The sequence below is a fragment of the Vicia villosa genome, linkage group LG7 (assembly GCF_029867415.1).
Source record: "Vicia villosa cultivar HV-30 ecotype Madison, WI linkage group LG7, Vvil1.0, whole genome shotgun sequence".
NCBI lineage: Eukaryota > Viridiplantae > Streptophyta > Magnoliopsida > Fabales > Fabaceae > Vicia > Vicia villosa.
This window is the reverse complement of record NC_081186.1, coordinates 65612216-65684304: the sequence shown is the minus strand read 5'-3', so window position 1 is coordinate 65684304 and position 72089 is coordinate 65612216. Positions and strand designations below refer to the sequence as shown.

General features: G+C 35.1%; 2 protein-coding genes and 1 long non-coding RNA gene across 7 annotated transcripts; 1 reads left to right on the top strand and 2 right to left on the bottom strand.

Annotated features, from left to right (window-relative positions):
• Positions 1 to 34741: 34741 nt before the first annotated feature.
• On the top strand, positions 34742 to 35939 carry LOC131620659 (zinc-finger homeodomain protein 2-like). Its single transcript, XM_058891791.1, has one exon. The coding sequence runs from the start codon at positions 34882 to 34884 to the stop codon at positions 35683 to 35685; it is 804 nt and encodes a 267-aa protein (XP_058747774.1). The 5' UTR covers positions 34742 to 34881; the 3' UTR covers positions 35686 to 35939.
• A 6162-nt stretch (positions 35940 to 42101) lies between these two features.
• On the bottom strand, positions 42102 to 44657 carry LOC131620660 (calcineurin B-like protein 7). Of its 4 annotated transcripts, XM_058891796.1 has the most exons (9): positions 44420 to 44657; positions 44077 to 44319; positions 43765 to 43899; positions 43205 to 43267; positions 43031 to 43113; positions 42885 to 42944; positions 42705 to 42754; positions 42369 to 42605; positions 42102 to 42229 (listed from the first exon to the last, which is right to left on the bottom strand). In XM_058891796.1, exons 3-9 carry the CDS (start codon positions 43775 to 43777, stop codon positions 42166 to 42168), a joined length of 570 nt encoding a protein of 189 aa, XP_058747779.1. In that variant the 5' UTR covers positions 43778 to 43899; positions 44077 to 44319; positions 44420 to 44657; the 3' UTR covers positions 42102 to 42165. The 4 variants fall into 4 exon arrangements, with proteins under 4 accessions (XP_058747779.1, XP_058747777.1, XP_058747775.1 ...); XM_058891794.1 differs by having other exon boundaries at positions 43205 to 43351; positions 43765 to 44319; XM_058891792.1 differs by having other exon boundaries at positions 43205 to 44319.
• A 14207-nt stretch (positions 44658 to 58864) lies between these two features.
• Positions 58865 to 60840, bottom strand: LOC131617332 (uncharacterized). Of its 2 annotated transcripts, XR_009288549.1 has the most exons (7): positions 60614 to 60840; positions 60375 to 60496; positions 60169 to 60269; positions 59894 to 59963; positions 59567 to 59639; positions 59431 to 59483; positions 58865 to 59087 (listed from the first exon to the last, which is right to left on the bottom strand). It is a non-coding gene; the product is annotated as an uncharacterized LOC131617332 (long non-coding RNA). The 2 variants fall into 2 exon arrangements; XR_009288548.1 differs by having other exon boundaries at positions 60375 to 60840.
• Positions 60841 to 72089: the final 11249 nt, after the last annotated feature.

Sequence of the window (72089 nt, the reverse complement as noted above, 5' to 3'; positions counted from 1 at the left end):
GCTACAATGAAAAACAAGCACTTATTGAGAGGAACCCCAATGGTTTTTCATTTTGTACATTTTCACATTCTTTGTGTAGGTAATAAAATGCAAGAATGGGTTGGAAGATTAAGCTTTGAAATCATTTGAAAAAACCATGTTGCAGGTAGCCCGCTTAGCGTGCTCAGTGTGCGCTTAGCGCGGTCTGCTGCACATAGAAAAATCTCTTTTTCTCTCCCACTCTTGGCCCATTATTTTACTTATATTGTACTTGTTAGCATTGTTTTTAGTAGTTTTAATAATGATTGTTTGTTGTTTGGACTCCAATTTTGGTCTGTTAACTTGAAGATTTTTAAGGTGATTTTTCAAGTTTGATCATTTCAACTTGCGAATGTACGGTAATGATATTTTTGAAGTTGTATCATTCAAGGTACTCGTTTATCTCTTTCTATAACATAACATGCTTAGGAAACTTTTCATTTGAACAATTTTCATGAAATTCATTCTTTTGCATTATTTGTTTTTTATTGGATCACTTTAAATCCTATCCCCAAATGTAAGGAAGCTTTCCATTGTGTACCATATACTGAAGACTGACAGTTATTGTTTTAACTAGATTTTATTATGTTTAATCTGTTTTTATGTTGATTGTATGAAAGCATGAAGAGGAGCAAGGTATTTTGTTTCATTTTGAGCACAACCACCTAGCCAAATAGTCATTTCACCCTGTAAGTGGGGGATTATTTGTTAACCCCTTTTGAGCTTTTGTCAATATCCATGTTGCACTTGAACTTGATGCCTGTCTATGAGTATTTAATTCTCCTTTTTGTATAGATTTTGATCTTTGTTTTCTTGAACCCTTAACCATGATTTATGGTTTGAATTTTTACCTTACCTTAGAAAGTAGGGAGTATTCACACTTTGATATTGGTTGAATTCAAATAGGGGAGGGAAATGTTTGCTAGCCCATTGATAGTTGCTATGAGGTTGAAAAAGAAAAGAAAAAAATTTGTAAACGGAAAAGAAAAAGAAAGAAAAAAGAGAAATATTTGGAAAAAGAAAAAATGAATCAAATAATTGTGCTAAATAAGTATTGTGTTTGGTGTGACAATGTGAGAATGTAGAAAAAGTTTGATTGAGATTTTGTTGTTTGAAACTTTGTGGATTGATCACTCCCTTAAGTTTAGGAAAGTTTTTGTTTCAATTAGCTTTAGAAATTTCCCCTTGTTTGTTAACCAAGCCACATTACAACCTTGAAAAGCCCTTCTGATTCTTGCTTTTGTATTTTCAATATGAATTTTTGGATGAATGCATAATTTAATCTTATATTTGCAAGATTGTTGGATGAGTGTTAAAGGCCCTCACTTTTGTGTATTTTTTATTCCTTGATGAATTTTTCCTAGGTGCGATTCATGATTGAACTTGTATTGTTTTAGATTGTTCAGTAAGATTTTTGTACTTAGGATTCGTTTCGTTTACATGTTGCCGTTGTAGGATTGTGGTAAGTATTACTTTGTTTGTGTATTTTTGTGTGAACCATACATTTGTTTTTGTTTTTCAAAACTTGTTGATTCATGATTCTTGGTAAACACTTTTGTTTCTTTAGTTTTGTTTACCATTGTTTGAGGACAAACAACGTTTCAAGTTGGGGAGAGTTTGGTAAGTGTCAAATTGTAGTTATTTTTGTATATAGTTTGTGGCACTTATCGACTCTTTTTCCTAAACTTGTGCGTGATTTCGCACGTTTTAGTTAGATTTGAACATATTGTGTATAATTTATGTTTTGGATTCATTTATGCACCGATTGACAGTTTTCATCTCTTTTGTAGGTTTTTTTCATGGTTGAAGCATTGAGTAATAAAGGCCAAAGGCAAAGCTACAAGAGTGTAATTTTGGAAGAGAAAATATGAGTTGTAGACGGGGCTAAGCGCGGTCTGTGCGCGCTTAGCACGCTCTAGAGCTGAGGAACCAGTTTTGGAAAAGAGTTTCGCGCTAAGCGCGACTTGTGGGCGCTTAGCGCGCGTTTAGGAGGTTTGAGTAATAAATGGGAGTGCGCTTAGCGCGGTGTTGCGGGCTTACCGCAGTCTGTGTTTTTTAGTTTCGTAAATAGATTCATTCATATTTTTAGATTATGGTTTTGGGGATTTTTTTATCTTCTAACTCCATCCATTTCATTCTTAGGTAGATTAGCTTAGAAAATAACATTGGGTCTTACATTTGGATGATCGGAGGTGGATTCTTCATCAATCGGAGCTAACAACTCGCGAGATGTTCGGTTTATCTCCCTTCCTTTTTGTGTATTTCTCTTGTGTTGGGTTTGTTTGTATATTTTCTTGGAACATATGTATATTTATCGCTCAAGGAGTTGTATAAAACTTGCTTTACAAATCGTTATTGTTGTCTTTCTTGATCTTTTTGCATTTATGTTTGGATTTGTGTTGCTATAGAGATATATCTCACAGATTCTGATTAGGGATGAACTTCTGTTAGTTTCTGGATTCTAGAGATAGATTTAGAGCTAACAATCACTTGTGTGTCTAAACTTAATGCTTCCGTGTTTTTGTTGCGTTTGAGAGATCGCCGACGCGAGAATACAGATGTTCTCACAGCTTTGCGTTAGGGATAACCTTGGTTGTGACTTTTCTCATAGGTATTTCAGAAATGGACACTGATGTGAGAGATACGTGATGATAATGACGAGTATTGTAGGTCGAGTGCAGCTGATCGATAGGTTTAAGTTTATGACGAGTAAGTATATATTCATGCCTGATTCGTTATTCTCTCCGAAGAATGTATTTATTTCCTGTTTATAAGTTTTATTTTTATTTCATTGTAACCCAAGCTCAAAAACTTTGAGATTGTTAAACGACATTCTTTCCCTTGCACTGAACCCTGTGGACACGATAAAATCTGGAATACTTCCAAAACTTTTGCTCGCTCCTTTACTGCACCAACAAAATGGCGATGTTGTTGTGGATTGGTGTTTTGATATTGAATTGCATCGCAGTAGTTTCTATGATTTTGAGCTTTGTATATATCATATATATTGTATATTTTAACTTGTATATTTTTACTTATATATGTTTACATATGAGTATACGTGTTTGGGGAATGTTGGCTAAACAAGTTTAAATTGGACCAGTTCTTAAATTCAATTTTTCACTTCTCAACTTGTGTATCCAACATTCACCTATTTTTCCTTTTATTATGAATATAGTTGTTTTGTTTTCATACTTGTATATATATATATATATATATATATATATATATATATATATATATATATATATGTTAATTAATGTGTGTACATATTTGTATATTTGCGTTTTCTTTTTTGTTTGTGCAAGTGTTGTATATATTTGTACCAATAACAAATATATGTATAAGTTTTGAAAGGTTTAGTGAAGCCTTATCATTCAAAATAGTGACTTTTCTTGATGAAAATATGCAACTTTTCGTTTGCTATTCGATTACCAAAGTCCTAATAGCACAACTTGAATTTTTAATATTATTTCAAAAATAGATAACTATGACGGCTATGAAAGTGATATGGCGGTTTCAACTACCATAATTTACAAAAATGACATTTTTTCAAAAATTTAAAAAAGAATGAACTAGCTAGTAACCGATTACCATATTCTAGTAATCGATTACCACAACTTTGAAAGTTGAAAACCAGTTTTTTAATGGCATTGTTTGAAAGGTTTTAATGCATGATGTTTGAAAGGTCATATTATCCTTTTATAATTCAATTCGAAGTTTATATATTTATTGAAGGATTGGTAAAACACTCAGACCACATATGATATGATAAACTCATCTTTTAGGACATGTTGGAGGAACAAAATGAAAGCCCAATTTTACAACTAATAACACTAACAATAACACAAACAACAATATTTATCAACAAAAACATCAACAAAAACATCAACATACTTCAACATTCTTCAACATACTTCAACATTTATTAACATACTTCGACATTTATAAACATACTTCAACACAAACAACAATATTTATAAACAAAAACAACAACTTACTTTGACATAAACAACAACAATTATAAAAAAAACAAAGATATAAAAACTATAATCTCATTTTAGCAACAATAAAACAATAAACCTTATGTTGGACCAAGACAAATGTTTCACGTATATTTTGAACAAGAAAAACTAAAAAAACAAAACAATATTTTGAACAACAATAATATTATAACTCATAAAATGTTCCACGAAAGTACCATTAATTGAAAAGATTCGTGAAAATAAAGATAAGGGTACCTTTTCTCTTGCAAGGATTCATGTTATCTTACCTTGATTCATACTTGTTGGAGATGTAATGTTTGAGTTTTGATAGTTTGGGTTAAGGTAGGAGAAGTTAGGGTTTCCTTTGAGCGCTGTCTATTCTGAAATGATATAAGTTAGCTTTTATAGATAATATATTTCATCACAGTTCATAAAAAAAATCATGGTGAATTGTCATTCTATTTCACCACGGTTGTGAATTTGGATCTTAGTGAAAAGGGTTTAATTTTGTTTGAAAATAGAACTTTATGGAACACACCCTCTTTTGTAACAAAAAAAAGGAAAAATGTTGGTTCTACGATTCGAAGCGTGTACCCATTTACCTATCACCATGTTTGGGAGTATGGACCATGGTGAAAAGTGTTTTAGTAAATGAAGGCGCCTCAATAGGAGTTATTACTTCAGTTGATTATATGACCAAGGTAATAAGAGGTTACAAAATGTATACTTTGCAGTAATGATATATAGATGATTTAACTCGAAACATGTGATTTTTATAACTTTATATGGTTGTTTTATAGATAATCTCTATTTATAATTATATATTTTATTTGTGTTAACTGTTTTCTCCCGTCTAAGGAATTGACAGAGTTGATTAAGATGACAATTGAGACTGAGCACTGAATTATTCATGTATTACTAAGGCTATGAGATTGTAATGATAATTCGCGGTTGTGATAGGAATAGTCTTGGTAATTAGTTTAGTTTTGTGCGTTATAAAACCTTCGCCGTTGATTGAAGACTCTCGGCAGCTGGGGGTTGCTTTGACGAAGCGGGTCACCTTGAAATTGAAAACTATCCATAGTTAGGAGGTTGGGAGGTCATAATTTCGTGTTTTGTAAAACTTTCTTCTTAGTTTATGTGCCATAAAACATTTGTCATTGCAATTGAAGACTCCCGATATACAGGGGTTGCTTTGATAAATCGTGTTGCTTTGTGATTGAAAAACTCCCAATAGTTTTTTTTTTTTGGGGGGGGGGGGGGCTTGTGAGGTCGTAATTATGTATTTAAAAAAATATATATAATAGAGATAAAATCGTTATAGGATTAAATCATAGGAATTCTCACATCTAGGGCTAGATGTTTCGAAAGAGAAACTTAATTGCTTTTATAATTATCTTTGTAAATCGTTAGTTAGGAATTTCTATAAACAATCACATACACAAACCAATTAATCGTGCTTGTTCACCCGCAATTACGATTATTCACTCGGTGCATTGAATTCACAAGGGAAATCACCTTGTCCAAGTACGAGGGTAATAAAATTTCCGTGGATACGATAATGTTACGTACCACATTGAGGTTTTTTTGGCATACTTTTTACAAAAACCATTTTACATCGAACAATCAAGTTCAATCTATCGCCATTTTATGTTTTAGTACAATATATAGCATTTAATGGAAACCTTAGTTGATCCTATTAACAAACTTATTGCTTACAAAGATTTAACCTCAATTTATTGTATCTTTAAAAAAATTAAATAATTCAACAATAATCAACCTATTAACATATTTTCAAATAGATGAAGAGATAGTTTGAGAGATGAGAGATTATTTAGAATGTGTTATTATTAAATTATGAGGTGAAATGAGCATAAGTAAAAACTGTTATATATATATATATATATATATATATATATATATATATATATATATATATATATATATATATATATATATATATATATATATATATATATATATATATATATATATATATATATATATATATATATATATATGAGGAGGGATATATTGACTCCAAGAGTAAGTGTTGAACACTTACTCCAAATCTTAACCATTGATTTTCATTAATCTAACGGTTTTAATTGATCATTAAATTTCATTATATTTGGAAATATTTTTTTTATATAAAAAATTAACTAAAGCCGTTAGATTAATGATAATCAATGGTTAAGATTTTGAGTAAGTGTTCAACACTTACTCCTTGGAGTCAATATAACCTTCCTCTATATATATATATATATATATATATATATATATATATATATATATATATATATATATATATATATATATATATATATATATATATATATATATATATATATATATAGGGGACGACTCAAGTGAGAACACTTGGTTATTATGAGAAATGAGAACAATGAATCACGACCATTAAATTTTGATTTTGTTGATTTTAATGGACTGGATTGGTTTCTTTTTCTAGCATCCTTAATATTTATTTTAAATCAACATAGAAAGAGAAACCAATCTAGTCCATTAAAATCAACAAAATCAAAATTTAATGGTCGTGATTCATTGTTCTCATTTCTCATAATAACCAAGTGTTCTCACTTGAGTCGTCCCCTATATATATATATATATATATATATATATATATATATATATATATATATATATATATATATATATATATATATATATATATATATATATATATATATATATATATATATATATATATATATATATATATATATATATATATATATATATATATATATATATATATATATATATATATATATATATATATATATATATATATATATATATATATATATATATATATATATATATATATATATATATATATATATATATATATATATATATATATATATATATATATATATATATATATATATATTAACAACACGATTTGAATCAACTTTTTTAAATCTTTGGATTGAAATCATGCCACTAAAAATCTTTTAAAAGAAATCATGTGTGAGTTGAATTTTGCAAAAATCTTATTCAAATCACATACACTAGGAGCATTTTAAAATGGGTGTTTTTACAACATATGATTCGAATCAAAATAAAAGGTTATTTGAATCAACACGACACGATCTGAATTGAGAAAAGTAGTGAGTCATATCACTATCACCCGAAACTCCAAAAAAATTATGATAAAACACAATAATTTGAATTATCAAAAACCATAATTTGAATAATTTGAATAAGTGCAGCATAAGTTAGAAAAGATTAAAAAAAAAACCACTTGGAATTCGGAATCAATTAGACCACATGCTTGAAAAACCTTAGTTTAGTACAATGCAATGTTTATAAAAAGATTATAGAGGAATACAAGATACAACATATCCTAAGGGTGCCTATTGATTGCTAGATACCAAACACTAAGTCAAAAAATGTAAAATGACATGACTTTTTTTAAAAATAATTTTTAGTGTTACAAAATTTTGTGAAAAATATTTTTACAAAGAATTTTTTTATAGAAGTTTTAAATAAAAATTTTGTTTGAATAATTATTCTTAAAATATGATTTTAGGTATTTCATCTATTTATGAAAAAAAATTGGATATCAAAATTTCAAAAAATCACTTAATTTTGAAGTTATTTCAAATTGATTTTCATAAAAATCATTTTTGAAATACAACTTTTTGAAAAAATTGTAATTTTGACTAAGTTTTGGTATTCAATAATCTATGTTTATGTTCTAGGGTGTCAAAATTAGTGTTTCATTTTAGAAAAAAAAAATATAAAAAAATTTGTAATATTTTGAAAAACAGTTTTGAAAAATCTAATTTCAAAAATTAAAAAAAAATCTATTTTTTTAAAGCTGGAACAAACAGACCCAAATTTAACTCCCTCGTAGTATGTATGTGGTGATTTGATAATACTTTTTGCAAGTTTCTCCCCCGAACATTATCAAAGAAGAAAAATAAACTTTAAAAGTATCATAGGCACAACAATTTAGACGGCATATCTCAATGCTAAGTTGACAATCATGGAAACAAGTTGATCATAATAACCACTAATCTGGCAAAATAACATGCATTCACATACATGTGCATACACATAAACATAAAATTTAAAATGGTGCAAAAAACACATTCATAAAATTTAAAATGGTGCAAAAAACACATTCATTTTAAATCTAAAATATAATCGGTTAAAAACAAGACTAATGATATATCGAATAACATGACAACAAATTACAAATGATTATCTAAAACCTATGTCAACTAAAACGGCAAAAGCAATTATATTTACAAGTAGAATAAAAAGGCAAACTAATAAATAAAAAATCTAAATAAAAGAGAAACGATCATTAATGACAATTCAGCAAATGAGAAGCATTTTTTACCTATAGACAAAAGTAGCAACCATTTCATTCATAAATCACGCGGTTTAAATATTTGGGTTCGAAATATAAAACGAAGGAAAATTAAAAGGGAATATAAACTATTGAATTCAAGTTAGGTGGTGGTTGCAATGGTGGGGGCTTCAAGAATTTTATGTAATAGAAAATACCACTTAAGTTGAAGGAAAATTTTTATTGAACTGCGGTAAGACATGTGATATTATATGAGACAAAATGTTTGACGCTTAAGAATTAACACGAGAATAAAGTAAATGTAACAGAGATGAGACTGTTACATTAGATGTATGATAAGATTAAACAAGATGAGATTATAAATAGCATGATTAGATGGAATGTTGGTGTAACACCTATAGTAGAAAAAACGATGAAAAATAAACTTCAGTTGTTTGAGCACGTACAGAGAATATTTATAAATTATACGATAAAAAATTAAACCAAAAGGAGATGAGTCGAATAGATAAAGATAGAGGAAGACTTAGAAAAATTATGACAATAAAAAAATTCAAAATTAACAATTAGAAAAGAGTGAGATTCTAAATAAAATATTATAGCTGAAGTTGTTTATGTAACTAATTTTATTTAGTGAAATAAAATTTAATTCTCGAGTTTTATGAATTAAGCTAATGAAATACTTGGATACACTTATTTTACCAGTAAAAAAAAGGAAAGAAAGAAAAAACGACTAGTAACACAAAAAGAACAAAACACTGTTTTATAATTGTCGTTAGACATAACTTACACCTGAAGCACCTCGAGATCTGACCAAATCTTGTTTGAGTTCTACATATGAATTATTTGTCAACATGTTCAGAGGGTCAGTTTCTCTGCATTTGGCCCTCCCTTTGTCTGCTCCAATAATGCCATTTGTTATATGCATAATTACTTTCCTATTCTCACCTGTAAGTTGTAGCTAGCCATCCCATCTCTGGCTGCAGATTGTCTTAACTCTAATCATGTTGTACATTCAATTCCATCTTGCAACTTAGTTTAATTTACTTCAGGTAGAAGTATTCATGATATTTTCAATACGTGTACACTACTTTGGTATTTATATTTTGATAAAGTTGAAGTCATTAATTTGATAGAACTTTTTTTTTGTAATGGAATTTGATTCAACTTTGTATCCTAAGAATACTCTATCAAAGTCAATGAATTATATATATTTATTTTGGACACGGAATAAGGGAACGATGATGTAGAGGGAGTGAGTCATTTTGGTACGGTGACACGGATCTCGGATGGGATGAAGTGTTGTGAATCTGCAAGGTTAACACTCTAACATCAATGTCAATGACGCCGGAGAGATGTAACTTATAAAAATGAGAATGAGATCATACCTGTTATGGCGTGTGGTAGGGTTTATACATGGTAAACGGTTAAAATCATCCTCATTTAATCCGACGTGTGTTGTGGAGAGTCATATATTCAAAACTTATAGTAGGTAGTAAATGTGCAACACATATCGAGTTTGAGACCCTTTTGGTGAGGTTACACTTGTTTATTGGCCTCCCGTGATGATGTTTTGGGTTGGGCGCTTGTAATTGGGCCTGTATTAATAAGGCTTTGATCGGCTTGGAATAGTTGCCTCCAAGTCCTAGTTGTCACAAGTGAAGCGACTATTGCATTATAAGATTCAGTGCTCTTCTTCACCGTTTGGAATTACCTAGGTAGGTATTCGGCTTGGAGAAAGGGAGCAGAAGAGTATGTTGATTAGAAGTAAATGGCCTCGAAAACATGTGAATCAAATGCTTATCTTGTAACTGAAATGCTTTACATCGTGGGCTCGACACATGGCCCTAGGTCTAAAGTCAGATATGAACTTTTTAGGGTAATTAAATGTTGCAGGAATCAAGGTTGAATCAATATCGACAGTGATGTTGGCACACTTTCCTAGATCTTTATACAGGAGGGTTTAAGGGTAAATCAAATATTTCTTTCACCCAACTTGCTTATGAGACTTACATGTTGTCTTTTGCATCTATCAACATCACATTCCAATATTTCTCTTCTTCTCAATCTTATTCTTTTGTTTTAACATCATGCAAAATGATTCTTACGCATGTGCTTGTAGGTAATGAAGATCAGCGTCTGAAGTTTAGATGACGTTAACGCATGAGGATCTACGTGCTTGCAGCAGAGGACTCAAGATCAAATGCATATGCAATGAGATGCTATCTAGAAAGAGTCTTGAAGCCTCTTTGGAGAAAGATGACAAAGGTCGCTAAGTCATGTATGTCAGTTTGTCTGAGAGAACATAGTACTGCAAAAATAAGATAGTAGCTTAAGATTACTAAGGCAACTCACACACACATACACTTAAAAATCCTTTTCAAAATATTTTTATCAAACAAATTGTTTTTTAAGCCAATCCGAATGATTAAGAAGTTGTCCAATCTCTTTCCAAAGCCTTTTTGAGCAAACCAATCGATTGGTTACTTAAGCCAATTGATTGGAAAAACTTTTTTGTTATCTAATGGATTAGAGCGTTATGTAAATACATTAGAAAACGGCTAGTCATTTAATCAAGTGATGGGAAGATCACCATAATGACCTACAATGGCTATATACCCTATATTTCCTTTTTGGCCTGCAAATAATTTAAAAACGTGTTTTCTAATCGATTATAACGTTTTACTAATTGATTAGAAAAGTGATAAACGAATTCAAAATCAATAACGACAGCGCATTAATATTCTGCAACGACTCTATATTCAAACCTTACTAATTGGGTTTCATAGTCGATTATATTTGAAATTTCTAATCAATTAGAACAATCGATTAGATAATTAATTTGGCTCCATAGATTGTTCCCTTTTTTGGTGATTTCGACTACTATATAAAGGAGGGTTTTCCTCACTTTAAACCGTGCCACTTTCCATCGATTTCATATTTCTTTGGAATCCATTTTTCTTCCTCTCTTTGAAAATTTTCTTATTTCACTTATGGTTGCGTAAATGCTTTAGAGTGAAGCTCTATTTTTGAGGAAGATATTTTTTGTAAGTGGTTGTACTAGTCGTTTAAATTCTTAAACGTGTGATGCCTTTATGAGATTGTGTTTTGCTTCTTGAGATCAACCTGTGGTAAAATCTCTGTTTTTGGTTTAATAAGCTCTGCCTTATCTTTTCGGCCAAATCTGTATAAATCTCTAGAGCAATCTTTCTAACCTTATCCTTTTATTTTTTACAATTTACTTCTCTGCATTTTTTCCCGATGCAATTACTCATCTTAAAACTTACTAATACGATATTAATCGAGAAAGTTTAAAATTAATCATGAATTTTAAATACCACAATTCACTCCCCCCCCCCCTTGTGCTTGAGGTCACTTGTCCAAAAAGTGGCATCAGAGCCTAACTCTTGTTAAGGACTAATCGTCTCAGGAGGGAAAATGACTTCAAGTTATTCATTAAACAAACCATCACTCTTTAATGGAGAAGTGTATGGATTATTGAAAGAGAAAATGAGGTTCTTCATAGAAGGGATGAATCGTGGTATTTGAAAGGTTGTGAATGAAGGTCCATTTATTCCTACACATATAGTTAATGGTGTTTTAGAAAACAAACCTGTAAAGAATTAGACCAAAGATGATAAAGAAAATGTACAATGCGGTTTGAAAGAAAAATCTATCATCACTACCCTTCTCGATCTCGATGAGTGTTTGCGATTTTTTCACTATGAAGCTGCAAAAAGAAATGTAGGATATCTTCCAAATCATCCATGAAGGTACTACTGAGGTGAACAGACCAAGGTTGTACACATTAATCCAGGAGTATGAACTCTTTAGAATGAAACCTGAAGAGAGTATTAATTAGATGCAAACACGATTTACCCATATTGTGAGTCATATGAAAACTCTGGGAAAAAATTTCAAACGAAGAATTAGTTATAAATATTCTTAATCGTAGTTGGCAACCTAAATTCACTACAATTTGTAAATCTAATGATTTAGCAACCATGGACACGTAGACTCTCTTTGGTAAATTGAAAGAACATGAGATAAAGCTAAAAAAAAGACTTGCTAATGATGAAGAAGATAACAAATAGAATATAAAAATTATTTCACTCAAAGCTACTAACATTGAAGATATGGAGTCTGAAGATGGAGACTGAAGATGGATACTGTTAAATTGAAATTAATAAACTCGTGAAGCTCATGTTTTGAAAATTCAAGGAGTTCCTAAGGCACGAAAAACAAACTTCAAGACTCCAGAAGCAAAGTGAAGAAAGTTCATCATTCATTCCTACATGTCATTAATATGGAGAGAAAGGGCATATAAGACTAAACCACCCACAAAACCCAGGAAGAAACCGAAATCAAAGAAAGTTCAAGATATTCAAAAATAGAGCATACATATCTTGGGATAATGCTGATATGGAATATTCAGATAAAGAAAAATCTAACCTCTGTCTCACGGAAAATCATCAAGACGATGAGGTAACCTCTCACTTTTCCTATAAAGATTTATTTCGCCTTTGTAATAAGCTAATGAAAGAAATGATTAAATTAGAACAAATTGTATCTACCTTCAAAGACATTATCTCTTATCTTGAATTAAAAATTAAACACATGTTGGAAGAAATAAAAAGTCTTAGAAAAAGATAATATAGTCTAATTCAAAACTCTTCCTCATCTCAAAAGACTTTAGACGAATCTATCCAAGTGTGATCAATGTGACATTTTTTGAAAAATAAAATTGATGATCTTCAAAATACATTTGATATATTCACTACAGGGACGGACAACGTGAATTTCTTATTAGGAAAACAAAGGTCATCTTACAATATTGCTGGTCTTGGTGATGAACCTAAGAAAAATAATAAAAGCATTAGTAATATTTCAATGCCCAACCAAAACCTAAAGGTAAAACCCTGAAAATCTAATTAGTGTAATAATGACGACCATATTGCCTTGTTTTTTTTATCAAAAAGAATCATAAGAGCAAAGAAGGAAATCCTCCTTCATACTTTTATAAAGAACTTTGTGAACGTAAAAATAGAAAGATATTTTCTCATAATATGTATTCCACTAACATCAAAGGACCATAAAAGATATGGGTATTACAGGTAGAAAAGTCAGATTATAATACAGATGATTATACCAACAATTGCTCTTCAAGTGAATAAATAAATATGTTCTATTGTTCCTCTCCTACGAGGGAAGAAATTCATTTGTCTAATAACAAAAAGACAAAACCATTGGATCTTTGAATCTTGGCTGAAGTAGAGGTTGTTAATTTTGTAGGTATCCTTAAAAAATATCCTTGAAAGATGAAAATAAAGGGAAAAAATATTAACGACAAGAGGAAGTACAAAGTCTAGAAAGATAAACTCGAGTTAAAGTCAATTAAAGAAAGTATTTATTAAGAACACAGTATCATCAAGGAACTACAATTGTTGTGTTCTTCCTCTTCATGAATGTTTCTTCTCTTAGATAGGTTTCCGGGTTCCTTTTAACGATTTTGAGGTGGGGGTTCTTAACCACCCGAAGATTTATCCATTTCAACTGCATCCAGTGAGATGGATCTATGTCAAGGTCTTCAAATATTGGTGTGAATATAATAGGAGTGTGCCAACCTTGACGTTCTTTTTTAAGTTTTTCAATATTTAGCAAAGCTTAGCCGACTCAAGCGTTGTCAAAGTTCACTCTCTTTAGAAGGGTGGAAAGATGTTATATGTGTATAAAAATAGTATGAATAATTTCAAGGGCCAATATTACTTGGTCACGCCTTTCATTGAGGATGCTAATGCGAGTATCTTTGATGCTTAACCTGGTCCACTTCCGAGATGCTCTAATAAAAACTCTAAATTTTGGCTTCAAAATCATTTCTCGCCCAGATCAAGAAAGTTTGTTTACCTTCATGATGATTTGTCTCAATAGGATACCTATCCAAAGAATAAGCTAGTGACCTTTAAGTATGTTTAGGGCTTTGTTAATGGTGTCAGGCCTTTTACACTTATGTCAAAGAAGTAGAAGTGGCAGTAGACTAATACTCGACTAGTAGTAGAGGCCACCACCAAAAATAAGATGTGTAATATCTTAGGTAAAAGGAATAGAATGCTTATATTTTTTCCCTTACTTCATTCTAAATTAGAATTCTTATTATTTTTTATTTATCCATTCAGTTTGTAAACAAAATGGGCTATTGCAAAGTAATGCTCCAAATGAAGACGCCATCTAGATTTACTTCTTTTCCTTTCAAAGTTAGTGCATTATTGGTTTCAAACGAGGCCCGCTCCCTATGTCACCATGTTGTTTCGGCCTCCCTGACACCTCTTTTATTCTAGCGGTTCATAATACAAAATTCTCCTAGATTGCCTTTGGCGAGGATTTCCCGAGCCTTTCGCCGAGGGTAACTTGTGAAGGCCGTCCAATGTGATATTTTGATGGAGTCCCCTTGTCTAGTGAATCGGTCTTCAAAATTCCTTGGTGCATGGAACTGGATTCAGGAAGGTCGGGCCACAGGGGAAGCTTTCTGTTTATCTCAAGAAATTTTTCATTGATGCTTTTGGATCGTCCTGGTCCTCTAACGGTTATAAAGCTTTGATATTTCATTTCTAAAGATGACTACACATATTTCTTAAGCAAGGCCAGAGAGGTTGTCAAGACGAGATGGAATTTTTTTATAGAAAATGCACGAGGCTTGTACTATTTTGGCTTTCAGAGCTACAGGTAAAAGGGGTGTCTTTGTGCATAAATATTTTTAGAAGGAGAAAAAGACTCTTAAGGAACGTCTTAGGGATCTTGTTGTTGAGAGGGGTCAACTTCTTAATGAACTTACTAGGTTGGGTAATCTCTTGAGGAAAATTGGTAACGAGTTTCAAGCATACAAGTATACTCACCTATTAGGTGAGAAAGTGTAGGCGTTGGGCCAAGGGATAAAAGAAAGGGATACCACATTAACATTAGTTCGAAAGTAATTGTTTGACACTAAAACTTCCCTTGCTTATATGAATGTGGCTTTAAATTTTTCTCAAAATACATAAAATAAGTTTGAGATATACTTAAATAAATATCGAGGAGGATTGGAGAAGGCTCAAGACAACCTTTATGAGATGCGATCTAAATAATGTTCACTTGACTAAAGAGTACGTGAAGGCAATAGAGTACAGTTACTCTATAATTTAAAAACATTTTAAGCTGATGGAATACTTCCACCTAGAGTGCAAATATCAAGGAAGTATGTTAATCCCCCCTCCCCCGAGTAGGAGAAAATATATGGGAAGTCGGTAACCCTTGGTAAGAAGCCAGACTCATAAGTGTTCTTGTACTTGTTTTGCTTTTACAAGGATATCTTTGTAAGGATAATGTTTATGGCTTAAGAATTTATTGTAGTTTATATGAATGTGAGTTGTTGAATTTATAGCCATGCCTCATAGTTAAGACTTGGTTTGAGACTTACGTAATGAGGTCTCACATCATGGTCTTTGGAGTGGCTAGCTACCAAGACAGGGGAGAGTCTAGATTACCACCTTTTATTTGGAGGTTTGGTGTATTTAATTGAGAAACTTTTAATTCAGGGGTTTGATTGCTTTAGTTATAAAGTTATAGTGTTTATGATAGCATCCCATTAGTCATACATGTCTTCCCATGTTTTCTTTAAGCGTTTTCTGAAGATGGTGATGTTAACTTCAAGCATGTTTTCTTTCTCCTTCCCAACATAGTCCTAGTTGTACTGCAAGTCTTTGTGTATCCATCGGGCCCTAGATTAGTTAGTGCATATTTTCACGGGCTCATCGTGAAAGTTGTGGTACTTCATATTCAGGTGAACCAGGGAGGCCATGATATTGAGTCTTGTTGCGAAAGGTATACCCAAATTGTATTTGTACAAACATTTGTATGGAACTTATAGGAATTATAGGTCTATTGTCCTAGTGTCTCTTCTTTCTCAACGTGTGAACATGAGCTCTACAAAACCCCATGGACAGGTTATTGTGTCATTGAAGGTTTATAGTTTAGATAGATCTCGTATAAGGTGATAAACTTTCTTTCTTCATCCTTAACTATACAAAGATTTTGTCAACATGATATCGCATAAGCTCCCTAGTCGAAAAGGATTCAATAAATTTTAAAGTTAGACATAGTCATCGTTATAACCATGGTAAAAATCTCATTTGGAATATCCTTCACTTTCTCACTATTTTTTAATCTAAGGATAGGTCTTTTCGGCTTCCCTTTAGATGCCACATCTTCTTTCGTATTGGCTGCCATCAGCTCAGCGATCCTTCTCTTTACCATCCCTTTGAATGGTGTATTTGGGTGAGGAAAATTCATATGATAGAGTCTATAAATTGACACTTTCCTCTTCGTCACTATTATTTTTTCTTACTTTGGCTTATGTCTAGGCCTTGATTGTATTTTTTTGGGACTCCTTCTCTTGGAAAACAGATCACTTCTTCACTAGAGATTTTTCTCACTTCTTCTAGTTTTTTCTTCTTCCTTGATCATCTTTCTCAATGCCTTCCTGGGTGTACCACGTTAACCTCCCTTTCTTAATGATTTCATCAATTTTTTATTTGCGATGTACACATTATCTGTATTATGCTTCTGGCTCTTATGGAAGCGATAAAACATCGCCTTATTAGTTCTGGTCGATTCTTTCATGGGGTGAGTGTTTCTTACTCTAGCTTCCTAGAAATTGGTGTTAAGGAATTCTTGAAAAATCTTTTCTCTTAATGTATTAATGGGTGTGTAGAATGAAAATATAATCCAGATACCTCAGTCTACAACATCGCGACGTCAGTTAGAATTTATTTATATTAGTCGGTTATTTGACAGGTTCCTTTATCCTCGACCCATTTCCCATATTATTCTGGGAGCTTTTCTTCGTATTTAATTTAAGAATAGGCCTTGATGAATAGGACACTCATACTTCTAGCAACTTTTAGTCTTAACTTCTCGTCAAATATATAGCTCGCTCTTAATCCTTTCTCAAATATTCAACACTTTATTATGTTATTTGTCCACCTACTTCTATGTATAATGTATTGGTCAAAAAGTACATGTGTGTGTTCCTCCTACAAGGACAAGGGGATCAGAGGCCTTAGTAAGTTTACAATATTTTGTGATGGCCAAGGCTTGCCCACGGTGATGAAAAGCCCTGTCTGGTGATGCTTTACGGTGGTTTTACGAGTCTTGCTTGTAACACCCTAATCCATGACTCTTAATTTAAAAGAATAATTAACACTTTAGGATGTTACTCAAAACAAAAAATGCATACTATCTCATTTAATTCACCCAGTGGTAGCGGAATTTCAAATTATAACATAACTTTAATAATCTCTTGAACTGAAACCTTAATGTAAATAACATGATCCAAAATCATTAACTCAAAACAAATAAAATTCTTTGTTCACGATGTTACAGATCAAAGCATAAATCAAACTAAATTGTGATAAATAATAAAATAACAAAGAAAGCTCCAAAATTCATCTTCCAACTCTTGGTGGTACTTACTTCTCCTGAGCATATGTACAACAAAGTATTGAGAAACAGAAAAAAAAACAAAAAAAGGGTGAGAATACACTTTAATATATTAATTTTTAAAAAATGCAAGGGTAGATTAAATCACGCAATCAACAACACACATCCATTTACACAACAACTCATAATTATAATCAGCTTCACATTATAATCTCTATATAGGCAATGTGACTCGCAACTCAACTAAATGCATGTGTGGTACCAATTGGAGATCAGAGGTCTGTTACTGATTTCATCTACTCGAAAATGGTTCCTCGTTCGAATCAGGTCCCCACTTCTAAACTCAGGACAATCACAAGTCCCCACTTCTGAACTCGCGAGTCGCCTCTTTCACAACACAGACACATATGATGCACGACATTTGATAGCAGTGAAACAAAAACAATTATGTTTCCACTTCTAACCATTAAAAACATGCAAATAAGCATACAAAGTAGTCTCACTTTTAAACTACACACTTCAATAAAAGCAATCACAATTATATGCACATCATATAATTATTTCACAACAACACACTTCATAACCATATAATTGATTTAATTATTATTACACATTTATAATCATTTACTTTAATCAATTAAATTCACCAAAATACATCAAACAAAAATTACTCATCGACCGCACAACAAAATCGCATCGAAAAATGGACTGATCACGCAAGACCGACCCCTTTACGGTCATGATGACCGACTCGTCACTATGGTGACGTGACGATTGTCACCCAAATCGTCATGCAAACTGTCAACCGCTGGAGACAGTGATGGTCTCCCCAACAATATGTTGACGATAGGCATCTTATTATCACATGTAACGCCTAGCTCGTCACACCCGTGACGATCGCCACGGTGTCACTAAAGTCATAATCTCCATTTTTGCCATCAAAGCTCAATCAAATCTCTGATTTTAACACCCAACATCCTAAATCGATTAGAAAAACATAGATACATAATATTCTTAAATCAAACATCATCTATATGTGGATTAATCAATCAAAGTCATCACTTTTCATGGATTCGCAATTATGTTTAAAACACCAACATACAAAATGACAACACCAGTATTCAAAACTCATCTCAGTACAACATGTATAAAAATCAGTACAATCTAGAGCACGAAATTATACATCAAATGCAATAATTAACATGAATTTCACATAATCATCAATAAACCTCAGAAAGCACAACAATGGTGAAAAATCTAGAGGAGAGTGGGGATCCCTCTATACCCTTCATGCAAATACACTTATATTCAAAGTAGTTTCCTCCTTACCTGAATTTCCAGCAAACCAACCTCAAGCTCTAGCTATAATGATCCTTTCCTTCTCCCTTAAGCCCTATTTGTTATTCCTTTTTCTCACTTTGCCTCTTGCCTTATTTTCTCAAATTCCAAACTTCTACGTATTATTAATGTTGCCTCCCCTCACATTTTCTATTTAAATTAGAACTTAATTCCCTTATTTTGGGTATTCCACCTTTACCCTTTCCATCTCTAATTTCCCTTATTTTCTAAAAACTCTAATTTCCACCCAATTATCACTATTTTATATTATTTAATTTATTATTATATATTTCTACTCAATTTAATATTAATTAAATATTCTAATTAATTTCTACTACTGCTCATGACTCCCACCAACATACCCACTAAAACCACATACACATATATTCATCAAATAATAATAAAAAAACTTATTAAATCACGTCAATAATAAAATAAAAATGCAGCTAAATTCAATTAAATAATTGAATTGAATTCGTGGTGTTACACTACTCAAGTGAGGAGAGAGGCTTTGTAGATTAATGATGGTGCTTAGGTATAAGTGTGGGGGGTGTGATCAGTATGAGTTATGATCTATCATCTCTTCTTTAAGGGATGTGTATTTATAGAGGCCTCTAGGGCCTAAGGTTCTCTTGGGAAGGGTCATTGCCCATTCAGTCAATGAAGGACAGTTGAATCTCTATTTCCAAGGAGGACGTGGAAAGTTAATGAACCTAAATTCTCCTTTCCCCAACAATATCTTATCTCACGTTTCCCATGATTGGGAGATAGTAAGACCTTGGGGCGAGGCGATACCTCCCCTTAGGCGACATGTTATCATCGCCTCTCCTAGGGCGTCCAATAACTCTCGCCCCATTAGAGTATTTTCACAAATATAACACTACATCTACCTTGGTCAATCGATCAATGTATTCTCGTGTGGTTTTCTTTTTTACTTTGCTAGATTTTTCTGAGGAGGTTATGGTCTTGGGCTGCCATTTCCAGACCGTAAACTAATTCGTAGAAGAGTCGTAGAGTTCCTTCTAGTAGTAGATACAACCATTAAGCAAGGTTTTAAACCATCTCATGGATGCCCCTTTGAGATTAAGGACAAATAATTTTCATTTCACCATGCTTTTGGCGTGATAATAATCAAGAATATTGTCTACGTGTTCGATATGTTCATCTGGATCTAAAGTTTCGTCATAATTTTCTAGCTTCAAGTCTTTTAGGGATTTGTGGATTCAACTGTTAAGGAATCGTCTAGAAAGTGGGTTTCTTCTTTGATCGGAAACTTGAATTTTGATGTCTCATTTTTCCCATCCCTGAGGACATCGCATCGAGAATATCAAAGTATAACGTCTTTTGGGTGGAGTATGGGTTGCATCTTTTTCCACCATGTTGTAGATCCTAGTTATCAATTCACTTGTTCCTTGCAGGCATAAATTGGCTTGGAGTTAATGGAGTCTTAGGAGCATCTTTGGTCGAAGGACTTACAGTTGTGGTCGCGGTTGTTTGGAAGTTAGACCTTGACGTAATTGTTGGAAACATTTTAATATCACCAAGATCTGGAATATGCTATCGCAGGAACTGGAGCTTTTGGAGTTGAAATATGGAAGAATTTATGAGGATCAGATTGGCTTCTCACGCTATAGGAGGATGGATTCTCTTGCAGGATTGATAACATTTATTGTCACTTCAATGGCAACATCGATGTTACGTCGGACAGTTATCCGAGCAAATTTAGATGCTGCCATAGTTAGTACAGAGTAGATTAGAGATTAGAATAAAAAAAATATTGGTACCTTTGATGCATCGGTTAAGAGAAGGTTGATGGATATCCGTGGAAATTTACATGAATCATAAGTTAATTCTCACAAACGACGTTAATATTTTAGTCACTAAACGAGAGATTAGTGATATGGAAGGAATGACTGATTTCTTCCAGTGTGGTTGCAAAAATCTATGATGCGTTGAAGCAGTTGAATTTGCAAAATCAGCACTACAACGTCCAAAGCAGTGAGGTTAGAGAGGTGTACCTTTCAAAAGTGAGAATGAGATCATACCTCATGGTGGGTAGTAAAATCTAGCTCGAATCAGGTGCCAGGAATTCATTGTGAGGTTCTGCCAATGGGTGGAAAATGGGCCCGACGAGTTTGCAAGTTTTCCCCCCACTTTTTTGCAAAGATAGGGCAAAGACTTAAGCTTGCACCATCTAATATGTTTGTCCTCTTATGCCCCATTTTTTGCGGGCTTTTATGGACGCGTGCATTATCGTAATATTTTTCAATTTTTAGGCATTATAGATGCGGTGTTTGCCCTCGTCTCACCCTCATTTTTTGCATGACAGGGCAAGATTTTAGACACGCACTCTTAACTATGTTTGTCCCTCCTCACTCGATTTTTTTGCGGACTTTTGCGGGACAGACATTTCTCATTGCCACCCTTAATTCTGCCTGTTCATTGGCCTTATGTGATGATGTTTTGGAATGGGCCATTGTATTTGAACTTGGAGATTTTATCTCGAGCCCCCCTCCCCACCTTGACCTGGCACGCCCACATGAGGGGTGCTTTTACAATAATATCCTTTGTGATTTTTTATGTTTTTAAAAAATAATGTGTTTTCGGATTTTAGGAAAATTTCTGAAGTTTTATTGTATTTTTAGAGATACTGACGATCTTTTATCAAAATTTTTAGGGTTCTATGGGTTTTTATCGGACTTTTTAAAATACATTAACAAAAATTTTAATTCATACCAGATTTATAATTGCACTATGAAATTTTTCGATCGTTAGCTAGCTCTTGTTTGTTTACACAGAAATGCTAATATGACACCATATTTTCACTTACATCGTATATTACACATTAAATACATACTCATTATTTTTTAAATATTTTTTATTTCTTTTTGATAACTGTGCAACACTAAAACAATAAAATACATATGGTGTAGTTGGCATACGGTGTAATAAATTAGTGTCAACACTATGCCAAATTTGTCTTTTAGCAGCACCCCTACGAAAGCGCTTTTAGGAAAAACCGCTGGTATAGGTTTCGCTAAAAACAAAACTAAAAAACAAGGGAAAAAAACACTAAAAAAGCGCTGGTATAGGGTATGTCTACAAAAGCGCTTTCTAAAAGCGCTGGTATAGGGCACCTTACGAAAGCGCTTGCTATCAACCCTATAAGAGAAGTGGTATATTTTCTGAATTCGGTAGATGGTAAATGGACCAATTATCCGGCTATGAAGACAATGATTGATACGTAAGTGGGATCGTTCTAAATATTCGTGTATATTTATATATTTAATTATTTGTGAGATTGATATAAATATATGCTTTTATATTTTTGTTAGATCAATACAAGTGTTCCGAAGTCAACGAGACGCACATGTATCCCGGACTAAATCAAACAACATTACTTGGATCAAAGTGCAGGTACATTAATTTTCACAATTTTGCTTATAATATTTATGCTACTTGATAAAACAAGACAACTATAAAATCTTATTTGTTTTTCTATGTAGTGTCCGATACAGCGAAACAGTTCAGATTGCGGATACTATGTTTTGAGGTTTATGAAAGAAATCCTTCAAACGAATCAATTAGAGATTCCAATCACGGTATGGATTTATAACTTAATTAGATAACTTCTTATAATTTATTACATTTAACTAAATCACTCATATTATGTTTTTGTTCTGTAGTACTTTGACGACTTCTATGCCGCTTCTTACACGAGACTTAAGTTGGAAGAAATCAAAGAGGATTTGTGCCAATTTTATATTCATCTGCTATTCATGCAGTAGGATTTGTGTCAATTTGAAGTATAATATTATAGTACTATAGGATGGTTACTAACTTTGTTCATACTGTTGCCAATATTTGAAGTATAATATTGTTGATGTTACTGATTTAGTTTGTTTGACATGAGTTAGTTACATGTGAAACTTTCTGTATTCATACTTTACATGATTTAGTTTGTTTAACAGGAACTATAATGATGTATATATATAATTTTGGATATTATAATGGTATTATATTAGTATATATATATATATATATATATTGTCCTACCTATGGTTGAAAATATATCGTCGAAAATATATTACAGGTCGAAAATATTACAGGTTGAAAATATATTACAGGTCGAAAATATTACAGGTCGAACTGGGAGGCTAAAATTACAGGTTGCACTTTAAGATACCTCATTTAGCAACGACAGCGCTTTTAAAAAATGCTCTTAAAGGGCCACCTACTAAAGCGCTTTATTACTAAAAGCGCTGCCTAAGATTAAAAAAAACATAAAAAATAAAAAAAAACGCAACCTACGAAAGCGCTTTTGGAAAAGCGCTCTTATAGGGGGGCTACCAGAGCGCTTTTTCCAGAAAAATGGCTCTTATAGGGGGCTACCAGAGCGCTTTTTCCAGAAAAAGCGCTCTTATAGGGGGGGCTACCAGAGCGCTTTCAAAAGGGCTTTCGTTACCTACGGCAGCGCAGGCTTTGGCAGCGTTTTAAAGCGCTTTAGTAGTCCAAAAAAAGCGCTTTTAAAGCCCTTCCGCGTTGTAGTGCAACCTAGCAATGCTATTGTTTAAATTTTGCCAATAATATTTTCGCCATTAATTATGAAAGTATGTGACGCAGTGCTTTAAAAACCGGACCGGACCGGTCGAACCGAGAACCGGCTAGGTAACCGATATGGTTCAATAGTCGGATCGGGTATGCCATCAAATCGGTGGGAACCGGTGAAATCCGGGAAAACCGGAAAACCAGCGGTTTAATTGCTTTTTTTTTTCTTTTTTTTTAAACTTTTTTTTAAAATTTTTTTTTAAACTTTTTTTTTAAACTTTTTTTTTAATATATTTAGTAGTGTATTACTTAAATAGCATTCTCACATAGTTTTTTTCGTTAGTGACAAATTAAAAACTTTATTGTCTATTTGTTATCTTTGCTAATAAATTTTCTTAAATAGCATAAACATATTGAATTTTATTTGATTTTCTTTTTAGGAGGATCCTATTTTGAATTAAATTTGGTACACATTGGAGTTATTTTGTTATAAACTATTCAATTAGATAATGTTGTAATTAGACTTTGTTTGCAATTAGACTTTGTAATTTTTTACTATTTTCTTATGTGTGATACATTTGTTTAAAATTTGAATTTAAGTTATGAAATTGTGAATTTATGATATGATATTTTTAAAAAATTTAAAAGCTAGTTATATTTTTTTTAGAGACTGAATCATCCGGTTCGACTGGTTTTATACCTATATAATGAAAGGTCTATTCAACCGAGTTATCCGGTTTAATCCGATTTGGTCGTGCGGTTCGACCAGTGACCCAGTAGTTCGACCAATAAACCAGTAACTCAGTACCCTCACCGGTTCGATGACCGGTCCGGTTTTTAAAACACTGATGTGACGTGTCAGGTCAAGATGAAGGTTCTCATGATAAAATCTCTTGAGCTTGTATATTAGTGAGTATTTGGCCAACCCGAAATAATATTTAAATTTGTTATATCTTCCATAAATTAAAAAGTATGCATGTTTGATGATATAAAATGATAATCTAGTTCTTTTTCTTATTAAAATAAAATAAGCAAGGACGTACTGTACGTAGAATAAATTAACCTTTAATATTGTTCGGGAACCATAAAATGAAATGGCCTCTGCCTTTTTTAAGGTTACTATAGTGGAAGATGGAATCTTAACCAAAAGTATTATCTTGCACACTAAGTTTTTTCAAGAAACTTTTTTTAAAATCGTGTTTGTACAACTATAGGTGGTTAATTTGGACATGATGTGCTTCAGATTTGGAGAATATAGTTTGTTTTTGGACACATGAACATAATTTTCAGATGGCTGTAAATATTCTATTTAATATTTATCGTATAAAGCTATTAAGAACTTGTTAGCTTTTTGTATACGAAATTGTATTTTTTTTAATAAATAATGTTTAACAACTTTTATTAGATAATTAAAATTAAAAAGTCTATTATTATTAATAAGAATTTGATCCATTACTCTATAGCTTTTTCTTTTAATATGAATAATGAAATCATTTATGTTTTTGTAATTTTTTTTATTAAGGTTGAAATCTGTTATATATATATATATATATATATATATATATATATATATATATATATATATATATATATATATATATATATATATATATATATATATATATATATATATATATATATATATATATATATATATATATTATTTTCATTCTTGCAAATAGATCACTTTTCATTGATATTTTATTTTAGTCCTAATAACATATGTTGTATTTATTTTGATTTATATAAAATTGATTTTAGTTTTTGTAATTTTAGAAATTAAAATTAATCAGTTTACTTATTTCAAATATTAGGAAATAAAACAAAAATAACTGCATATTTACAAAAACTAAAAAAAAATCTTATATAGAGTTTTGTAGTGTTATATTTGTGAGAGTCCTAAATAGTGGCAACTACTGGATCCCCGCCTAGTATGATGTGGCCCGGGCGACATCCTCACAAAGTATGGGGGGATCGCTCTTGGAACAGAGGACGTGAATTTTACTGTTACTTTCTCACTAGTCATATAGAAATATGAGAAAGAGTCACACCCCGATTCCCTGAAAAGTATGTAGTCAACAATCTTCCCTAGTCAAAGAGAATTAGTTACTGCCTCTAAGGATTTTCTAAACCATATGTGCAAAGGCCTCTATAAATACTTCCCCCTAGCGGGAGAATCGACAGATCATAACTTACAGACTCATACCTAAGCATTACACTAATATACAAAGCCTTTCACCTCACGTGAGGAGGTCCTCTAAAAATCACTTTAACACCATCATACAAGGCTTCTCGTTGTCGCGAGCAGCTCTAGTCATCCTAAATTATTATAAATATACTAAGGTCTCTGAGTATCCCATACCCTGTAAAATTAATGTGGGTCACACCTTCTTCATCACAATCACCATACTCACAGTTACCCTCCACACCTATACCTAGAATTTCTCATCCATTTTCAACATGGGAGCTCCATCACCTACGTCGGAGGATACTAGTGGTAGTATTGATTCCAACTCCCTGACGAAGATGTGCGCCGCCATGTACAAACTACACCGTCAAAATCAAACACAAGAGGATAATGTCCATAATATCAGACAACACCACAAAGAGTCCAATATCCCACTAGAGATGGAAATGTTGGATCCCTAACCACTCTCATGTGAGATATGGGATGCGTTTGTCTTTGAAGGATTCAAACCTCTCTCTTGCCAAGTTTAATGGGCATAATGATCCATATGAACATGTCACCTCAACCAACACACATACGACTATCATTGCATCACTTGAATCCCTACAATACAAACTATTGGCTGACACCTTCAAGGATGCTGCCCTACAATGGTATATAGATCTACCTCGAGCCTGCATTGCTAGTTATCTAGAGCTGGTAAAGAAAGTTATACATCAGTTAGCTGTCAGCCGTCACAGGAAGATGTCCACCACCAGCTTGTTCAACATACGATAGGCTCCACAACAGTCGTTGAGGGACTATCTCGCTCAATTCAATGAAGCCACCATCAGGGTTGTCCCCCAAACCAAGAAACGTTCTTGGAGGCATTCTAAAATGGACTCAAGTGGGACACATCAGTTAGTATCTTGCCCAAAAGTCGGTACTCTTGTTAGCGGAAGTGGTAAGTGTCATACCCCAAAATTTGCCCTCTTATATTCAATCAAAGGTCCCTCAATTGCCCAAGAGCACTCAGGGTCCTATCAGACAAAGCTCATCCTAATCCAGGATCTCCAAAACTAGGGTTTGCATTTTATCAAAGGAGTTTGAATCTCTAAGGCCTCAAGTGGACCCCAATGTATCTCATATGTCTCAGAGCATCTCCAGGGAAATTTTCAAGCTTTGGATCACAAGATTGTTCAATCAATGGTTCAGATGATCAATAGTCAAATATGTTGACCTAAAAGTCAACTATAGTCAAAATACAATCAAACTTCAAGACTTTTGGTCAACATCAAGTATTTGAGGTTATATCCATCATTTGATCAAAGGTTGATCATGATTCATTAATAAAAACTCAGAAATGAACAAAGTCAAAGGTTCAAATTAGGGTTTTTTAACTAAAAAGTCAACTCAACTTTGACTAGCCATAACTTTCACATGGAGTATCAAAAATTTCTCACTCAAAGCCTATTTTGAAGGAAATTGAATTCTCTACAACTTTGTCTCTCACATGCCAAGGCCATAAATGCTTCATTCAAGAGATATGGTCCAATACATTACAGGTCCTACAAAAAGGTCATTAAAAGGTCATCTTTTTCAAAAGCACATAACATGAGCATGGAAACTTCAAAGGAGATGAAACCAAAAGGAGTGTTTAGAGGACTCTTTGAGCTTTCCAAAAAGTCCTAGAATTCTTCCATATCTTAATATTGAGGGAGATATGCCTTGTCAAAGTTGGTCAATTTTGGGTGAGGTGTGTGAAGCAAATAAGGGTTAAAATCAATTTTATTGCAAAAGGGCCCAACTTTTTATGACCCAATCTTGTTCCTTAAACTATCCAGAAGGTCCATATCCAAAGCCATGAAAATTAGATGGATATTTGATTTTTCTTGAATTTTTATTCATTAAAACCATGGTTTAATCCAATATTTGGAAGAAAAATAGAAAAGATTTGAGTTGGTTTAATTTCTAATCATAATCAGTCATCAAAATATACCCTATTTCATATAAGATTCGTGCTAATGGGATTGGGGAAAAGAAAACCAAATTTTAGCCAATTTTGGAAACATTAAAAGTCAAATTTCAATCAAGATTCAATTTTGGATTCAAGGGAGATTTGATGCATTTTCTTTACCCTAAATTATTCTACTATAAGTACCTAAGTAGTACAGATTATATGGGGGATTTTCGGCCTCCAAGACCTTCATGAGAGCTTCGAAAAAAGTCAAAAAAAGAGAGGTTTGGGTTCAAGGATTCAAGCCGATTTAAGACGAGTTAAAGATTGGAATCGATTATGTGGTGTCTCCTGAAGCTATCTACAACATCCTCAAGGCTTCACGCATCCTGAATCACGCCCCATTTAACACGGTTTGAACCAAATTGCCAAATTTTTGTTCGTTGTGATATACACGTTATCAATTGAATTTGGTTATATATTTGTGTTCAGCGTGATGTTTGTGAGATTTTTGTGCCATTTAATTGTTGTTTAAGTACAGGAATTGCTTGATACTATTGTTAGGTCTTGGAGCTCCAAAATTAGGGCTTTTTCGATAGAGGCAAAATTAATTCAAACCAATGGAGCCAATGTTCTCAGGAGGATTTTCCGAACAAAACCATGAGCTTATCTTGAATTTTTATGATGTTTTCGTGAGTTTGGTATATGCAGGTTTTAGCCATGAATGAAATCGTAGCAACAAGGCTGCAGAACCGTAGCTAAATCTATTATCATGGGGGGACGATGGTAAACAGTGATGGCGCGCAGTTATTATTTAAAATCTTGAATTTATATTTTATAATTTGCGTTTATGTTATTGACAACAAATGGAAATTGGCAGAGTGGAAAGGAAAGGGCGTCTGGTCTTCACGCGAGGGAGATAACGCGAGTTCGATCCTTGCTCTCGTCTGTATTTTTTTTGAATTAATTTGTTTCTAGATTGCATGCGTATTACTGCAGGAGGATCTACGATGCACCTTCGCTCCAAGGCCCTTGCATGATTCTGGAGATGGATCTAACGCACACTTGGATTGAAGGTTCACTGGGGACACTCAAGGGCATGACACACCGGATTACTCGCCCAGGTTTTTTAACCTTTTTTATTTTTCTATGTTATTTATATGATTTTGGTTTATTAGGATTAGTTATTAATTTATGATTATTTAATTAATTAATTTAGATTGAAATAATTATAATTAGGATTTTGGTTAGAGTTTAATTTTAGGTTTAACTAAATAATTGGCTTAATTTTAATTTTAGGTTAAATAAATTAGGATTAATTAATTAATAATTTTAATCAGGTTAATTAGATGATTTAATATTTAGGTTAATAATTAACTTAATGTAAGATTGATTTAAATTATAATTAGGGTTATTTATTATTCGCTTCGATTAAATTAATTGATCGCGGTGGGTAATAATCAATTATTTAATTAATTAAATAATAAATTCAAATAAGGCTTATTTTGCTAAAGATTTTAACCATTTCAATTGGTTAGGATAATTAGCGATCCTTCCTTAATTCGTTATTTGTTTTAATCAAACCTATTGATTATGATAATTAACGATAATTAAAAACCTTCATTAATGTATTAATCGTTTTAATCAAACTAATTGGTTGCGATGGTTAATAATAAAATAATTCATATCCCGAAACAATTAATCTAATTAAAACACATCAATTTGCTAACGGTGATAATCGAATTAATTGATTAAAATAATTAGCAATTCCTATTAAATCTGTTAATTATGGTGATTAAATCTATTAATCATCGCGATTAATAGAACATACTATAATCAGGGTTGTACGCCATTCAAAACACATCTCTTTCACAAAACTACGGATTTTCAAAACTGCGATAAGGTAATTCAAAATACCTTGCAAACTGCGAATTTCAAAACTACGATAAGGTAATTCAAAATACCTTCAACACATTCATATCAATTCTAAGGCGTACAACCATGCCCCGAACTACGTAGACTCTGATCCTCCATAAGGAGGTACGTAGGCACTTGGATAACCAAGGCGAGTCCCCTTCCCCAAAATCTCACTTTTCGCCCTATTCATTTTCTTAGCTATAAACCTTAACACTTTTTAGCCACAAACCTTTGCCTTAAATCTAAAACCTTAGGAAAGGGTTAAGGGTTCCTAACACCTTCCCTTGATCCGAATATAATAACTTACCCAGATTCTCTAAAACTTCGTAGGGTTTCCTATTCGCCCTGGTAGAATAGGTGGCGACTCTAAAAGCTAATTTTTAGGGCAGGTTGCCACAATAAGTATAACAGAATGTTAAATAAAGGGCGAGGAGAGCAACAATGAGAAGAAGGCACAAGACATCAAGGAGCGTGTTCCAACGCCAAGGGATCACACTACTAGAGGAAGAGTAATTATACCTCGCCCATCAAAGACAAGAGTGCATTCTATAGAGAATGCAAGGTAGCACGGAGCTTCACGCCTATGAATACTTCGATGGCAGATGTAATGGATCCTGAACTAAGTAGAAGGTGCAAGTTCCATATGGTCAAAGGACACCACATTGATGATTGCTACCAACTTAAGAAAGAGATCAAGACAAATCCAACTCTCGTAGGCGAGAAGGCGTAGGGATTCTGGGGCCTAGCAAGGCAAATGAGACATCCCAAGGTAAGGGTAGAAAAGTCGTGCACCATACACAAAACTATTGCAGATGGATTCCCCAGAGGCAAGGTGACTAGCTCTGCCCGTAGAAGGTACGCTCGCCAAATTTTGAATATATAAGACCTCCCCAATATTAAAGGTAGAGGCGAGCCAAAGGCGCTAGAATCTATGATCTCCTTCTATGAGAAAGACAAAACTAAAATCCACCCTTACAATGATGACCCAATGATCTTTACCAGCAGATGCGATGAAAGGGAGATCAAAAGAGTCCTCGTAGACCAAAGAAGTTTGACAAATATTCTATATTGGGAGGAGTTTGAAAAAGTCTACGTCGATCCAGAGGATCTAAAATCCTTCAAGGGCTCACTAGTTGGATTCTCTAAAGAGTAGGTGCAAGTAAAATTATTCATCACTTTGAAGACCACCTTGGGAGAGCAGAACCAGGCCAAAGAAACTAAGCTCAGGTATTTGGTTATTGATGTCATTTCTTCTTACTAAATGATTATAGGGAGACCGACGTTTGATCAGCTGGGAGCCGCTTTGTCCACTTTGTATTTATGAATGACGTGCCTACTCTTGGATGGGAAAGTGTGAGTTATCCAAGGAGATGAGGAAATCTCCATAAAAAATTTCGTAGAGAGACTCAAGTTGAAATGGGTCCGCACTTTATGCGTAAAAGCTAGGATAGTGGGCTCAGGAATAAAGTCGTCAAGATAAGCTTGCAAAGGTGAGAAGGTTCCCCGTCTAACCTATAGGGAGATCGAAGATTAAAATCCACCAATAAGGAATTCCCCCATGGCGTCACTTTCTCTATCATATTTTATTTGTTTTCTTTAAAACCATTTAGTTATTTTGCTGTTAATTTTTATAGGCTAGTATTGCATCTTTGCCATTTGTAAGGGCATGTTATTTCATGGGGTGCACTTTTTCCCACTGTGCTTTACATATGGCATGGGTTTTTAGCGAGGCCTCTTATTTTATTATTCTAGAGAATATGTGTTTATTGACTATTCCCGTTTACAGGAAACCTAAAATGCAGGAGGAAGGTCTCCCTAAGAGGTGACCAAATTGCTGGACCCCTAAAAGCAATCTTTGCCGCCACAGGAGACGATCAAAATGCTGGATCCCTAAGTGGCATCCTTCATGCCTTAAGAGGCGATCAAAATATTGTATCCTTAAGTGGGATCCTTACCTCTCTAAGAGGAGATCATAATGTTGGATCCATAAGAAGTGGGATCCTTACCGCCCTAAGAGGAGATCTGTCAGGCTTCACATAACTTCCCATGAGGGACTAAGATCCCTTAGTCATCAACTTCTCGTTTGAGGCACTTAGAGTTTTCTCGGACGGGACCAAGACATATAAATCTTGTCCAAGGGGTGTGATTGAAGTCTTTCCTAAGAAACTTAGTCTTAATTCTTGTCTAAGGGCTTGCTAGAAATCCCACATACGATGATCAATGCCCCGCCTGAGGGACTTACTGTCTAATCTTCCAAGCTCCGCATAACTTCTCCTAAGGGACTAGGATCCCCAGCCCATCCCACTCATCGCTTGAGGGACTTAGAGTTTCCTCGTGCGGGATCATGACATATAAATCTCACCCAAGGGGCACGATCGAAGTCTTCCCTAAGAGGCTTAATTGTAAGTCTTGTTTGAAGGCTTAATAGAAGTCTCGCCCAAGAGGGATAATGCCCCGTTTGAGGGACTTACTATTTCATCAGCCAGACTTTGAATAACTTTACCATAGGGACTAGGATCCCTAAGCTATCCAACTCCTCTCATGAGGGACTTAAGGTTTCCTCGAGCAGGACCAAGACGTTTAAATCTTTCTTAAGGGACGCCAAAAAATTCTTTCCTAAGAGACTTAGTATTATGTCTTGTCTGAGGGCTTGATAGAAGTTCTGTATGAGATATCTAACAATTCGCCTGAGGGACTTGCAGATCTCATCAGTCAAACAATCTCTCCTAAATATCCTACAGCCCAATCGGCCCAGCGCGTATCATTATGAAATTTAGGGCGTTGGGATACTCCCTTGTTCTATGGTCTAAAAACATTTTGTCCTCTATCAAAGACCTCGTGCATTAGCAAATGCTGACAATGGCGGGAGCTATGCCGCTAGAAGAAGGGCGGTCATACGTTGCCCTTAGGGAACGTGGGATAAAACGTTTTTTAAGAAGAGAGAAGCCAAGATCAGTAACTAACCCATATCTCCCTAGGAAATAGAGATTCAACGGTCCACTGCTGACTGAATGGACGGTGATCCTTCCCAAATAAACTCTAGGCTTAAGGCCTTTATAAATACCTATGCTCTAACTGGATAAAATGAGACATCTTAACTAAGACAAATCACACCTTATATACTATGAATCATATAGATAGTGCCTCTCACATCATGTAAAGAGACTCTCTAAACCATCATAAACACTACTATACATGACTTCTTACTGCTGCAGACAAACTCTAACCACCATATATCTTACTTTTTTGACCAGTACAAAAATTAATTTTAAGAAAATTAATTGCTCTCAAGTAAAGTAATTTGGTATTCAAAATTAATTCTAATTTAAAATTGTCATTTTTACTTTTTTTATAAATATATTTAAATATAAATATTTTATATTTAATTCATCTTAAATCAAAATCTATTTTATAAAATTAATTCGTTTATAGTCAAATTTTATCATTGGAAAATACATACTAATTATTTTATAAAAAAATAAATAAAAACATGATAAAAATCTTTTCTTTTACACGAACAAGGTAATCGTTAGAGCCTTTAAAACAAGTTACATTTCCGTGTAACAAACTGTATGCATTAACCTATGACCTATCCATCAAACTCACCCTAACAAAACAAAGAGAAAAAAAAAAGATGACAACATTGTGACATCATATCCTGTCGGAGAAGAAGGGCACGTAGGTAGCTCCCATAAATGTAGACAGATTTATTTATTAATTCGTCCGATATCAACTCCATGTTTTTATTTTTTCCATTGTTCCCCCCTTCCCCTCCCTCCCTTTACAATTCCTCATTTCTCATTTTAGCACAAACACATTACTTTTTCCTTTTTCCACCAACCACATTATTCTTCCCCTCACTCTTCTTTTCACTTATATCACTTTCTTTTCTCTCCTTACACTCTTTGCTATATATGGTACCTCTACACCTACTCCACTTTGCTTTTCATCTTTCCTCTTTCTTCTCTTTTTACATCTCCTCTATCATTTTTTTTATCTCAACTTTTACTAGATATTTAATTATAAAATTTTATTTTTATATTTTATATTTTTTTATAAGAAAAAAAGTAGAGAAATGGGTTATAGGGTTGTAGCTGGTTAAAGTGAATTTAAAGTAAAAATGTCCGAACAGCATCATGTATGTACAGATGTTAATTATGTAATGGCAAGAAATTTAAAGGCAAACAACTATTTTCTGCCACATTGGTTATTCATGACCACATCCTTATCTTCTCCTCACAAACAAATAAATTTAATAATAATAATTGTACTATATAACAATATTTACTTTTATAAGTTTGATCAAATATAATAAATGTGAAAAAAAAATTACTAACTATTCCCTCCGTTTTTTATTATAAGTCGTTTTGGAGAAAAAATTCGTGTTTTATTATAAGTCGTTTTAGAATTTCAATGAATCATTAATACTATATTTTCTATTATACCCTTAAGTATTTAATATTCTCTTTCTTCAAATTATTTTAATTTGTGTTTCCCATACAATTAATGAAAGACGATTTAGTAAAATCTATTATAATTTATCTATTTCATACAATAGTTATTATTTTTCTTAATATGTGTGAAAATGCCAAAACGACTTATAATAAAAAATGGAGGGGGTATTATTATATCTTATTAATGTGGTCCAAATATAAGAGAAAAGACATGTCTTTACACAAGTCTATATCAACATTATATTTTGTTGTAACTTTTTATTTATATATTATTTTTTTACACATGATTTTTTAGTATATTTTAATAATACATATTGGTAAAATATATATTAGAAGAAATTTATTAAATATATTTTCAATTATTTAAAGAATTAATATGTGGCATTGTGTGCCTATGTGAGTTTAAAGAAACAAAAAAATAATAAAAATAATAATAATAATAATTTATTATTATTATTATTATTATTATTATTATGAAATTAAATTCAATATAAATGCTATAAGTAAATATACAAAGTGACTTAGCTTAGTTATTATTATCCTTCAGTGAAAGTGTGAAACTGAATTCATGTAGATCTTCATTCTCTTCTCTCAAATTCTCAAACACTTAACTATAGATAAATAAATAAACAAATTAAAAAAAAAAATTAATTGTTGAAAATTATTTCTCTTTGAAGAGTGAAATGGAATTCGATGAACCAGAGGAACATGAAGAGGAGATGGAGATTCCGGAAACACCCATGCCGGTGCCGGCGAGTTACGACTCACTCGGAAACTCAGCTTCACGGTCAAAACTCTCCGGTGAAGTTGACGGACGGAAAGGTAGCGGTAACGGTAATGGTAACGGTAACGGTGGTGGTTTTTCCTCGACGGTGAAGTATAGAGAATGTCAGAAGAATCATGCCGTCAGCTTCGGTGGCCACGCTGTTGACGGTTGCTGCGAGTTCATTTCCGCCGGTGAAGAAGGAACACTTGAAGCCGTGATTTGCGCTGCTTGTAACTGTCACCGGAACTTCCACCGTAAAGAGATCGACGGAGAGACGGTTAGTTCGTGTCAGCGGCAGCAACCTCCACCGCCGCCGCAACCATATCACCATCACCAGTTTTCACCTTACTACCACCGAGGTCCTCCTTCTACCTCCGGTTACCTCCACCACCACTTAGCAACTCCGGTGGCGCATCACAGACCTTTGGCTCTCCCAGCCACTGCTTCCGGTGGATTCAGCAGAGAAGATGATGATATTTCAAACCCTAGCAGCAGCGGCGGAGGAGGAAACGGTTCCGGTGGATCAAAGAAGAGATTCCGAACAAAATTCACGCAGGAACAGAAAGAGAAGCTCTTGGCTTTTGCGGAAGAACACGGTTGGAGAATTCAGAAACAAGATGAAGCTGCTATAGAACAGTTTTGTGCTGAGAATTGTGTGAAGAGAAATGTTCTTAAAGTTTGGATGCACAATAACAAGAACACTCTTGGTAAGAAACCCTAATTTGTGTTTTTATTATTCTAAATTTTCTAATTAATTTCTTCTATGTGGTTATTAAGCAATTTTGATCTCTCTAGAGAGAGTGATTTGTGTGAAAAATAAAAATGAGAAGGAAAAAAAAACAAAAAAATTTAGTTTGAGATTTTTATGTAAAAGATCAAACTAGCTAGCTAGTTAGGGTTCTTATTCTTGTAAGTTCTTTATTTGGTTAATTAATTAAATAATTTTGTTTAGTTTATTTTATGGGACTTTAGTGATTGGTAATGCAATTGTAACTATTGAGTTTATGATTTTCAGTTTTGTAGTTAAGTGTTAATGTACTATGTTTTTAAAAAACGGTTTGTTACTGCAAAAACGGAAGCTACAAAAGAGGACCAATAAAATCGGCCACGACAAAACAATATTAAAATATGTCTATATAAGAGAAATTGTAATTGATTCATACCGCAACAGTGATAATAATACAACATTTGTACCGATGGAAATCGTGATAATGTAACCCCGCAAATGTGGTCCTATTGTTAAAACCTTGTTATTAGGTAAGAGTTGATGAGGTTTTATTAATGTGGATTAATTGTAAATTAATTATGTTTTAGATGTATGTAAAGAGAGACCTAATAAGGACAAAAGAACCTAGTTTTTTGGAAAAACATGGCTAGTGTTTTTCATCATTCATCATTATGTGTCTGCACAATTACTGAAACTTAGCACAAGAGTTTCAGCAAGTAATGGAAATTATGAGACATTTGAAAAAGGACTTCAATCCAAAATTAGAATTAAATGAATGGTTAATATTGTAACCACTATAATTTATTATTCATCGACATAATATGAATCCTTAATTTCTTTAACAATAATTGTTAATGTGGTTGATTTTTTTAAGTAAATTATTCTAAAGAATCTTATCTCTAAAATAATAAGCTCAAATTTTAACGTGTGAGCCATGCAAATGCTTAAAAATGTTCTATGTCTTTATATTGTGTCCTACATATTCATGCATCTGATATTTCTTTATAACTATCAACTGAGTTGGTTTAATGACTGAGTTGATTTAACGAGACTAAATATAATTATTTTGATAAGGATAATATAGTTTTAACAATTTGCTTCCCATGTAGAAACATCATCGACATTAGTCCTTAGTTGAACTTGTTTTTTCTTCAAACAAGGTGAATAATTGAGAGCATAAAAGTACTTGAACTCGCCATAACAAGATAGTTACACCGTATAAGATTTTGCTTAATTGAATTTAGTTGTGTTTTTGTTAAAGTGTACTAGTGTAGAATAAGTTAAAAAAAAAGCTGTTGAAATGTTTGGTTGAAATTGAATAATGCCATTCTGGTATATGTTTTGGGAAGTGCGGTGGAAAAGTAATAATGCAAAGAACAAAATAAACTGAGAGTGAGTGAGTGAGTGGGTATTCACGCGGCAATATCGTACACTGTTTCACTGTCCAGTCACAGAAGACAGCCTTGCATTTCAGAACACTGCAGAATACAATGAAGTTTTTTTTCATATGAATTATTTAAAAAAAAAAACTTTTATCGTATGAAAAACATCACAATGGCGAATACTGTGAAGTTTATTTTTTATCGTGGGAAAAACATCTTGATGAAGAAAGAGAATGGTTGATTTTTAAGGGATGGGATAAACAGGATAAAATCTAGTGAAAATTCCATGGAAAGCATGAGTGGAAATATATTATGCGGTTATGCCAACTAAAATATGTTAAGTCAAGTCAAATTTTTATACAATATATAGAAAAAGTTTTAGAATTTTTTTTTAATTTGATTATTATTGTTATATTACATTTTATATTTTATATTTAAAACATAAAATGATAATTCAATTACATTTAATAATTAATAAAATTATATTGAAAAACTCTCTTAAATAATATCATAATTTGTTTTTATAATTATTTTAAATAGTTTGATAAAATTTATGTTGTTAGTCAAGTTCGAATAGGTAAACAAAAATAAATATTTAGCTCATTTATTTTTTTTAAATTTTTAGTCTATTTAAATATTAGTTGAATTAATAATAACTTGCAATAATAATAAGAAAAATATTTGTTTGGCGATTTTCGATGGAACAAAAAAAAAAAGCAATTTCTGATGGTGATAAGCGATTTTCGGCGAATTCTTTTCTCGTAGGTTTCAGCGGATGAAACTCAGTGAGATGGTTTAAATTCCTAATCTTTGAATTAGAGACCAAATTGACGAGATCACAGTCATATAAAACTTAATAGGGTTAAATACGTTTTTAGTCCATATAAATATGCGACCCTGCATTTTTAGTCCCTATAAAATTTTCCTTCAATGAATGATCATTCTAAAAATTTTATGCATGCAACTCCAGTCCCTGCTATTTTCTAAAATTTTAAAAATTGTTTAATTACCCTTTAATTTTTAAATTTTTGAATAGTTTTTTTTATATATGTTTAGAATACTTAAAATATTTATTTACCAAGTTTTAGAACTTTTTAAAACAAGAAGAATTAAATATGAATTTTTCAAATTTCAAAATATAATGATAAAAGTAATAAAAATCTCAACTTAGAAATTAAATTTTGAGTTCTTTTTTTTTTCAAGAACTTTTTAAAATATTATGAACATGTCTGCAAAATAATCATTCTAAAATACACATTGGTTTGACAGCGGGGACTGAAATTACATGCATAAAAATTTTAGAGGGACCATTCATTGAAGGAAAATTTTATAGGGACTAAAAATACAGGATCACATATTTATAGGGACTAAAAACGTATTTAACCCAACTTAATAAGATTAGGCGACTTTTAGGGCAAATGGGCTACGGTCGTGGCTGGCCGCGAAAATCGGCGGTGACGACTCCTCCGACGATGGTACGCATCTTTACGCCATCATCTAATGTCTGATTTGAAGGATTTAGCAACTGAATATAAGAAATAAGCCGACAACAAGCCGAAACCATTGGTGGATGTCATCAAAGGTAACATGTCTACCCTCTAAAGGGAATTAAAATTAAATATATAATAGCGATGATCGTAAACGAGAAAGTAGAAGTAATAATAGAGGAACAAGACATAGAATCTGAGATGAGGTACTAGAAAAATATCCTTATTATATACACATTAGGGACAAAGCTTTCAATGAATGTTGTTAAACAATTCATGATCAATGCATGGAATTTTTTATCACTCTCTGAACTATATACTACAATGAAGAGGTATACTTCATAATTAGATTCGAGTCGAAACCTGATAGGGACATGGTACTGATGAGATGACCTTATACAATGTATCACAAACTCGTGTTCTTACATGAATGGATCCCAATTTTTACCTTACAAAATGATTAAATAAGAGTACTACTAATTTGGGTAATGTTTCCTCAGTTTTCATTAGTTTCCTGGGGGAGAAAAGCATGAGAAAAATAGAAAGTGCCATAGGGAAACCAATAATGAAAAAATGAAAGTACAAAAAAAAAACTTAGAGTGTCATATGCTAGAGTGTTGATTGAAGTAGATATAACAACTGAATTTAAGAATAAGATTGTTATAAGAGATCTAAAAGGCAACAAGATAACACAACCTGTAGAATATGAATGGAAACCACTCTTTTTCATATTGTGTAAGAAGGTTGTCCATGAATGCAAGGATAAGAATACACAAAAACAGAAGTACCAAGAGAAACAAATATGGATAGAGAATAAGAATGTGATAAAACGATCTGATAAACTGGAGATAAGGCAATAAGGCAAAACAGAGTGGAGAAAATATCCTGGGATGCAGAAATGGCTTTGCAGTATTGAGAAATGGAGAGGGCTCAAGCATATCTGAAGAACTAGGATGATTATATGGAATGTGAGAGGATTGAATAAAAGGGAAATACATATTGAAATAGCTTCACATATCAAAATACTCAATATGTCTTGTATAGTGTAACACCCTAGGCCCCGAAACTTATATAAAAAATATTTAATCGATAACTTAAGGTGTCACTACGATAACCATCCAAAAACTCTTCAAAACATTCGAGCACATGCAACAGAAAATCATATAGTGACAACTTCAATTTAAACTTTTCAAATAAAGTATTAAACTTTAAATCACATATTTCAACATTAACTAAAAAACATAGCAAATGTGTCCCATTCCCGATGTTACAAGATAAGAGCACTAAAACTGAACTAAAATGAGATGAACAAAAAAAGTAAACAAAGATGAGATCCACAACCATCTTCCAAACTCACAATAATAGAATCACTCATGAGTATTTGTACATCAAGGTCTAAAGCAGCACAAATAACAAGAAAAGGGGTGAGAATAAACTTTGATATATTAATGGTGTGAAGAATGTGAGGGTAGATTAAAATACACAAGAACAACATCATTAATCACATCACAACACCACAAACATTTATTCTCATTTAGAAAAAAGAATAGTTCACACCAATGTAGCGGTGAAATTGGTGAGACTAAAGCCATGGGAAAGACTTAGCTCATTTGTTTAAAACAGAGTCGCCACCGCCCTCTATTGTTTCCAAAAGGAATGGGAGAAAGAGGAAATAAAACCCACATAAGTTTTTAAAATCAAAACTAATAAACTTATCAGAGATTTGAGCACGGAGGGTTTGTTATACAAGGGGAAGGTTTTAAGCCCCCCTCATATCTATGGTATCCCATAGGAACCTCTTTGAAAATATTATTGTTTTTGTGTATATTTATTTTGAAAAGCATATGTGAATTTGTTTAAATAGAGTGTGGAGATGAGAAACGAAGTTTTTGAAAGTGAGCCTGATAAGACATCGCATCTTAGGCCTACATGCCCCTTTTAAAGAAAAGGGAAGTCAGAGCTTTTGTAGTTCCCCTTAAAAGGAAAATAAAAGGGCCGAAGTGGCCAAAATCTTTTTAGGTATTAAGCTTTAACAATACTTAACAAGTTTTATTTTAAAAGGTTAAGCTTTAACAATACTTAACAAATTTTTAATAAAAAAGGGACAAAGCTTTAACAATACAAGGTCAATGGACTAAGTGTAGTTTCACCGGAAATAATTCTTCTCTTAGTACCAAGGTTTTAAAACAAAGGAGTGGTTGAGCTTTAGCAATACAAAACCAAAAAAAAAAAGGGACCAAGCTTTAACAATACAAAGTCAATGGACTAAGAGTAGTTTCACCGGGAATAATTCTCCTCTTAGTTCCAAGGTTTCAAAACAAAAGGTTGATTGACCTTTAACAATACAAAACAAAGGGTGGGTTTAAAAAGGTTGAGTTTTATCAATACAAAACCATTTTTAAATAAGTGAAAAGCTTTAACAATACTTTAACACAAAATAAAAGAGATTTGGAAAAGAGTTTGAGTACATTGACAATTTTAGTCAATACCACACTACAAAAATAAAGGTCTCCTGCCACGGCCACGAAATCGCGGCTATATGCAAAATAACCGTGGTGTAACGTTTTAGCCACAGAAAACCGATTATGGGATATGCGGGCGTGGCCTAAAGTATAATCCACAGTTTTCTTTTTTGTGCCACGTTTTATAGACATTCGTGACTCGTATAGGCCACGGTTTAGGTATCTAGATTGAGGCTGCGGTTTGTCTTTGCCATGAGTACAAAACTGTGGCCAGATCGTAAAACCACGGTTTCTATTTAATTTATAGCATACGGTTTGTTTATGGCCACTAATTAAAACTGCGGCTATATGTAGGCCAATTTTACATGTCAATTAAACATGTCAATTTTACACATCAAAAATCAATTTTGGAATCAGTTCTAAGTACTCCAATAGTGAAATCAATTTTCTTTTTCAAACCAACACACCAATCACTTGCGCTTATTTTGAAGAATTTAAAGCTTGATTACTATAATTGTATGAATACAAATTATTTTATTGTCTATACGTGACAATAGCATCAAAACAGATAATCATCCAAAACTAAATATAAAAACTTGAGTGACAAAGAGTTGCTATAAACACTACAAACAGATAATCATCTATAGAGGTGCTTCCTTGTATTCAAAATTTGGTTCTGACCAACCCGAACATTCCCCAACTGTATCAATACATATAGACCTGAATAGGATAAAGATAATAAAGTCATCCTGCAACACTCCCCAACTGTATCAACTAGTGATTTAAGAACACTCACAACACCCTGTAAAGATAAAGATAATGAAGTCAGCCCGCAATACTATCAAAAAGTCATCAATGAATTATTGATTTTCAATTAAAAAGGAAACAACTACCTACTTGAAGTGAAATTGTAATTATATGTACACTCAATAATTGACTTTGGTACTGCCTTACACATTGCATAACTTCCAATTCACATTTTTATGAAAGCAGATGATGCAACAATCATATATAACCATAGTTACATTCCTTGCTCAAGTATTATACTGTGTCTCTCCTGTGTGTATATAGATATATACATAAATATGTAAAAGTACACTATAAATAACAATTCACTAGTGAATAAGCATGAAAACTCCTCAATTACTCACAGCTCTGAGTAACTTCTGTTCTTGAAATACAACTGGGGAATGCCATAGTAATATCCCTACAAATATGAGGAAGACACATAATTTAAAAAAACTTTCTACATTTCTAGAAATTACTTTTTATCAAGAGATTGCAATGCAGCTTTATACCCGTTTGTCTTTTATTTTTGTATAATTAAGAGGTTACAGTAGACTCACTTTAGATATGGGAGAGTCATGTTCTTGATTAAAGATGGGTGCTGAGAAACAAAAGCTTTCCACTCATCTTGATCGATTCTTTCATCATCTTTTGTATCAGCATCTTCAAATGTCTTATCCACAATCGATTCTATCATCTCATCCGAAAGAAAAAGATTTGATTCATTCAAAAGTGCCAATACCATTTCCTTTAACTCCTCTCTTTCAATGTACCATGTTTGTCTCAAATCATACAACCTAAAAGCAACTGCAAAAATCACTTTTCCCACTTCAATAAATAATAAGCTATATATATGGTAACATTGGCTGAAGAAAAATCAATGAATTTCATCTTACATGCAATTTTGTCTTCTAAAGGTGTGTTTGGATGAAAAACACCAAGAGATCTAACGAATTCGCCAAACTCAATAAGTCAAAAATCTATATAAAGAGAAATTATCAATTGTGAAAAAGAACAAGAAACCAAACAAGTTTATACCATATAGAGCATATGAATCAGTTATATATACTAATTACCCTGTCAGCAAACAGATTCTTTTGATTTTCATTTCTAAACAGTGCTAGCTGAAATTCTTCCTGAAAGTAAAAATGCACCAGAAGTCATTATTAAGTAGCTTAATTAATTAAGGAGATTTAATCTTAAACTAAAACACTAAAATCACCTTGTGAATAAGACCATCTTGAATAATTGAATTGCTTGACTTCAAATAGAGTTCATACAATGCATCTACTTCACTCACAGTAACTACAGAACAAAACTTGATTCAATCAGCATATTATAGTGATTAATTGAATTAATTAATCGACTAATATATCATTTGGAACAGAATTACTACCAGTTAATGATGATGGATACTCACAAGGTGTCTCAGAAGCAAGAACGGTTGGATCTTCATAACCTGGCGTTTTAACTTTCTTTGAATTTGAAGTTGAACAATAGCAACCCATTCAATTGAACTACCACAAAATTCACACTCATTTTTCTAGAAAATTCAGAACCACCAAACTTCAACGTGATTCAGCTACGTTGTTTGTTAGTTTGATTTATATATGAAAATGTGAAAAGTTGAAAACAACATGCAGACATAAAATACACTTTAGCTATATTATAATCGCTATATAGGAACCTATGGCTATTTTAGTTTGCAGAAAAAGTCAAAGAAGATCAAGAAAGAAATTAAAAATTAGCTTTTTTTTTTTTTAATATTTTAAAGGAAGAAACAGGAAATACAATAAAATTGTTAATAAAATAGAAGAAATTTTAGGGTTTTCAATATAATGACAAAAGTGTATAGAATAAGGATTATAATAGAATATAAATATACCCTTGTAAATGATGCCATATAAAATAACCCTTGTAAACCCTTCAAAGACAAACAAAGAGTTAGTTACATACCTAGAAGAGCCATCTTCAGTAGAAATAAAGCTCATTGGCAGGAAGAATCTAGAATAGAACCGGTGTAATCAAGAGATTTTTTGGAAGCAAGTTTCTGAACTAAGGTCTGAACAGTTGCAGAGAGGAAAGCACTTCCTATCATAGTTGGCAAAGCATATAGTCAAGAGAGTGTGTAACTAACTCTTTGTAGTAACTTTGTGTAACCTAGAATAGTCAAGATAGTAACTCCCCAAACGAACAAAGCTCGATTGAACAACATTATTTTTGTTTCAGTTTCAACATACATCAGTTTTAGTTTCAGTTTAAACATACCAATACCAGTTTAAACACAACAATTAGCAACATCTCTTCTAGTTAATACACTTACAGTTAACTTCCATTCCACTTTGACCTTGAACCATTCCACTTTGACCTTGTTAAAATCCTTGTTAAGAACAGGTAACATACATTAGAGTTAGAGAACTGAGAGAGTGATAGAAACAACAACAATAAATGAAAAACGCAAACCCTAATCACCTGTAGAGTGAGATAATTGGTTCAAAGTCCTTTACTCACCTGTAAACAACAACAATAATCACAAACCCTAAATTAAAAATACTGAAATCTGGGAAATCTGGGAATGAGTGAGTGAGAGAAGTGAGAACAAGAAATTTACCATGAATGAGTGAGTGAGAGAAGTGAGAACAAGAAATTTCTCCATCGAACACAACCCTGTTTCGATCCTCCTTTCGTTCACCATTGAACACGATCCTCGTTTCGTTTTCCATTCGCGCCATCTGAACTTGTTCCTCCGGCCGCTGAGTGTTTGGATGAATCAAGAGAGGGAGATAGGCGAGTGATGAGACGGAGAGGAGAAGCGGATGAGTGTTTCTTTGAAGCGGTTGAGTGTTTCTTTTAGGGTTTAGCACAATAAAATTAGGTTAGACTTATTATTTAGTTTTCAATTTGTTTCCTCTTTTCAATTTAAAAAAAAATTAGAAAAGAGAGAAACTAATTAACAAGAGGGAATCTAAAAAAAAGGGGGGGGGAGTTCTTGCGAGATATATTTATTTGGGTTTGGGTCATAGTTTGAAGTGAAAATTATAATGCCGCGGTTTTTATTTGCGGCTTAAAATATCTACAGTTTGTCAATCGTGGCAAATAAAGTAAAGACCATAGTTTCACACTCCAGATTCAATTTTTCAAAACATATGTCTACGATTTAAAAATCCTGGCCAAAGCTTATATGTGGCCACAGTTTTTGAGTTGTGGAAAAATTTAGCGTGACCGTAGGCTAAAAATGTTGTAGTGCCATTCCCATTCCTTTGGATTTTCAACAAACAATTTAAGCAATCAATCAATGGATACCTCAAGTGTGTGTGTGTGTGTGATAACATGTGTCACGAAAGACAAATAAGTGAGTATAATAAAGTGTTGTGAAAAACGATACCAATAACAAAGTATAATAGGGAATTAGGGAAGAGAATAAGAACACAAGAATTGGTTATAACTGCTATTCTTTCACTTTCTCTTAAAACAAGATTACAAGTTTACAAGAATAACAAATAACCTCTCTCACCCTAAATTAGGATTTGCAGCTTAGCAATGATGAGAGACTAGTATGCTATTTATAATAAAACCTAACATACTAACTAATGGGCTTTTTCAGCAAGGCCCATTACACAAGCCAACTTAATAAACAAGCTAACTTAACAAATTAGGGTTTAAACACTAAAACCTAATTTAACATGCTAACAACTCTAACATCTTCGACATCTGCATGCTAGACCCATCTTCGACTACAGCATGCACACTTCGACACCAGCATTTGAACAATCCTTCGACTTCATGCTTAACTCTGTCGAACTGTCGAACCAAGAAGCTACCCTTCGACAATACTAGAGTTTGATCCAATATCTCACAAATCTCCACCTTGGACCTAACTCTACAACGTCAAGGAACAAACTAGCTTTCTTCATGCAGCTTTATCAACTGCATACAGTGGAAAAACTTGCAACTCGGCAATGTCTTGGTGATCATATCAGCAGCATTGTCTTCAGTCGAAACCTTCAGCACTTGGACTTCTCCACGCTCGATTACTCCTCTGACGAAATGCAGCCTCACATCAATGTGCTTAGTTCGCTCATGATAGGCTGAATTCTTTGACAGGTGTATTGCACTTTGACTATCACATTTAATAGTGATACCTCGACCTTGAAGTTTCAGCTCTTTCGCAAAACCTTCAAGCCACAATGCTTCTTTCACAGCTTCAGTGAGAGCAATATATTCCGCTTCAGTGGTTGATAGAGCAACAACCTTCTGAAGAGTTGCTTTCCAACTAATTGTTGTGCCAAACATAGTGAAAACATATCCAGAAATAGACTTTCTAGAATCCATACAACCTGCATAATCAGAGTCAACATATCCTTTTATTGCTGTTTTACTATCTTCACCCAAGGCTCCACCATAAATTAAGACTCTGTTTAGAGATCCATTTATGTACCTTAAAATCCACTTCAATGCTTGCCAGTGAGCCTTTCCAGGATTCGCCATGTACCTGCTTACAAGACTTACTGCGTATGCTATGTCGGGTCTAGTACAGACCATAGCATACATCAAAGAACCGACTATATTAGCATATGGGATGCTATTCATATAGGCTCTTTCGACATCAGTACTGGGACACTGATCAATACTCAGCTTGAATTGAGGGTTTGTTGGAGTCACAACTGGCTTCGAATTCGACATACCAAACTTTTCAAGAATCTTCCGTAAATATGCCTCTTGAGATAGACATAACTTCGACTTCTTTCTATCTCTTCGAATGTCAATTCCAAGAATCCTGGAAGCAGCTCCCAGATCCTTCATATCGAACTCCTTATTGAGTTCAGCCTTCACCCTCATCACATCTTCAACATTGTTGCTTGCTATGAGAATATCATCCACATAAAGCAACAAAATAACAAATGAATTACCTGGTCGAAATCTGAAGTAAACGCAGTGGTCGAACTGACTTCTAATGAAACTTATGCGTGCCATGAACTTGTCGAATCTCCTATTCCACTGTCGAGGAGATTGTTTCAGCCCATACAAAGATCTCTTTAACTTGCACACATAATCTTCCTTCCCCTTTTCGACATACCCTTCAGGTTGCCTCATCAGGATCGTTTCATCTAGATCACCATACAAGAACGCAGTCTTCACATCCATCTGTTCCAGTTCAAGATCGAACTGTGCCACCATGGCAAGCAACATTCGAATGGACCTATGCTTCACAACAGGAGAAAACACATCATTGAAGTCGACACCTTCTTTCTGAGTGAAACCCCTTGCAACTAACCTTGCCTTGTATCTTTTCGACGTTACTCCTTCAATTCCTTCCTTAACTTTGAAAATCCATTTATAGCTGACTAACCTTGCCCCAACAGGTTTCTTGATCAGTTCCCAAGTATGATTATCATGAAGAGATTTCATCTCATCATCCATGGCCTTCAGCCATTCAGTCTTATTTCGACTCCTCATAACTTCCTTATAATCTCTAGGTTCATCATCAAGAACCTCACTGGCAGAGATTAATGCATAAGCTATAAGATCTGCATACCCAAGTCTCTGAGGTGGTTTGATGACTCTTCTCGACCTATCTCTCGACAGTAGGTAGTCATCGTCAGTTTCCTCAACTTCCTCAGCATCTTCTGCTTCTTCTTCGACTTCATCAGGGATATGCAATTCAGCATCAACATGCTCCACCTCAACAGGAATCTCTACCTGTTCCAGCTCTTCTGCACTTCGATCATCATCATCAGTTTTCTTAAAAGCCATTTCAGCTTCATTGAAAACTACATCTCGACTGGTGATACACCTCCTATGACCTGGCTCTAGGCACCATAGCCTATAAGCTTTGACTCCTTCAGGGTATCCCATGAACATGCATTTCAAAGCTCTAGGTTCGACCTTGTCTTGCCTAATGTGAGCATAGGCTATGCAGCCAAATACTCTCAGTTTGTCGAGATCTGGTGGATGTCCCGACCAAACTTCTTCAGGTGTCTTCATATCTAACGTTGTCGAAGGACATCTGTTTATCAGATATGTTGCTGTCGAAACAGCCTCAGCCCAGAACACCTTCTTTAAACCGGCACTAGTCAACATGCATCTGACTCTTTCCAAAATAGTTCGATTAAACCTTTCAGCCAAACCATTTTGTTGTGGAGTACCTGCAGTAGTTCTATGCCTTGCAATACCAGAGGCAGCACAAAAACTGTCGAATGCCTCATTGCAAAATTCAAGGCCATTGTCGGTTCTCAACCTCTTGACCTTTCTGCCAGTCTGATTTTCAACCAGAGTTTTCCAACTTTTGAAATTCTCAAAAGTTTCATCCTTAGTCTTCTGGATGAATACCCATAATTTTCTGTAATAATCATCTACTATGGATAGGAAATACCTTGCTCCTGAATGCGATGGACACCTTGCAGGCCCCCAAAGATCAGCATGGATGTAATCAATGGATCCATGTGTTCTTTGTTTGCCTTTGTTGAATTTCACTCTGCAAGATTTTCCAAGTACACAGGGTTCACAAAACTTCAGCTTTTCGATTTTGTCTCCACCAAGCAGATTTTGTTTCCCTAATTCGACCAGACTCCTTTCACTGACATGGCCCAATCTCATGTGCCAGATTTCTGTTTTCGACAAAGGTTTCGTGGATGCAACATTTGTCGAACCACTTACAACTTCAGCCTCAAGGGTATACAAGCCTTGTTTCTTCACGCCTCTCAAGACTTCCTTCGAACCCTTCATGACTCTTAGGATGCTTTTCTCTCCTTGGAAAACATATCCTTTCTTGTCGAATTCACCAAGAGAAAGCAGATTTCTCTTCAAATCAGGAACATACCTGACTTCAGTCAACAACCTTATTGACTCATCATGGAGCTTGAATCTCACAGATCCAACACCTGCAATCTTGCAAGCCTTGTTGTTTCCCAGCAATACTGATCCACCATCTTGATCACATAATTCCTCGAACAAGTCTTTGTTTGGAGTCATGTGCCAAGTGCAACCTGAATCCATAATCCACTCCTTCTTAGAGTCACTGCTTGAAACCACAAGAACATCAGATGATTCGAAATCATCTTGAACAATGGCAGCGTTGCCATTATCCTTACCTCCATGATATTTCAAGCGTTCAGGGCACACCTTTCTTGTGTGACCCTCCTTCTTACAATGGTAGCATCGAATGCAAAATGCTTCGCCACTGTAAGTCTTCGACTGGCTTTTGCCTTTCTTCTTGTCGAACTTACCATCCTTTCGTAAGAGTTTTCCTTTAACGGCCAAACCTTCGCCAACAGTCGAAGGTTTATGCTCCTTTCGTTCATTCAAGTCCTTAGAGTACAAGGCTGATTGAACTTCTTCAAACGTCAGGGACTCCCTTCCATACAAGAGAGTTTCTTTGAAGTGAGCATGTGATCGAGGCAAAGAACACAATAGTAACAGCGCTTGATCTTCATCATCGATCTTCACATCAATATTTTCAAGATCAAGAAGCAGCTTGTTGAACATATCCAACTGCTCAGCCAATACTTTGTCTTCAATCATCTTGAATGAATACAAAGCTTGCTTCAGGTAGAGTCGATTTACCAGCGATTTGGTCATATATAAACTTTCAAGTTTCACCCATAACCCTGATGCCGTCGTCTCCTTTGATACCTGCCGGAGAACCTTATCACCAAGGCTCAACAAAAATGCGCTGTGTGCTTTCTCGATCATATTTGTCTTCTCCGCTGCCGTCAATTCTGCATTCATGGCTGCCTCTCCCTTCAACGCTTCCAAACAACCCTGCTGAACCAGTAGGGCTTTCATCTTCAAGCGCCACAGACCGAAATCATTCACTCCGGTGAACTTTTCAATCTCATACTTTGTTGAAGGCATCTTCTCCACGCTCACCGCACCAATTTGTTGTGAAAAACGATACCAATAACAAAGTATAATAGGGAATTAGGGAAGAGAATAAGAACACAAGAATTGGTTATAACTGCTATTCTTTCACTTTCTCTTAAAACAAGATTACAAGTTTACAAGAATAACAAATAACCTCTCTCACCCTAAATTAGGATTTGCAGCTTAGCAATGATGAGAGACTAGTATGCTATTTATAATAAAACCTAACATACTAACTAATGGGCTTTTTCAGCAAGGCCCATTACACAAGCCAACTTAATAAACAAGCTAACTTAACAAATTAGGGTTTAAACACTAAAACCTAATTTAACATGCTAACAACTCTAGCATCTTCGACATCTGCATGCTAGACCCATCTTCGACTACAGCATGCACACTTCGACACCAGCATTTGAACAATCCTTCGACTTCATGCTTAACTCTGTCGAACTGTCGAACCAAGAAGCTACCCTTCGACAATACTAGAGTTCGATCCAATATCTCACATAAAGAGATCAATGTAAACTCAAATGATAATGGATAAAAGATGTTTAATACATTTGGATCAATTTCATGTATGAATGAATATGATGGATGGATATATGAGTCTCATATATGCATGTGGGTTAGTAAACAAAGTATATACAATGATAATACAATGGATAACAAATACAAAGATACAAGGATAAAAAATTAATAAGTATATGTACAAGTATATAAACAAATAGAGATCATAGCAACAAAATAATATAAACATGGCATTGCATTGAGATCAAAAGATCAAGGATCTTGGATTAGGGGTTTTAGTATATATGTACACTAACTTAAACCTAATCTTTTAGAAGTTAAACAAGCCCTAAGTGGAAACTATGGGGATCATGTTATGAACTTCAAAGAAAGTTAAATCTAATCATAATGTGATCACACAAGTTAAATCAAGACATTTGATAAAGGAAACACTTGAAAAATATTTGATTAAAAAGACCCTTTTTTAAACGGCATAAAAATACTATTTTCGACTTAGTTAAAAGATGATCAAATAATAATATTTTTTGAGATTTTAAAATATATTCACAAAATATATGAGATACATAAGAAATGTATAGAAGATCAAATTAAAATAATTAACTTTGTTAGAGTAAATAATTAATCAAAATTGTGAAAACAAATGAATAAAACAAGTGATATCAATTTATTTTGGTGCATTGAAGTATGAAACTACCATGATAAATCTTATATAAATTAGAAAATAATTTAATTATTATAAACAACAAAGTGATTCAAACTTAGGGATTGACTAAGTAAAAAAAATGAAAGAAGAAAGTGAAAGAAATTAAAGACAAACCAATGAAGTATCATGCAGGAAAACGTTATCATTCACTCTCAGGTGCTACTTTCAATTTCCCTCACTAAAGACAACAACAACCTGCACTGTCAACTTATTAAACCGTGAAACATCCCTCGTTTTCCTCTCTTGCTTCGAGCAAAATAACCAATACACATACTTTTTAACATACACAAGTTGAATCTAATCATTTTAGCAATCATATATTTTTTAAACAAAACTCGAGGAGAAAAACAAGCTTTTCTTAGTGCAAAAAAAAAAGAGTTTCATGTAAGACACCAAACAAAAGTGCTAGCAGCAGCGCATCGACCCAAGGGAATACAAAAGAAATAGAAAAAAAAATATTGTTTATCTCACCTCTCTCGCATCTCATCATTTTTTAAGAAAACAAACTAACGTTCATGGAAATCTAAATCTGTTAAACAATATCACACACAACTCGAAACCTGTCGAGCTTTATTAGTTTGATTTCAAAGCAACAACTACATGAAAACCAAACACATGTTGAAACTGCTGTTTTTACCACATCAGTTGGCGTAACCGGTTACGCTGTTTGCCGTAACTGGTTACGAACCCGTGAAACATAGGTGTTGTAGTTGCGTAACCGGTTACGCTGTTTGCCGTAACCGGTTACACTGAAGCATAACTGTTTTTTCTGTTTCTGTTTTGGGTATTTTATTCATTCCAATCATTTTGTAATGTGTACTATATAAGGAGCTCACTACTTCTATTTGTTGTTAATGCCAATTTATCCACTCACCCTCAATTTCTCTTTCTCTCTTATTTTCTCTAAAATTCTTTAATCTTCATCTTCTTCAATTCTCCATTTTCTCCATTGATAAACCTTAATTTGATTCGTATGTTCCAACATTTGGCATCAAGAGCACTGGTTCTGATCCGATTCCGCTGCAATAATGAGTACCAATGATCGAATCCCTACCAATTTACCGATTCTTGATTCGAAGAATTATGACAAGTGGTCGAAGCAAATGAAGGTCTTGTTTGGATATCAAGAAGTTCTCGATATCGTCAACAATGGTATCACACCACTTGGGGCTGAACCTACATCTGCACATCAAGCCACCTTCAAGGAAGAGAAGAAGAAAGATTACAAGCTCTCTTCTTGATACACTCTTGCGTCGATGGTGATAATTTCGAAAAGGTCGGTGATTGTGAGTCCGCGAGGCAAGCTTGGTTAATTCTGGAAAAAACATATGTTGGGGCTGCGAAGGCGAAGATTGTGAGGTTACAAACTCACAAGAGGCAATTCGAGTTAACGCAAATGGAAGAGAAGGAAACTATCAACGATTATGTGACGCGCATTACGCGTTTGGTGAATCAAATTAAGTCGTGTGGAGAAACGATTCTAGAGCAGAATGTTGTGTCAAAAATCTTACGTTCTTTAACGTCAAGATTCGATAACATTGTCGTGGCTATTGAAGAGTCGAAGGATCTTGCATCGTTGAGCAAGGATGAGCTTCAAAGTTCCTTAGAAGCACATGAACAAAGAATGGATGAGAGAGGAAACGATAAGGAAAAGGCGGAGATAGCTTTGCAAGCTCGTTTCAATGAAAATAGTAAATGTTCGAAAAGAAAATGGCCTTCGAAAAGGAAGCAAGGTTATAGTGATTTTTAGAATTCGAAGGGACAAAAGGGTGAGAGCAGCAACTCAAATGGTAATGGTGATCGAAGCAACGCGAAAGGTGGAAAACCGAGAGATATGAGCAAGATACAATGCTGGAAATGCAAGAAACTTGGGCATTTTCAAGCAAAGTGTGGTGCTAAACAGTGGAAATCTAAAGGGGATGAAGCCAAGGTTGCGAGGCAAGAGGTGGATGATGAAGCCACACTCTTAATGATGATTATCGATGAGTTTGTTGGCATGAAGAAGGTGCTGGACAGCAGCTGCAAGTCAAGGGGCAGCAGCTGCAGTAGTGCACAAAATGGGGCAGATTTGTGCTCGAAACAAAATGTGATGATTTCAGTTCGAGACGGAGCCCAAGGAAGCGATGAATGGTATTTGGATTCCAGTTGTTCAACGCATATGACGGGGAGGAAAGATTGGTTTGTGTAAATCAATCAAGTGGCAAAAAATAAAGTGAAGATTGCGGACGATTCCACTCTTATGGCCGAAGGTGTCGGTGATGTGTTGATCGAGAAGAAGAATGGTTGACATTCTATGATCAAGGACTTGCTATATATTCCGGGTATTAAATGTAATCTTTTAAGTATTGGCCAATTGCTTGAGAAATGTTACAATATACGTTTGGAAGACAAGATCTTGCGAGTTGTCGATGCTAGTGGTGTGTTGACCCTTAAGGCTCCTATGGCTTCCAATAGGACTTTCAAAGTTGAGATGAAAGTATTGGAGCACAGGTGTTTAGCTACAACTGCAAGTCGAGAGGAATGGTTATGGCACTATCGTCTCGGTCACTTGAATTTTTGTGATCTCAAAGCGTTACAACAAGATGGTAAGGTTACCGGGCTGCCGCACATCAACATTCCAGCTGAGTTGTGTGAGGAATGTGTGAAGGGAAAACAACACAAAGGGAGTTTTAGAAAAGATGCGGGTCATAGGACCAAAGCACATCTTGAGGTGGTGTACTCCGACGTTTGTGGGCCTATGCAAGTAAACACATTCGGTGGCAATAGATACTTTGTCATGTTCATTGACGATTTTAGTAGGAAGTTATGGACTTACATCATCAAGAGAAAAGATGAGGTGTTTGATGTATTCAAAAGGTTTAAGTCCATGGCGGAGAGGCAATGTGGTCACAAGTTGAAGATTCTCAAAACGGATGGTGGAGGTGAGTATACCTCGGTTGCGTTTGGGAAGTATTGTGATGATGAGGGTATAGTGTGTGAGATTGTACCACCCTATACGCCACAACAAAATGGTATTGTCGAGAGGAAAAATCGCTCAATTATGAACATAGTTCGAAGCATGTCAAGCGGTAAAAACTTACCGAAGGAACTATGAGGAGAAGCGGTCTCTACAACCACATACTTGTTGAATCAATGTCCTACAAAGAAGCTTGAGAAACTTACACCGGAAGAAGTATGGTGTGGATTCAAACCGGATTTAAGTCATTTGCGAGTATTCGGTTTGGTGGACTATAGACATGTGTCGGGACAACTTAGAAAGAAGTTGGACGACAAGGGTGAGGAAATGATTTTTGTTGGATATCATTCTACAGGTGGTTACAAGCTGTCGATGCGAGAAATCGGAAGATTCTGATTAGTCGGGATGTTATTTTTGAAGAAAATAGCTGCAGCACCAATAGTGTAACCGGTTACGGCCAGCCTCTACAAACTCGCGTAACCGGTTACGAGCAAAGAAATCAGAAAATAATTTCTGCAGAAAACAGCGTAACCGGTTACGGCCTGCTAGTGCAATCTGGCGTAACCGATTACGAGCAGAACAGAGTTCCAGCATCACTGTTTTTTGATGATCCAGTCAGTCCCGAAACTGTTCCGGAGCCCCTGAATGTTATTCCAACTGAGGTAAATCATAGTAGACAAACAAGGAAAAGGGTGTTGCCCTTGAGACTCCAAGATTGCGAGAGATTCCAAGATAACGAAGTCAATAATGAAGGTGATTTCGTCCATTTTGTGCTTATGGCAGAATCCAAACCGGTGAACATGGAGGAGGCTCTAAGCGATCCAAAATGGATTTGTGAAATCAAAGAGGAGCTGGAATCAATTTAGAAGAATGGCACTTGGGAGTTGGTTGATCTACCTCATGGTAAGAAACCGATTGGTGTAGGTTGGGTCTATAATGTGAAAGCAAATCCGAAAGGCGAGATAATCAAGTATAAGGCTCGATTGGTAGCGAAAGATTTTTTGCAACACTAAGGAATAGACTTTGAGGAGGTGTTTGAACCTGTGGCTAGGCTTGAGACATCCGTTTGGTTGTTGGTATTGTCAACAACAACAATTGGAGCGTTTATCAAATGGACGTCAAATCTGCGTCTTTGAATGGTCTACTTGATGAGGAGGTTTATGTTGGGCAGCCCCCTGGATTTGTAGTGAAGAATCAAGAGATGAGATACTACAAGTTGCACAAGGCCTTGTATGGTTTGAAACAAGCTCCAAGAGCTTGGAACAAATTCATAGATGGCTTTCTTGTTGATATTGGTTTCAAGCAGTGTGTGTCCGAACATGGCATTTATGTGAGATCGGATACAAATGACGGTGTGATAATTCTTTGCTTAGATGTGGATGATCTCTTGATTACCGAAAGCTGTGAGAAAAGTATTTCATGGTTCAAGAAGGAACTCATGAGCGAATTTGAGATGACGGACCTTGGTATCATGAGATACTTCCTTGGCATAGAGTTCTAAAGATAAAAAATGGGACTGCTCATGCACCAAAGGAGGTATGCACTTGAGATCTTGAAGAGGTATGAAATGGAGCATTGTAATGCGGCTATTACACCATGTGAAGCAAGGCTACAGCTGTCGAAGAATGAAGATGGGCATGATGTGGATTCAACTTAATATCGAAGATTGATTGGATCATTGTGGTATTTATGTAATACGTGACCAGACTTGGTGTTTAGCGTCGGTATTGCGAGTTGATTCATGGAGAGACCTAAGGTGTCTCATATGGCAGCGGTTAAGAGGATCCTTAGATATGTTAAAGGAACTCTTAGTTGCGGAATTCTCTTTTCGACATCGGATACGGGACGAAAGTGTGATTTACTTGGTTTCACCGATTCCAATTGGTATGGTGATAAAGATGATAGAAAGTCAATGGCTGGAAACATCTTTATGCTTGGTAGGACACAAATCTCTTGGTTTTCAAAAAAGGAATCGGTGGTAGCACTCTCATCTTGTGAGGCCGAGTATATTGCGGCGTCGTTGTGTGCTTGCCAAGCCATGTGGCTTATGAATCTATTGAAGGAGCTTAATAGTAGTGAGGGTGAGGCTATTACTCTCTTTGTTGATAATGTTTCTGCGATTAACCTTGCGAAGAATCTGATTGCACACGGAAGGAGCAGGCATATAGAGATGCAGTTTCATTATTTGAGGGAGTTAGTGAGCGATGGAAAGTTACGATTGGGATATTGTCGAAGCGAAGATCAAGTGGATGATTTGTTGACCAAGGGGGTGACAAATGAAGCGTTCAAGAGGCTGAGGATTAAGCTGAGCATGCTTGACTTGGACCAACTGAAGTGAGGTGGTGTGTTAAAACGGCTGGTTTTACCACTTCAGTTGGCGTAACCGGTTATGCTGTTTGCCGTAACCGGTTACGAACCCGTGAAACAGAGTTACTGGAGGTGTTGTATTTGCATAACCAGTTACGCATTTTGTAGTAACCGGTTACACTGAAGCATAACTATTTTTTCTGTTTCTGTTTTGGGTGTTTTATTCATTCCAATCATTTTGTAATGTGTAGTATATAAGGAGCTCACTACTCCTATTTGTTGTTAATGCCAATTTATCCACTCATCCTCAATTACTCTTTCTTTCTTATTTTCTCTAAAATTCTTTAATCTTCATCTTCTTCAATTCTCCATTTTCTCCATTGATAAACCTTAATTTGATTCGTATGTTCCAACAACACCAAGCAAATAGTTTTAATCAACAATATAAAAGTGGAAAAGAGACAAACCCACTAAAAACGGCATGATGAACACGGGGTGGCGAGAAGAGCATAGAGTATGCAAAACACTGAGCAAGTGCAAACCGAAACTGCAGCAACAAGTTTGTTTTCCCGTAACCGAAGCCGCAAAAATGCAAAGTAAGCAACATCTAAGCAACAATTTAATTCCTGCAAACATAACATTATCAACACAAACAAAATAAAGCAACAAATGTAATAGTTAGCAGTGAGTTTAAGTTGTAGAGTCGTGGAGAAGGTTTATCATGGTTTGTTGGCGAGGTAGTTGAGTGTTTGTGTGAAGGAAAAGGTGAACAGTGGTGGTGTGTTGTTGGTGAGTAACCAAGAAGAAGGTGAAACAAGGTTATGGAGCAACAATAGTGAATATGAAGCAAGAGGTTGAGGGTGTATTCTTGGCAGTTTCCGTTGTTGCGAAGAGGAAAATGAATAGAGAGGTTATTGGTGTGAAGGATGGAAAAGTGGTTTAATGAGGTGGTTTTGGTGTATTTTGTTTGGGTAAAATGATATGAAATAAAGCTCTATTTATAGTGAAATGATTGGAGAAGAATTCAATGGATAAAACCTTTGTTTGATAAATTTTGGAGGAAAACCATAAAAATGGTTATGAGTACAAAAGTTTGTATACTTTAGTAGCTTCTAAGGTGCTATTTGTTAGAACAAGATTTGTTCTGATCAATATTCTTAGTTTTGATGATAACAAGGATATGAATTTTGTGTGAGATAATGTGGTACTCTAATACATTGCAAATTCCCTTTCAGGAAATATATATAAAGAGTATGCACAAATCAGCGCTCAGAAGCTTTGTCTCAGAAGGTTCAGCATGCAACATCAGAACATGGTCTGGCAAGACATCAGAAGATGGTCAAGGCAGAATCAGAACATGGGTCTATGGAAGCATCAGAAGAACTTGAGATCAGAAGCAGAAGCACTGAAGCTCTCATGGTATCACGCTCAGAAGCACTTCAAGGTCAGAAGACAAGAAGATGCTATGCACCAAGCTGTTTGACTCTGATGATATTCAAACGTCTTATTCACAAACATCAGATCAGAAGAAAGTACAGGTGGCAGGCTACGCTGACTGACAAAAGGAACGTTGGAAGCTATTAAAGGCAACATCAGTAGACACAGCGTGAACAAGGCTCGAGGTAGTTGACAAAAGCGTGAAACATTAAATGCAATGCTGTACGGAACACGCAAAGCATTAAATGCTCCCAACGGTCATCTTCTCAAGTGCCTATAAATATGAAGTTCTGATGAGAAGCAAGGTTGACGATTTCGCTAACAATTATCTTGCTGAAACGCTGTTCAAACTCAAAGCTCAGAAACTTCATCTTCATCAAAGCTCACTACATTGCTGTTGTAATATATTAGTGAGATTAAGCTTAAACTTTAAGAGAAATATCACTGTTGTGATTATAGCTTTTCAGAAGCATTGTAAAACTCTTATTTGATTACATTAATTTGTAAGTAACTAGAGTGATCAAGTGTTGATCAGGATACTCTAGGAAGTCTTAGCTTGTGTCTAAGCAGTTGTAATTAGAGTCACCACTAGAAAAACATTAATTAGTGTCGGCCGTTTTCCGACGCTAACTTTGAAAAAACAGACATTAATACCTGTTTAGCGTCGGTTTAGCGTCGGTGTCGGGCCTTGGATAAAAGCTTGGAAGCTAAATAGTAGCGTCGGCTAAAGAGTAGCCGAAGCTAAGTAGCGTCCGTGAAACCGAGATAAAATGGACACTAAAACCACAGACCCTGCATTTTTAAAAACATAAAAATTTAATTTAGTGTTGAGCAAGCCGACTCTAAAGTCAACTAATAAAAGTCAATAGTTAATTTAGCGTCGGATGGCCGCCACTATGGTCAACTCATAAAAGTCAAACTTTTGTTTAGCGTTGTTTTGACCGACTCTAAAGTCAATCGAGGATAGTCAATGCATTCTTTTAGCATCAGCTTAACCGACTCTAAAGTCAATCGAGGATAGTCAATGCATTCTTTTAGCATCAGCCTAGCCGACTCTAAAGTCAAAGCCAAACAAGAAAAGTCAACACATTGGGTTGGTCTTGTTGAGGTGCATAATATTATACCAAAGTGATGCATAATGTTACTCTCATTGACCAACATCTTTCAAAGTAACCTAATCTAAGAGAAATGTACATGCACTTTAGTGCACTTTAGAGCTGCAAGTTGCCTTACAGCACCATCCTAAACAACTGGAAATCTAATAAAAGAAAGAAAACAACAGATTAGGGAAAATTCAAAACTGCATGTACATTAATTACTATTGAGTACAAGGTAAAATGCCAAAAATTCTTTCCAGCTCTGAATCAGATAATTAATTGCTGGTAGCAGCTAATTCTAAACTTCAGAGAAGATCTATAGACCACTTCAGCTGGTGCTAACATCAACTCCTCTTTGCTTCAAATATTCCTTGGCCTCAACAATATCCTGAAAAGTAACAAAATAAGCAACATTCTTTGGCATTCTTCGTCAGACAAAAGGCTTTTCAGAATTTGAATAATGATTCAGTATTATGCTACAATCATCTGGTCATAATTATTCTGTAACTGCTTAAGGGTGTCATTTAGGAGGATAAGTTGGCATTTATATGACAATTGGAGTTAAGATTTGGGGAAGCAAAAGCATATTTGTCTGGTGGCACTAGTCTATCAAGGGCACTTTGATTGGAGGTGTTATGAGGGCTTCCTGAAATCAAGGTTTCAAGACTCTTAAGCCAACTTCCTCTAACAAAAAAGATAAAGTAATGAAGAAAAAAAGTGAGATAACGTACTCGCACAAAAGGTAAAACGGCAGATGTATCAAATTCATCGGTATGGCTTACACCTACAATGATATATCTCAATTAGAAAACAAACACAAATTTATTAATTCACCTTTTTAGTACATAGCAATAAACATATAAATACCATTATTGAATACCCATATTGGTAAAGCGCCCAAGTCCTCTGATAGCTTCTCAACAAACCGAAAGCATTTTAACTACAGTATATAAGAATATCATAGTCGGCTAAATCAAAATTTGAAAAAAGGCACTTACTAGGAGAAGAGTGAACCCGAATACAAGATTACTAAATAATGCTTACTTTAAACTACAATATACACTGAAACTTAAAGGTGCATATTATATATTTTTTTAATTCTTTATGATTCATTAATAAATAAAAAAATATGAGAAACATTCCTAATCATAGTTCCAAATAAAATAGAAAGTAAGAAGATCACTCTATGCATACCCGGAAATCTGATAAAACTTGGTTTCATATCTATCAGCATTTGAAAAAGATCATTTCGGAAACCATGTACCTGCGCCAAGTCAAGGACGAATATTTCATTAATAGGGTGGGGTAGAAAATTATAGTATTACTAACATTGACATCAGATATTAAAATTTATTGACATTACATATCTTCTTTTGAAATACTATATTTCTAAATACGGAGTAGGCAACGAATTTACATAAAAATCATCTTATTTAGTAGACGTATTCAAATTCAGGATGTAGACAAACCTTATGTTGTCGTTAATTGAAGTCTCGAGTTTCGACTCGTTGCCTTGGCCTCCAATACAGTCTCAACCTTCGTCCAGTTTGAAAAATCAGACGCAGAGCCCCTGCAAGGTCAATAATCAGTATCATTAATAGGTGCAAAAGATAACTTTTGGAATTAAAGCTTTTACGCGTCAGGTCTCTCTACAGCACATAAAAGTGGAACTCACGTGATCACGGTTGAAGCGAGGTTTCCCACACCGTTCAGTCCAGTGAACGAAACTACTAGATTAAGTGGTCCAGTTAAACGAGCATAAAACATAATTTTATATTTCTTCCCATGCTCAATATTCTAAAAGCAGTACTCGATGAATCAACGACTAAGAAATAAAAATAACTCGTAATGAAAGTAATCATATAAGGATTTGATTTAAGATCAAATTGATGCAAGGGTATCAATTAGTCTTACCATGCCCCAAAAGCCAGGGTTATAAACGCCAACACCATCAGTCATTCCAATTTCAAGGCACCATAAAAAATTGGAAGAGAAAGGAACATTATGAATGAAATTTGAGTAACCTGTTATATCACCGACGATTCTGAAAGTTCCAGAGTTCACACAAAATTCCATAGAGGCAATTGTACCCCATGTCCTGAAATCAGTTAGACCTGAAACTTGTAAATAGAAGAAAATAGTGATCACGTGGTGGTCAGGATACTCTAAGAAAGTCTTAGCTTGTGTCTAATCATTTGTTCCTAGAGTGATCAGGTTGTGATCAGGATACTCTAGAAGACTTAGTCGTGGGCTAAGTGGAAAACCATTGTAATCTGTTGCGATTAGTGGATTAAATCCTCAGGTGAGTGTTTACGGTGATTTCCGGTAAACAACCGCTAGTCTTCCAAACTATAATAAATATGATTTGGTTACTCGCAGGATCGACTAGATTGATCCTAGGACACATAGTCAAAAAGATTGTTATCAATGCTCATTCGAACCATATTCATGATTCGTCTCCTTCAATAAGCGTTGTTCGATTAAAGAACAAGTAATCTTGATAATCACTTTGTTATATGTAAGTATGATTTTAATGAAAAGATAAGTAACATAACATATGAAACTAAAAGGACTGTTGAAACGTAAAGAATCTTAGAATGCAGAAACGTTAAAGACTTTAAAAGTAAATAACATGAAAGTAATTCGAAAGTAAATGACATTAAAGTAAAGATACAGAAATGTAAATGGCAAGAAGTAAATGGAATGCAGTAATTCTGAAAGATATTTGAAAACGAAAGATAATACACATGTATTAAAGTGGTGGTGTCATACGTACATTTTCTCAGCGAACTCTTTCTCTTAACGCTTGATACTTGAGTAAATATGTGAGTGATTTGTACAAAATGAACACACAGAATCCTAACATTAAGACTCCTATTTATACTAGTATCGACCTTAACGGTCCTACACTAATCTGCTGCCACGTCTCTCATAAGAACTTCCAGCGACGCCATCTGTTACTTGGACAGTTACGAAACCGTCTTCGAATTTCAAATCTTCCCGCCTGAGTCCGTCTTCGACGCGTGGCAGTGTATTAAAAACACTACGAAAACACGCTAAGTAGTAATACTTGAATATATTTTATAAATTTTGTCTAAGTCCCCGAAGACACATACTTTCACTAGCTTTCAGTATTCATTATCTTCATGACGAACTTAGAAATCTTTATTCTCGAAGCATGGCCATCAGTAGCCATTCTTTTATTTTTAAGGGATGGCCATCAGTAACCATCTTTCCTTCGATTTTCCACTTCTTCGAAGGACAAATATTACAAGACGAAATCTTCAGCTAACAAATTGCCCCCAATAAATGCCTGTTTCGAAAATCAACAGAAATAGGCGTTTCTTGTCATCATAAGATTTCGTTTCTTATTGATCTTTGAGAGTTCCAAGACTGCTGACTAACGTCATAATCATTGATGACCCTGTTCCCGAAACGTCTTGTCATTTTCAAAGATGTCTTCTCATAACTTACATTCCCACGTTTTTTACCTTACTTCTTGATCATTACTCCTACATACTAGGAGTGAAGCCAATTTATTCAACCACCGTCGGATTAAATCACCAGCCGCCACGTGTTCTTTGGGTTTTACCCAAAAGATTTAAAAAGGGTTTCCGTTAAACCTTTAAATACTTGGTCTTGCACTTCTATACAACCTTTCATTCCTATTTCTTCATCTTCTTCAGCAGAAAAACCAACATCCTCAATCTTTTCAAAATCTTGCTTTCTTAATCAAAATCTCTCTATGGCTTCATCTTCAAATGTTCTTCAACCTGTTCTGAAGCTCCAATCAACAACACGGTCTGGGGAACAAGAGCACATTCCAAACCCTAACACCGAAGAAGTACGCGCTATTTACGCTTCCTAGGTAATCATTCCCTTTGAACTTTCTGGAAAATCTATTGCTTTTATGGGTCCGTTACCAGGTGAAAATATTTCATCTCTGAATAGATTCTTCCCTGCTTATTACAAGACTAGACCATTAGTTAGCAAAACTAAGATAGATGAAGATGGCTGTTCTCCCTCAGGAAAATCTGCTAACATTGAAGAAACTTCAACTGTAACCCCTTTGGCTTTGACGAAAATTAGGTTAAACTATATGACCAACGTTGTAAAAGTGTTTAGGTCAATTCCTTTAGCCAAAGATCCTGATTTGTACTATGCCTGGTTAGAAAAAGTAGAGAAATAGAAAGAATCCTTCTGGAAATCGTTAGGAGTATACGATTTGATTCAACTGTCAAAAACAGGCTTAGAATATAACCAACCCATGCTAGTAGCAGCGGTTCACTTTTGGGATGCTTCTCACAACACTTTCCATCTCCCATGTGGAATGGTTACCCCCACTCTTTTCGATGTGGCTGCGATTACAGGACTTCGACCAACTGGCGAAACCTTCGATCCCAATGAGATGGATACTGATACTATTGGTTTTAATGACTCGCTAGTCACTTATACTGCATTCATCCAGAAGCACCATATCACCACCGAAACGGCAGTATCCGATGAAGAGCATATTGCTTTCTTAGCGCTATGGCTCTCACGATGTGCCTTCTGCTCAAGATCCATACAAGTTGCAAAGAGATACCTTTGCATGGCTAATCAGTTGCATGCTGGAAAAAAGCTCAACCTCAGCCAACTGCTTTTAGGGTCTCTTTATGAAAACCTCAGCGAAGCTGCAAACCTTACCAAGAATTACAAATCCGGTACTTTGCTTTATGCTGGTCCTTTCTGGCTATTGCAACTGTGGCTTAACGCTACATTCGAAACTCATCTTCCCTTTCGAGGAAACGTCAATGAGGAAGATAGCAAAATCAAGAATCGAACTATAGAAGGGACCAGGTTAGCTTACCTAACTCCAAAAGAAGAAACTGGGAAGCTTCGTGAACACTTTCTGGCGTATTCAATGATGTTTGCCCAGCGTAATCAGTTCGATCCTTCTATGGCCCCGTTTGTACACAGAACAATAGGTCCCGAATGGTTTACTCGAAAATTCCCATCAACATCTCAGGATCAACAAACTGAGTCTATGGAAATTTGGGAAGCCTTTCTGACTCCAAGGTTATTTTCTCATCGCCTTCGACCATCAAAAGGTCAATGTATTCTCGTGTGCTATCAACCAAATTTGGTCTCGAGACAGTTTGGGTTGGTTCAAATAAAACCCAAGTGCTTATATGAGAAAAGGAGCCATATGTGTTTCCATACCTTGTACTTGACTGAAGGAGAATGTGAAACAAAAATCAACAAATACGTTGGCACCACCAATTTTTCTCCTGTTCCTTTCGAACCTGCTTTTTACTCTACACCAGATTTTCACCAATGGTGGACGGATTATTATAGCTCCCAAATCTTTGATGCCGATAGTCTTGCTCAAGAACTAACTGCAGCTTTTGCTGATGTGCAGGAGAATTTTCACAAAGGTACTTCAACTCATATTAAAGAAATCCAAGCTTTTCAAAAATTCTTTGAAACTATCTATAGGCCTGATGATCTTAGTCGGACCGTTCGTGAGGCTGCAGTCATTTTGCGCGAAAAGTTTTCCGCCAAACTGGATAAGTTGAAATTGCCCTCGTATGTTCGACCAGAACTACGTTATGAAGTGGCTTTCAAACTTAATCCTCCAAAATTCCCTCCACTGCCAAGTGCGGATTTTGGTGTGGCTTTGAGCCCTCCTTTTCCAAATTGGTTTGTGTGTGGCAACGTTCTAAAAGACCTTCAAAACAGTACTAAAAAACGCGCCGAACGAGTGGTTCCGACTAAGCATACCTTGGATACTTTCAAAGGACATCTACATATAGATCTTGAACATGTTCGTGTCTTGACTCCAATACCTGAAGGTTTGGATTCAGACAATCTTTTCGACTGACTTTTCTTTTCTTTGCTAATATACTGATTTCAGTTTCAACTACAGCTGTTGCACGAAGGAGGAAGATTAAGGAAGCTCCTGCCCAAAAGGATTCTGGGACATCTAAGGGCAACAAACCAAGTGAAAGTGACTCCATCGTCACTGACAAGAAGACCACGGTACATACCCATCTCATATTCTTAATCTTGTACAATCTGTGAGTAGTACTCATCTTACTTATCATCTATTTTCCAGAGCTCGAAACCCCCAACAGGTTCGAAGCGGAAAGTTTCTTCGACAGCTGCCTCAGATGGCGAAGATAAATCCCCTCCTCGTACTAGACAAGGACACAGGAAGAAACAAAAAGTTGTTACCCCTTCAAGAAAAGGGAAAGGGATAAGTCCCTCTAAAGCTGCTTCCCCTGACGATAAGGCATCCTCTGAAGAGTCTCCTTTAAAAGTTGCCAGCAATGCTTTCGTTGTTAAAAGTCATAATTCAAGTCCAGATAATATCCCAACCAAGGTATTTGGGTTTCACCCCACATATTATCTTGTAATTTTAACTAAATGATTGAACTGACATTTTACCTTGTTATTGCAGGATGATGCTGGCACTGCCACTTCAGGTTTTAAGGATCATGGCCTTACCATTAATGTTGACAAACTTTACGGTAATCGCCAATCTTTAACTTTCGTCAATAAACCCCTCAAAGGCTTATCTTTATGACTAACTCTGCTCCGTTTAATACAGATACCTCTCAAAACAAAACTCATGTTCTCTCCCCAGTCTTCGAAGATGCTAGGCCAATCGCCACCATTTTGCCTAATGAACCAGTCGAAGAAAGCCAATCCACTGACGAATCCCCACCTACTCACCAAGACAAAAATTTGGAAGAAGATCACCCATTCTCAGGCAGCGACAATGTGAACCTACAACCACATGACAGCGAAGATACTGCATCGGAGCAAGATGCTATGGAGGAGACTTCTAAACCAGAAAAACAAGATCCTCAAGGAACTTCGACTCTTGATACAGAAGCCATTCCTGGGACAACTTCGACGCTTGCCCCTGCGAAGCCTACTCCTTCGGAGCTGGAACAACTTAAGCAAACTGATCCTCTTAGTTTCCTAAAGGCTATTATGAATGTGAATACTTCTTCGCCTTCGAAACTTGATGTCTCTCGAGCTGTGACTGTAGAATCTGGTGACAAGGAAGATATTCCTAGCCTCCTTCGACAAATAAAAGAGAGATTCTTTGGGGTCAATCTTGTGGATGTTCTCAGCCGGGAACCTATTAAGAGTCACAACTTAAATCAACTTTTAAAGAAAGTAGATTTGCTTCAAGTCTCCACAGAAGTTTCAGAGGTAATTGTTCTGCTAGGTTCTCTAATTGATCAACTTCAAGCCAACATTCTTCGAAAGCAAAATGTCGAAAAAGAGCTATCTGAGACAATGGCCTCTCATGACTCTTCATGGAATTCTGCTGTGGATGCAACGAAACAAGGTGAGGCCCTCAAGCTTAAGCATTCAGAAAATCAGAAGGCTTTTGATGATTATGAGAAGAACATCAACTCCTGGAAACAAGAGATAAAGGTACTCGAGGACAAGATAAAGGAAGCTGAACGTTGTCAGGCAGCCATACAAAAATCCAACCAACAGGATTTGCTCGAAGTGGTGCAGTCGGGGATTAAACATTTCGAGACTGCACAAAAATTAGTGCCAGAGATCGAAAGATTGAAGAAACAACGGGCACTAATTGAGCTTCGTATGTCTTCGTGGGAAACTCAATACTTGAAGATCAAAAACAATCTCCCTGAGGATTTTAACTAGCTGTTTCCAATCCTGTAACTTGTTGCATTTTTGTTTTGTAATCGAAGCTTTTGTAAAAATATCTATTCGTATGCTTGACTTCTATTTTCTTCGTTTATATCTACAATGTTCGCCAGCACTATTTTAGCGAATCTTTCAATTTCTGCCAAAATATATCTTTAGATTTTCTACAGTGCTTTTATTTAATGCAACGTATAGACCCTGAACATCCTTCGCAGCATCCTTGCCTCTAGACTTGACATTTCCACTTCTCTAGCCATAATCATTATTGAACAGTGACGTCACTTTTCTTCAAAACGTCAATTTAAGACGTGCGTGCATCAGTTTCATGATTACTTCTCAACTTCCAAGGGCGGGAAACGGCGGAAGCCATAACTTCTCTCTTTGGAAAACCAAACGCAGTCCAATCAATCATTAACAATTTAAAACCACCCTTCAGTATCCCCAGTCTATATAAAGGGTCTAATATTGCCTTCATTTCTTCATTCATGCGCTTTCTCTCCAAACTAAACACAGAAAAAGAAAACACACAACTTCTTTCTCAAAAACCTTTCTTTTCCTTGCAATGGCTGAACCTCTTTCCTTTAATAACATCAAAGCCCTCCTCAAGAACGAGTTCAGACTTTCTGAGGATGAACTTGTTCGTAACTTCATCAACGTCAAAACCCTTTTTGTCAATCAAGAACTGGACTTCTATTTTGAAGAAGTCTTGGAGGGTGCTATATACCCTAACATGTTGGCAGAATTCTGGATGAATGCGTTCCTACGCATAGATCCTGAAGGTAGGACCACCATTGATTCTAATATTCGACATGCTCGTCTTAGCATCACTCCCACCACTATTGCCAACCTAATGAGATGCAATAACTCTGGGGAAACTTTTGATGATAACAGTTTCAACATGACTACTCATCTCATGTTGAGAAATCTCATGGATAACGACCGCTTCAGTGCCAAAGTTATCAGGATCTGGCACCAGATGCTCGTGGGAAACTTTCAACCCCGGAGGATTGATGAAAACAACATCATGGTTGAAGACTTGGAGTTTATCCTCTGTGGTCTTCGAGGGAAGAAAATTAACATTCCTTTGATGATCTTTAAAGGACTTGTTAAGGCTGTCTCTATTGGTGTCAACCGTCAAGGGAGTGTGACCTGTCTTCCATACGGGAGACTCCTCAGTTACATTTTCCTTAGGAAAGGTGTAGTGAAGAGGATGCGCATTTCTGGAGCCATGGATATGTTCGAAGCTGAACCCTCGCCTGTGCTGTCCTTGGAAGGTTTAGACCAAAGGATTAACTAGCAAGTTTTTATGCTTTCTTTTTCTTTTGTAATCTCAGATCCTGTTCTTTGGATCCTTTTGTAATGCACGTACTCCTATTATGAATGAAAAATATTTTGGTGTCTCTTTAGACTCTTTTCCTTCCATTTAACAATCTATTCCGATTGTAAAGCCATTTTGATCAATGTGACATATATGTTTTGACACATGCCCCACTATGTACGTTCGACAGAGCCAAGTATGCTTCTGCTTCACCCAAGCATTTCAACAAGAGCCATTTCATTTTGTGCCCTGCTTGATGTGCACCACATGCCCCACTATGTACGTTCGACAGAGCCAAGTATGCTTCTGCTTCACCCAAGCATTTCAACAATACCCCTTCAGGAGTTTTCTTGAACAATTCATTTCCCATCAGGAAATATGACAAGGCTCTATACTTGATTTTCCTGTCTGTATCCGTCGAAGGATTTTTCAGATAGTTAATAATTGGACTCCTCCAATCTGTGTCTGCCAACGAGTCTATATTTAGTACTTCGAATTCTTCTTTGTTGGCATAACCCAATTGTGAGTTCTCTAGATCACTTGGAGAAAGTTTAGTAGACATTGCTCTTCCTCTTACTTCAATCAACTCCTCCAACTTTTCTTTTGATACTTTATATCCTGAAGCAAATTGTGCTAAGTCGTTTGCTTCCTGGTTATTCACCCTTGATACGTGTTTTAACTCCACATATTCGAATCTCTTGAGTAGCCTATTTGTATTGACAAAATACATGATCAAATTCTCTTTGATGCACTTGTACTCCTTTGTCAATTGTTTGATGACCAATTCGGAGTCTCCTTTAATTTCGACTCTGGTTGCCCCCAATTCTAACAAAGCCTCAAGTCCAGCAATTAATGCTTCGTATTCAGCTTCATTGTTGGAGCATAATGGACCTTCGATTTTATACTTGAGCTTTGTTGGAATTCCATCAGGAGAAATTATCAACATTTCAACTCCAGTACCCTCTCTATGTGTTGAACCATCGAAGTATAACTTCCAAGGTTTTAAGTCCACATAATGCTAATGATTCTCAACCACCGCATGGTCGACAATGAAGTCTGACACAATTTGACCTTTCATTGCCTTGAGAGGCTGAAATATTAATGAATATTCAGTAAGGGCCAAAGCCCACTTGCCAATTCGATTATGTAGTATTGGCTTAGATAACATATGTTTAATAACATCACAATGAGATGAAACGTAAACATCAACTGGCTTTATATAATACTTAAGTTTGATACAAGAGAAATACAAGCAAAGGCAGAGCTTTTCTATATCAGTATATCTAGTCTCTGCATCATTGAGTACTCTACTTAAGTAATAAATGGCTCTTTCGATGCCATTCTCATCTTCTTGTGCCAGCATGCTGCCTATTGTTTTATCTGACGCTGAAATGTATAGGCGCATGTGCTTCTTCCCATTTGGGGGAGACAGAATTGGTGGACAAGTCAAGTATTTCTTTATCTGATCGAAAGCTTCTTGATGTTCAGCACGCCATTCAAATTCTCCTTGCTTAAGCCGTAGTAGAGGTGAGAAAGCTTGCGTGTGTCCACTCAAGTTAGAGATAAATCTCCTTAAGAAATTTATCTTACCATATAATGATTGTAGTTCTTTCTTCGTGGATCGAGACTTGGTTTCCATAATGGCTTTTGTCTTGTTCTGGTTAATTTCTATCCCTTTTTTGCGGACTACGAAACCCAAGAAATCACCTGCCTGCACAAAGAAAGCACATTTGAGGGGGTTCATCTTCAAGCCATATTTCCTCATTCTTTCGAATGATTGGCTCAGATGATCGAGATGACTCATACCCGAGGTAGATTTTACCACAATGTCATCTATATATACTTGCATGAATGTTTCTATAAAGTCATGAAATATAGAATTCATTGCTCTTTGATAAGTTGCCCCAGCGTTTTTCAAACCAAAAGGCATCACAACCCATTCGTAAGTGCCTATTGCCCCTGGGCAACGAAATGCTGTTTTGGATACATCATCTTCTGCTATAAAGATTTGATTGTATCCCGAATATCCATCCAACATGCTCAAATACTCGAAACCTGCGGCTGAGTCTACTAGCATTTCTGCTACAGGCATGGGATACTCGTCTTTAGGAGTAGCTGCATTAAGGTCACGAAAGTCTATGCATACTCTTAATGAGCCATTCTTTTTAATTACAGGTACTATATTAGCAATCCATTCAACATACCTTGTAGTTTGGATAAATTTGCAACGCAAGAGCCTTTCGACCTCTGCTTTAATCTTCGAGTGAATCTCTGGCGCGAATCTTCTGGGAGTTTGCTTTATAGGCTTCTTCCCTTCTTTTATTGGTAATTTTAATTCGACTAAGTCTCTTCCTAGACCAGGCATCTCATCATAATCCCAAGCAAAACAATCTCTGTTTTCTTTCAGCATTTTGATGACCGTTGCTTTTAATTCTGGTTCTAGTTTCGCGCTGATATATGTTATCCTTTTTTGATCATTGTCTCCAAGATTTACTTCTTCAAGTGGATCTTGGGCCAACATCTTTATGTTCGACGCCATTGGGTCTTTTTCGAATCCCAAAGGTTCCCCGTCGTATATTGCATCTAACCTTTGATTTGGTTCTTCTCTTATGATCTCTTCGTCTGGAGCCGTGTCTTCAGAGAGTTCGAAACTCGTACGTATCTCCAATTCTGTTATTCCTTCTTTGGTTAGAACTGCATCTATCTTTGTATTTGATAGTTCGGCTTCGAGAGCCGCCTTCCTTTTGTTCTCGGCCACATAGGCCGAAATCTTTTTGAAGAACGAAGACTCAGACATGATTAATGTCATCGTCCCAGCCTGTTGGCCGTACTGTTGGATAATTCTCCAATGGTGCTGTATCTGCTGGACCATCCATGATCTCTCTATCCCATTGGAATCCATTTGGGTGTAAAGTTAAATAGTACAATGCATTTTTATTTGGGGTATACATCTCTTCTGCAGCATGACAAGGGCCTATGTTTGCCAGGTTCCTATCGAAGTTGGTTTTATTCACCTGGTTGACTTCAGCCATATAGTAACTCTGATCACCTTCGATATTCTCCACTATACCATCTTCCCTCCAAATTGTCACCCTCTGATGCATTGTTGAGACCCAGTGTTCTTTGAATTCTGCACTCAGATCCAATCTGAGAAAGAGTGTAAAATCATAAAGGTCAAAAGTGATCATGGTGGTGAATTTGAGAACAAATTCTTTGAGAAGTTCTTCAAAGAAAATGGTATTGCCCATGATTTCTCTTGCCCTAGAACTCCACAGCAAAATGGAGTTGTAGAGCGAAAGGATAGGACTCTACAAGAAATGTCCAGAATCATGATCAACGAAACCAATATGGCTAAGCATTTCTGGGCAGAAGCAATAAACACTGCGTGTTATATTCAGAATAGAATTTCTATAAGACCTATTCTAAATAAGACTCCTTATGAATTGTGGAAGAACAGAAAGCCCAACATTTCATATTTCCATCCTTTTGGATGTGTATGTTTTATTCTGAATACTAAAGATCATCTTGGTAAGTTTGATTCTAAAGCTCAAAAGTGTTTCCTTCTTGGATATTCTGAACGCTCTAAAGGCTACAGAGTATACAATACTGAAACATTGATTGTAGAAGAATCAATCAATATCAGGTTTGATGATAAGCTTGGTCTTGAAAAACCAAAGCAGTTTGAAAATTTTGCATATTTTGATATTGATATATCAGAAGCAGTAGAACCAAGAAGCAATGCTGCAGAAGCTGGCAGTCTCAGAAGCAATGGATCAGAAGATCAAGTTACTGCATCTTTAGAGAATCTCAGGATTTCTGAAGAGCCAACAATCAGAAGATCACCTAGACTTGCTTCAGCTCATTCAGAAGATGTGATCCTTGGGAAGAAAGATGATCCCATCAGAACAAGGGCATTCCTTAAGAACAATGCAGAATGTCAATTAGGTCTTGTTTCTTTGATCGAGCCAACTTCTGTTGATGAAGCTCTAGAAGATCCAGACTGGATAATTGCCATGCAAGAAGAACTCAATCAGTTTACAAGGAATGATGTATGGGACTTGGTTCCTAGACCAAAAGGATTTAACATCATCGGCACTAAGTGAGTGTTCAGAAACAAGCTAAGCGAGAAGGGAGAAGTGGTAAGAAACAAAGCCAGACTGGTCGCTCAAGGTTATAGTCAGCAAGAAGGGATTGACTACACAGAAACCTTTGCACCAGTGGCCAGGTTAGAATCTATTCGTCTATTAATTTCTTTTGCCACTCAACATAACATCACTCTTTATCAGATGGATGTCAAGAGTGCCTTATTAAATGGTTATATAGATGAAGAAGTTTATGTCCATCAACCTCCTGGTTTTGAAGACTCCATGTCTCCAAATCATGTTTTTAAATTAAAGA

Excerpts from the sequence above, each read along its gene's own strand:
- LOC131620659 (XM_058891791.1), top strand. The coding sequence starts at position 34,882 with ATGGAATTCGATGAACCAGAGGAACATGAAGAGGAGATGGAGATTCCG.
- LOC131620660 (XM_058891792.1), bottom strand. The coding sequence starts at position 43,316 with ATGGGTTGCTATTGTTCAACTTCAAATTCAAAGAAAGTTAAAACGCCA. Across the intron at positions 42,755-42,884 it reads AGAATCTGTTTGCTGACAGG|ATCTCTTGGTGTTTTTCATC; the intron begins GTAATTAGTATA and ends CGAATTCGTTAG. Across the intron at positions 42,606-42,704 it reads TTTAGAAGACAAAATTGCAT|GTTGTATGATTTGAGACAAA; the intron begins GTAAGATGAAAT and ends AGTTGCTTTTAG.